Here is a 72,089-nt window from a genome sequence, read left to right on the forward strand (position 1 = left end):
ACTTAAACAGTCTTTATGCATGTATGGCTCCCCCACCCACACATTCCTAACTCCAACCCCTCATTAGAATATCCGATGTAATTCTGGATAATTCATCACCTGGTAAAATACTTAAAACCATAGTCATTTATAGTTAAAAATGCGTCTATCATTAATAAATGCACAATTAAAAATAAATAAATAAATGTAAATCAGAAAAGTCAATAAAAAATGTCACATGATCAAAATTTTAAATGTTTCAAAACCATAGGCCATTTTACTAAATCAATATAACAAAATGATTTACCAAATACAAGTACACTTCAATAAGTAGAATTAAACTACGCTGTCTGAGCTAGCTAAAATACCACACAATGTTATTATATCTAAGATAGTTTCACTTTGGGGGTAGGGGCAGAGAAAGTGTCAGGATCTCTGAAGGGAGAATACTATCTAGGCCAGTAATGTCCATGAATAAGATCTTTCAGGGAAGGTTCTAGGTAAGGGCCAAGGACATAATGTGAAGGAAAAGAGAAAAAAAAAAAAAAAAAAGAAAAAAAGATTAAGTTGCCAGGTTAAAGCTTTTGCTCATAGAAAAGAGAAATATTCAAAAAAGATGGAGTCTCCACGGTGCTATAGAAAGTATGGGTCCCCTAACTGTAGTCCTCAAACCCACATCTCCACACTTGCCCCTCTGCAGTTTCCAAATTAGAATTCGCCTTGTGCTCCTTCAACCTTGTACTCTATGGGCTATTCTCTGTTGTATTGCCACTTTCTATCATCGTACACAGTGCTCTTTAACAAATGTTTATTGAATAAATGAATGAATATATGGCAGAAATAAAGAAAGTTTATAAATCTAGAAGATGACGGTAAACTCCATTTTGCTCTGGAGTGGAGCAGGTGTTGTTTTGGCTAAGGATGTTCTTTATCATTGTACTTAGAGGGAGGTGACCACAGGCAGCTGTACCGGGTGTACACTATAATACTCCAGAGGCACCATTCATATAGGTTACAATGTAGATGGCAACCCCAAACGTTGTGGGAGCACCACTTGCCTAACTGGACGCAAGGGCCCTGTGGAGTAGCAAAGGAGAGGAAGTAAGAGACTCTGAGGGCTGAGTCTAGGTTACAGAGAAACTCTATAATGCGAGAGTTAGGAATTAGGACTTTGGGATGAGACAAATTCTAGCTGGTTCTTACCTCTGTGCTATGTGGCACAAATTTAACCTCTCTCAACCACAGCTCACTCATCTGTTGTGAGGGTTAAATAAGATCCTTCTTGTATTATCTGCAAAATGCCTGGAAAAATACCTTTTTCAACTGGTTTGACCTCTTCTCTCCATGACCTTAAACTGCTTCTGATTTCAGGCAACTGTAGGAATGTTAACTCCAGTTTATTTCTGGTCCTGGAACTGGCCCCTGCCTGCCTAATTCAGCCTCTCCCAAACTCTCTCCTGCTGTGACACATTTGGTTAATTTAGGCTTCTTGTATCACAAAGAAACATCTGAGACCAGTAGTGCGCTAGTAGTTATTTAACAACAAGCTCTCTGGGGTGGGTGGGGGTGGGGAGAAGAGCCCTGATTTACAGTGTTTGCCAATTTCTATGGTGTAAATACTCTTACTGTGCCAGTTTCAAGTGGTCAGTGTGAAATCACTGAACACAGAGTTCAAAAGAAAACTGCAATCAGCTTTGGTGAGCCTGCTGGAGCTGGCTCCAGCACGGAATGACAAGGTAATGAGGGGCCACCACTGCCTCTAATGCCCCTAACTGCCACCACTTAATGCCTTTCCCCCATCTCTGCTTTCTCTGCCTTTTCTTCCTTTCTGTGACAGTCTCCCACAACTTTTTTCCCATTTGTCTGCCAACCCTTGGTACTTACCAATGTCACTCAAAAATTTCATCAGCTTGGCTTAGCCCTGTTGGTGCCCTCAGGGCTTAAACCTCTGATCTCTTCTCTACAGTTAATACACACGACCAAAAGAGTACCCAAATATTATCACCAAATGAGCAAAGAGTTGATTCTGGGGCTCCACATGAAAGCTGCTAGAAGTTAAACCAAAGAAGCTCTGGCCATTAAATTTGTACCTAAAATGAGCCAATAATTGCCCTTTCAACGTCTTCTATTTTCACAAAGGAATTACAAAATTTTCCATGGGCTGCAAAAAGTATGAGAAAGCAGTAATGGTAGAGGAAAAAAGTCCTATGATGGATTTAGCTCTGCAAGCCCAGGCTGTGCTCAGATTTTCAATTTAAAGTTTTATATGAATATTCAATGCCTTTGAATTGTGGGTGAAGTAGAAATGCCTCTTGTGGATAGGATTATTTCCAGAACAAATATTAGGCCATACCAACTTTTGAAAGATTTTGCCTTCCACCAAATCTAGCTTCCCCTCAACACTCTTCCAAAAGCCTTTGTAATTGGGCCTATTACCCAGAATCTTCTCCCACCTCTGCACTATGCCCAGCCCCAGCCTCTCCTGTTAAAAAGAAAGAAAAGGATAACACATAAACATATCAAGTTAAGTGAGTCTTTGCCACAGTGTGGGAGGCAGGGGCCTCTGAGGGTCACACTACATAAAGGGCATTGTGGGATAGGTTCCGATTCAAGGCCTCCTTTCAACAGCTTGAGAATTAATAATCAGTACAGTCAAGAGAGAACCGAGTGCTCTGTGGATGCAGACCAGTAAAAAGCTCTTTCAGAAAGGTGGTTGAGGTGCATTTCTAAGTTTTCTGCCTGGTTTCAGAGACAGAGAAATGCTTAATATGGAGCTCATCTCACTCTTAAATATGAATTGTATAATTCAATTCTCTGGAGTCTAACGCAGAACAACTGCTTCATATTAGCACAGCTTCATTGTATGCTCTGTGCTTTAAACGTTCATCTCTCTGTTTGGGTGCTCTCATCTCCTAATAAGAACACTTTGAAATGGAGGCATCATTGTAAAAACAATCTTGGATTTAAACTTTTGGATAGATAGTAAATCAAGGTATAGAGCCATCTCTTTAAAAAGCCACTGAAGCCTGAGGGAGGCCACATAAAATGCTCTGTTTCAAAACGATTTTGCTTTGCGTGATATATTTTCCCCATGTTCCTCACCCTGATTCTATCACTGAATCTTTTTTAAATTGAATTGGTATTTTCCTATAGACTTGCTGCCTGATGAAAAAAAAAAAAAAAGATAAATAAGATGATCACCTTGCAGGTGCCTGCCTGCTTTAAAAATATATGCAATAAAATACAGATTTACAGGGCTTCCCTGGCGGCACAGTGGTTGAGAATCTGCCTGCCAATGCAGGGGACACGGGTTCGAGCCCTGGTCTGGGAAGATCCCACATGCCGCGGAGCAACTAGGCCCGTGAGCCACAATTGCTGAGCCTGCGCGTCTGGAGCCTGTGCTCCGCAACAAGAGAGGCCGCGATAGTGAGAGGCCCACGCACCGCGATGAAGAGTGGCCCCCACTTGCCGCAACTAGAGAAAGCCCTCGCACAGAAACGAAGACCCAACACAGCCATAAATAAATAAATAAATAAAATTTTTTAAAAATACAGATTTACAGAACAATTAGGAGGTAATTATTTGCATTAGAGAAAGAATTATTCCATTACAAAAGACTTTGTGCATTTTTTAATTACTGTATTTCAATAATGCTAGTTCAAATGTTATTGATTTACAACCACTGAAGAGAAGAAAAGAATCAAGGGAACTAAAAAATATATGAAAGATAAAAGGAAGTCCCCTAAATTTTTTTGATTGGGGATAATGCCACTAACTGTAGACTCAAATATTAATAATGGCATTACTGTCAAAAGTTCACATATTGCTCACCTAGACCTTCTAGCCAGAGTCACTGATACCCTCTGGGCCAACACTGAAGTAAACCAACAAGTTCAGCTGGCCTATCAGGGAGAGCTGGAAAATGTCTTCCGGCCTTAGATCAATGTGCAAATGCCGAAGGTAAGACCTGGGCCTCCTGGCTGGGATCTAGATATTCTGTCCAAACTCAATTCCACTAACTCCAGACACTGGCTAGGACTCAACCTCAAAAGGACTAACTGGGCCCAACCGTGGTCTTCATGCTCCTGTTCCTAGACTCCTGTTGCTTGTCCCACCTGGCACACTGGACCTTTTCAAGAATAAGAGAAGAAACTGAGGTAGAAACAGACACAGATAATAATACCACCTCCCTAGGTGGGACCCCCTTGCTGAATGTGCTACTTACCTGTTCTCTTGTATGTGTTACTATATGTGCCCATTTATGGGGATTTCCTTGATTGTTGGCCACTCACCACCTAATTTGAACTTTTCCCTCAGCAACTGGAATTTTGGATTTGTATCGGCTCTATAGCTCCCATATCTACCAAATGTTTTCAGTCTTGCTATGAATCCAGTTCCTCCTATCTCCCTTACCCACCTCTTGTCCTGACAGCTCTATGATGGTAGGTACACCTAATATGCTCATTGCCCATTATTGCCCGATGGCCACCAACTGATTGGGATGAGTCATGATCACAGTGATCCATTCAAGGCAATCCCACACCCTCCAAATTTGTTCTCCACTTGTTCTTTGGTTCCAGTTTCCTATTTCTAATCTTTGGTGGTATCTCTTATTTATAGCTCCAACTACAGTAGACATATTTTATGGCATGCTCTTGCTCATCATGATTCCTTTTTCTCCAGGAACCTCCCACCCCTTCACAGGGTCAGGAGGTTAGTTCTCATCAGTCATGTTTGAACAAAGCAGGAGTGGACACATAATTAAAACCAGGGCAATCATATTCGCTCCTGGGAAGTTGACATTGGAAATGATAATGCCTTGTATTATTGGACCTATAACATGTAAGCCCAGGAGGTGAGGACAGCATATTTCTACTACATAGGCTGAATAGCAGTAAAAGAATGTCTGTAGAAAGAAAGAAAAAGCAAATGTCTAGAAGGTAACCAAGATAAGAGAGAGAGAGACACAGAAAGGGAGACAGAGAAGGAGAAAGAGAATACCATAGGTCCCCAAAAGTCTTCCATTACTATAACTGGGGCCCACCTGATTTCTTGATCTAGAGTGAGACTCTCCTGTATCTTTATATATATTCCAATATTTGATTAAACTTTCATGGTTTTTATTACATGGGCATGAAGAATCCTGACTAATTCACTGCCTCCTGGTCTCTGGTTTCTCCAGTATGACATTTAGTTCCTTTTCTAGGACTCTGGATTTGAACCACTAATTGTCCTCTTTGAGGCATACCTTGGTAATATGCCCACTCTGCAGAGACCTTGGGCCTAGCTTCTGTCCCTTGCCCTGCCAAACAGATCTCTCACCAACCTATCCAATCTTGGGAGGAAAAGGGGCAACATTTTCCCAAGACCTGGCTTTTAAAGGACTTTCATTTATTATTATGAATGACCTAGAGTGACATAGCAGTCACAAGACCCTTGGTCCCCTGGAAGATGTCCTAGGTTTGAATTGCAGCAATGGATTTTTTTAACTGTTCCTAATATTGAGGTACTGAAATAAGTGACTGCCGTGGCCTCCCCATGTATGTTCAGTTCTGCCCTGACTTCTTACTACTCCTCACTCTCATGCTAGGAGTGCCCCTCCATCCCTCTTTTATAGGGTGGGACATGAACTTCCATAGCTTCCACGGGCACTGAATATAGAAAACTGCCTAACAGACTTTTTCATTTGCCAACTTTCCTTCTGTCATCATTCAGTAACCCTTTTAACAACCCATGGAGCTCATACCCAAAGAAGCAACAGATGATGGCTTTTGAGTGGCCAAATTTCAACACAGTGGATTTCGTAATACTAAACATCAAAATATTAACTGTAACACAACAATTAGTGATTAACAATTTTAATTAACAAGTATTGAGCCTTCTGTCTGAAGGACTCAAAGAGAAGCACAGCACTTAATATATCAAAGAAAGAGGAATTCTCTCCTCTTTATAGAAAAAATACCAAATGACAAAATGAAGACTTCACAACTTCACTCTCAGCTCTCCTTTGACATCTACTATTTCTCAGATTTTTCTCCAGTTCTTAGGTAAGTCATGCTGCTCTAGTAATGCAGAAGATGCAGTAAACCCTGCACTGTTAACATTACTCGGAATTGGTTTCCTGTGCCTCTAGTGTTAATTCTGGGAGGGAAAGAGATGTATGCCAGAAAAATGTCCCAACTTGAAAGTTCTCTTATGCACAGGGAGGCACTCAGGTCCAAGGAGGCAAAAGAACATTACTATTCCCAGCTCTACCATTGGCCCTGTGATCTCTAAAAGCCATTTAAACTGTTCAAATGTCTGTTTCCTCACCTATACATTGAGGATAACAATAAACCTTCCTACTTCAGGAGATTACCATGAGGATCAAATGAGAAAATGAGTAGGAAAAGGTTTGCATGACATGGATTCATAGTGAGAGAAACTACCACTGCATAAACCTTCCTTAATTTCATCCCTTAGAACATATTATTTGAGCCCATTAGAACCTTTCTATTTCACTTTAACTTTGTTATTTGGTTAAACCACAAACCAAAATGTCACTTTATCCCCTCAACAGGTTGCCCAAAGCATGAGTAAAAAAACCAGACCCAAGAGTTAAGCCATAACATCTGCAAAGAAATGATAAAATGCTAGAGCATGAGGAAAGGCTAACACCATCCTAAAAATGTATCAGAGCTCTGAAAGTATAAAGCACTAAACTACTGTGTGTTGTTACTATTAATGAGGAGGGGTTGGGTTCGGGCGACAGTATTTCACAGCTGGGCCCAAGGTCGCACAGTCAGACCTCAGACATTGCATAGATGGTTGATGTTCTGACTAAGGAACAAACACCCACTGTTATCCTCGTCCCTGTTTGGACGCCAAACATTACTCACACTGCTTCGTCATTCTTGCTTAAAGGTTTTTGTTGATTTCTGAACGGGGTTTAAATGGAGTTTTCTTTCACACCTCCCTGAAACAGTGGAAAGCAACATACCTGCACCGTTGACATGTGTCATTTTGTCTGTGAGGATTTTTTTAAAAGCCTTCAGTTTCAGTGGACTAAACATAGGACTAACTTTTAAGTGAGAGGTCAACTCCATTTTTAGAAGAAATAAAAGTAGAAGATACATAAATTGGTGATAGTGGTTATTGGAATGACACTAAGGCAGCCACAGCCACCAAGCAAGTGGGTGCTGGCATGTTTTCTGTACCTCTTTAATGAGATGATTTTAAAGTACACCAAAGCAATGACCCTCTCAAGAAAAGGCATTGACTCCCTATCTCCACTTTCTCTTTCTTGGCAATCTTACCACAGAAACACAACTTTGACATCCTTTGTCTAGTCTTCCCCTCATTCCTCTCCCAACTGCCAAGCCAATACTCCTGAATGAGTGTTCTTAACCATGGACTAAAGACCCAAGACTACGCAAATTCAAAACAAACTGTTTTAGGTGAATGGAGCACTGAGAACATCTTAATTACTCATCCCATTGCTTGTCTCCGTTTATACAAAAGCACAAAAATAGCTAGAATATTTGTCTGTTTGCTGGTTTAATTGATAAAAATGACCGCCAGTTCTAATGGATCTTTGTTATAAATGTTTACCCAGCACTGACTGTCAGACCTGAATAATAAAGGCCTAAGTTAAAAGTTTCATGGAATTTGAAGGGACCTGAAAGATCACATTATTCAGTCTCGACAGCTTTCAGATAAAGAAGCTAAGATCCAGAGGAGGGGATCCCTTGCCTGTGGCCACAGTGCCAGTTTATGGTCTAATCTTTCTGGTCCACTGCTCTTTTCATTACAACATGCTGAAGGTTCTCCTTGACACCCTAAAAACAAATCTTATTCCAAGGACTGGCACATAATATCTTTGTTCTCCAGGTGTTCCAAAGTCAAGAAAACTAATAAAAATCATCAGTAAAATTTAAAAAATATGTTGGCCTATTCATCTATTCTCATATATATGGGGCTTTAGAACAAGTTGCCATCAAGGTTTTAAGGTGTTTTAGATAAAAGATAGCACAAAGTCATATGAATTAAAATATGTATTTATTTAATTATGAAAAAATATTCATAATTAATATTAGGCAAATAGCAAAATGCAGTAAAGTACCAAGGATTTGGAGAGGAGATCATTACACCCCCACTGTTAAGTCACAGCATGGTAAATAGACTATTCGGAAACGAAAACTCTCATAAATATATATATGCCATCCTGAGTACCCCTCCATTTCAATAACACTAATTGCCCTTTTTTTCCTTGCTGCTCCTAGCCATATTTCTTGGAAAACAACAGCTGTGTTTATTCAAATAGCAGCATACTGATGACTTGATGATAGGGTAATCTGCTGGAATTCCAAGTGTGACGGTCCCAGAGACAACTTCTCAGCACACCAGAAAAGTATCCTTTGCATAGAACAAAGCTTTGGAAAGGAATCCCCACTTTGTTAGCATGTGGGATTGGGTGTTCTTTATTTCAACTTGTTGCGACACTGAACTTCTTCCAGCAAGGATCATATTTTCTGGTTCTTGCAGAATAATCTTCCCATGCATCACTGTCAAAAAGTAATCTGCAACACGAACATTTTCACTCCAATAGTTTCTAAGCAAAGGGATTAAACAGTACCTTGAATTACAGTGCAAACAGCCACAAAATTCATTCAAAATCAGAGGAACAAATTCCACTTGTTGGTATTTTCTCTGAATCAACAGGCACTGGAAGGGATAATAATACCTTAGAAGCCATTTATTAGAAGAATGAAACAAACAGACACACACAAAAAAACAAATATTGCTGAGAATGCAATTAATTGAAGCGCAAGACCAATTTCCAAGAGTATCAAGAGTTAAACTTCTATAAGAAGTTAGTTACGTTCCTTAATGAAGACCACTCAAGATATAATTGCACTGAATATAAGAATTATAGAGGGTTTTTAGAAATAAAATGAATTCAAAAAAATTTAACCAATATTTTTAAGGTAATGAAGTAGTTGGTCTCCTTTAATAATAATCTTTATAGGGACTTCCCTGGTGGTCCAGTGGTTAAGACTCTGCCCTTCCACTTCAGGGGACATGGGTTTGACCTCTTGTTGGGGAACTAAGATGCTGTGTGGTATGGCCAAAATAATAATAATAATCTTTATAAATTTAGGAAGTTTGTAACTTTGCTCCTGAGATGATATTTATTAAGAATTTAATTTCTTTCTGTAGGAGACATGTTCGTATCAACTTAAGAAAACAGACTTGTTGTACTGATGATTACATAAAAAATAACAGTCACAACTACATGTATAACACAATAGAAACTGTTTTATGTGATTAAATACATCAGCTCTTTAAATGAAGTGAATCCTTCATTTTTTTTTTTCAGATGGGGAACCTGAGGCACAGAAACATTGCCAATTGCCCAAGGTCATGTACTAGTAAGGGGTGGAGTTGAGACCCCAATCCAGGCCCCAGGCTCTAGAGTCCATATTCTTCATCAGGATACTATACTTCTCTCAAACTAAGCATAACATGCAGAAAAAATAATACACTAAGTGTCAGAAGCAAAATTTTACAGTAGAAAGTAATCCCTTTAGATTAAAGACATCTACATATCTACACACACAAAAAAGGAGCATGTTAAAGGAGACTAGAGTTGAAGGACCTGCTAAGGCAGAAAACTTTTAAGGTACAGATATACCTAATGCATAAGTGACTCAAAATCAATTGTGGAAGCTTATCTCCAGCAAGAAATTAGGCATTTTTCAAAAACACTATTCTCTACATTTCCTGAAGAGAGAAAAGGGAAATGGGCTTCTAAAATGTCCATTCACATTGGGTTAGACTTCCAGAAGAGCTGTCTCTCAAAATGAGTTCCTAAAAAGGATTTACAGAAATTGTTCTTCTAGATGTTATGTTTATATTTTGTTTTGCTGATTTTTAATACAGTAGAATGTTACAGATCTAGAAAGGGTTGGTGAAATACTAAGAGGAGACTAATTAATGGTCTCCATAATCTCATGAGGGCAATTCTGTCTTTGGAATAAAATGGAATGAGAATTCACTTCAGCAAACGACTAAGTCATACTCTGTTTCTTCACTCACTCTGGGTATCCCTTGGAACACTCTCAACACCACTGAACAAATTCCGAACCTCTTCTGCATGGATTATATCTTTTCTGAAGATTTCAAATGGAAATTTCCAAAAACAGAATAGCAATTTCAGACTAAAATGGCACTTAGTTGGCACTTATGACAGAACACCTCCTAAATTTGAATGAAAATCCCTAAGAGGGCAGAGAAAAAGATGAGGAATTTATGTCTCAATCTCTCTCCACACACATACACGTAAGCTGTGTATTTATACATATATAGGCACAGACGTGTGTATGTCTATATATGTGCTTATATATAAATATGTATACATATATATGTATATGCATATGCCTGAGTATCTGTGTGTTTGTTTTTTATGTGTGTGTGTGTGTGTGTGTGTGTGTGTATGTATGAAACGAGAATGATGGTAGGTACAGGCATACCTCATTTAATTGTACTTCATTTTATTGCACTTTGCAGATACTACATTTTTTACAAATTGAAAGTCTGCAGAAACACTTCATTGAGCAAGTCTATCAGCGCCTTTTTCCAACACTTCCAAACAGCATTTGCTCATTTCATGTCTCTGTGTCCCATTTTGCTAATTCTCGCAATACTTCTAATTTTTTCATTATTAGCATATTTGTTATGATGATATGTGATCAGTGATCTTTGATGTTACTATTGTAATTATTTTGGGGTGCCACGAACTGCACCCATATAAGATAGTGAACTTAATTGATAAATGTGTGTGTTCTGACTGCTCCATTGACTGGCCATCCTCACCCCACCCCACCCCCACCCCACCTCTCTCCCTCTCGTCGGGCCTCCTTATTCCCTGAGATACAACAATATTGAAATTAGGCCAATTAATAACCCTACAATGGGTTATTAATTGAGATACAACAATATTGAACAACAATACCACAATATTGAGATACAACAATACAACAATACAACAATATTGAAATTAGGCCAATTAATAACCCTACAATGGCCTCTAAATGTTATGAGATACAACAATATTGAAATTAGGTCAATTAATAACCCTACAATGGCCTCTAAATGTTCAAGTGCAAGGAAGAGACACGTGTCTCTTACTTTAACTCAAAAGCTAGAAATGATTAAGCTTAACAATGAAGGCATGTCAAAGCTGAGACAGGCTGAAAGCTAGGCTTCTTGTGCCAAGCAGTTAGCCAAGCTGTGAAAGCAAAGGAAAAGCTATTGAAGGAAAATGAAAAGTGCTACTACAGTGAACATACAATGATATGAAAGAGAAACACTTATTGCTGATATGGAAAAGTTTTATTGATCTCCACAGAAGATCAAACCAGCCACAACATTCCCTTAAGACCAAGCGTAATCCAGAGCTAGGGCCTAACTCTCTTCAATTCTATGAAGGCTTAGAGAGATGAGGAAGCTGCAGTGGAAAAGTCTGAAGCTAGCAGAGGTTGGTTTATGAGGCTTAAGAAAAGAAGCCATCTTCATAGCATCAAAGTACAAAGTGAAGTAGCAAGTGCTGATGTAGAAGCTACAGCAAGGTATCCAGAAGATCTAGCTAGGATAATTAATGAAGGTGGCTACACTAAACAACAGATTTTCAATATAGACAAAATAGCCTTCTATTGTAAGAAGATGCCATCTAGGACTTTCATAGCTAGAGAGGAGAAGTCAATGTGTGGCTTCAAAGCTGCAAAGGACAGGCTGACTCTCTTGTTAGAGACTAAGGCAGCTGGTGACTTTAAATTGAAGCTAATGCTCATTTATCATTTTGAAAATCCTAGGGCCCTTAAGAACTATGCTAAATCTACTCTTTCTGCGCTCTATAAATGGAACAACAAAGCCTGGACATCTGTTTACAACACGGTTTATTGAATATTTTAAGCACATTATTGAGATCTACTGCTCAGAAAAAAAGATTCCTTTCAAAATATTACTGCTTATTGACAATATACCTGGTCAGCCAAGAGCTCGCATGGAGATGTACAAGGAGATTCATGTTAATACAACATCCATTCTGCAGCCCATGGATCAAGGAGTAATTTCAACTTTCAAGTCATATTCTTTAAGAAATACGTTTTGTAAGACTACAGCTGCCATAGATAGTGATTCCACTGATGGATCTGGACAAAGTAAGTTGAAACCCTTCTGGAAAGGACTCACCATTCTAGCTGCCATTAAGAACATTTGTGATTGATGGGAAGAGGTGAAAATATCAACATTAACAGAAGTTTGGAATCAGTTGATTCCAGCCCTCCTGGATTGAGAAGGGGTTCAAGACTTCAGCGGAGGAAGTAATAACTGCAGATGTGGTATAGAGAGCAAGAGAACTAGAAGTAGAAGTAGAGCCTGAAGATGTGACTGAATTGCTGCAATCTCATGATAAAACTAACAGATGAGGAGTTGCTTCTTATGGATGAGCAAAGAAAGTGGTTTCTTGAGATGGAAACTACTCTTGGTGAAAATGCTGTGAAGACTGTTGAAATGACAAAAAGGATTTAGAATATTACATAAACTTAGTTGATAGAGCAGGCGCAGGGTTTGAGAGAATTGACTTCCATTTCGAAAGAAGTTCTACTATGGGTCAAATGCTATCAAACAGCGCTGCATGCTACATAAATTGTTCTTGAAAGGAAGAGTCAATCAGTGTGGCAAACGTCATTGTTGTCTTATTTTAAGAAACTTCCACAGCCATCCCAACCTTCATCAAACCACTGCCCTGATCAGTTAGTATCCATCAACATCGCATCAAGACACTTCTACCAGTAAAAAGACTATGACTCGCTGAGAAGCTCAGATAATGGTTAGCATTTTTTAGCAATAAAATATTTTTACTTAAGGTATGTACATTTTTTTTAGACATAATGCTATTGCACAGTTAATAGACTACAGGATAACATAAACATAACTTTTATATGAACTGGGAAACCAAAAAATTCATGTGACTCACTTTCTTGTGATATTTGATTTATTGGCGTGGTCTGGAATCCAGTACCCCTGAGGTATGCCTGTATAGGAAACAAAAATAGAAATTAAGTCTCAGAATTATAGTAGAATTACAGAGGTTCCTAAGGAAGAAAACAGAACAAATGGGAATTGAAGCAATAAGTAAAACTATAACTAAAGAAAACATTTTAAACTTGAAAAAAAGTCCTTAATACATACGTATTATATATATATATATATATATATATATAAAGTATGTATGTGTTATATAGAGTTCACAATGTTACAGAAAATATTAAGTAAAAAATATCTATACCTAGAGAAACCCTTGGGAAATGTTTATGTTTCAAGAATAAAGAAATTTCTCATAAACATCTAGAAAAAAATAATGTAAAGTACACTCAAAGAAACAAAGTTAAGTTAACCTCAGACTTCTATTTTGTAGATTAAATTGCAGAAGACAAAGGAACAAATACACAGGAATTTTAAAAGCAAATTCAATATCCAGAGTACTTAAAATGCATAATTAATAATATTCTCATATTAAAAACTCCTCAAAGATTATCACTGTATGGTGCCAAGCACACAGTAGATGTTCAGTAATAGTTGTTATATGAATGAATAAATTAATGAATGAAACACAAAAGAAACTCTTACATATGCAAGAGCTTGAAAAATATATCATCCATATCCAATTCTTTCAGAGAATGTGTGTGTGTGTGTATTTCAACCAATCAAAATATTAATTGAATAAAGGGCTCAAGAATGGAAAGAATGTGGTCTAAAAATGACCAGTGGTGAGCACTAAAACCAGTTAAACACAGATTCATTTACATAAACATTAAAAAGTCCCATATTATTAACTGCCAATAAAATAAATTTGAAGTTAACAAAAAGATTACTAGTAATATCTATCAGTCATGGGAAATGGTTAATTTTTATTTTTTTACATGCCCTTTTTTTTTAAACTCTGCTTTTCTTTACTTTTATTTATTTACTTATTTTAACATCATTATTGGAGTATAATTGCTGTACAATGCTGGGTTAGTTTATGCTTTATAACAAAGTGAACCAGCTATACATATACATATATCCCCATATCTCCTCCCACTTGCATCTCCCTCCCACCCTCCCTATCCCACCCCTCTAGGTGGTCACAAAGCACCGAGCTGATCTCCCTGCGCTGTGTGGCTGCTTCCCACTAGCTATCTATTTTACATTTGGTAGTCTATATAAATCCATGCCACTCTCTCACTTTGTCTCAGATTACCCTCCCCGCCATGTCCTCAAGTCCATTCTCTACATCTGCATTTTTATTCCTGTACTGCCACTAGGTTCTTCAGAACCTTTTTTTTTCCTTTAGATTCCACATATATGTGTTAGCATACGGTATATGTTTTTCTCTTTCTGACTTACTTCACTCTGTATGACAGACTCTAGGTCCATCCACCTCACCACAAATAACTCAATTTCGTTTCTTTTTATGGCTGAGTAATATTCCATTGTATATATGTGCTACAACTCCTTTATCCATTCATCTGTCGATGGACACTTAGGTTGCTTCCATGCCTTGGCTATTGTAAATAATGCTGCAATGAATATTGTGGCACATGACTCTTTGAATTATGGTTTTTTCAGGGTATATGCCCAGTAGTGGGATTACAGGGTCATATGGTAGTTCTAGTTTTAGTTTTTTAAGGAACCTCCATTCTATTCTCCATAGTGGCTGTATCAATTTACATTCCCACCAACAGTGTAAGAGGGTTCCCTTTTCTCCACACCCTCTCCAGCATTTAATGTTTGTAGATTTTTTGATGATGACCATTCTGACTGGTGTGAGGTGATACCTCATTGTAGTTTTGATTTGCATTTCTCTAATGATTAGTGATGTTGAGCATCCTTTCACGTGTTTATTGGCATTCTGTATATCTTCTTTGGAGAAATGTCTATTTAGGTCTTCTGCCCATTTTTGGATTGGGTTGTTTTTTTGATATTGAGCTGCATGAGCTGCTTGTATATTTTGGAGATTAATCCTTTATCAGTTGCTTCATTTGCAAATATTTGCTCCCATTCTGAGGGTTGTCTTTTCGTCTTGTTTATGGTTTCCGTTGCTGTGCAAAAGCTTTTAAGTTTCATTAGGTCCCATTTGTTTATTTTTGTTTTTATTTCCATTTCTCTAGAAATTGGGTCCAAAAGGATCTTGCTGCGATTTATGTCATAGAGTGTTCTGCTATGTTTTCCTCTAAGAGTTTTATTGTGTCTGGCCTTACATTTAGGTCTTTAATCCATTTTGAGTTTATTTTTGTGTATAGTGTTAGCGAGTGTTCTAATTTCATTCTTTTACATGTAGCTGTCCAGTTTTCCCAGCACCGCTTATTGAAGAGGGCTGTCTTTTCTCCATTGTATATTTTTGCCTCCTTTATCAAAAATAAGGTGACCAGATGTGTGTGGGTTTACCTCTGGGCTTTCTATCATGTTCCATTGATCTGTATTTCTGTTTTTTTGCCAGTACCATACTCTCTTGATGACTGTAGCTTTGTAGTATAGTCTGAAGTCCAGGAGCCTGATCCCTCCAGCTCCGTTTTTCTTTCTCAAGTTTGCTTTGGCTATTCGAGGTCTTTTGTGTTTCCATATAAATTTTGAAATGTTTCGTTCTAGTTCTGTGAAAAATGCCATTGGTAGTTTGATAGATTCATTTGCATTTTATCTGTAGATTGCTTTGGGTAGTATAGTCATTTTCACAATGTTGATTCTTCCAATCCGAGAACATGGTATATTTCTCCATGTGTTTGTATCACCTTTAATTTCTTTCATCACTGTCTTATAGTTTTCTGCATACAGGTGTTTTGTGTCCTTAGGCAGGTTTATCCCTAGGTTTTTATTCTTTTTTTTGCAATGGTAAATGGGAATGTTTCCTTAATTTCTCTTTCAGATTTTTCATCATTAGTGTATAGGAATGCAAGAGATTTCTGTGCATTAATTTTGTATCCTGCTTCTTTACCAAATTCATTGATTAGCTCTAGTAGTTTTCTGGTAGAGTCTTTAGGATTCTGTATGTATAGTATCATGTCATCTGCAAACAGTGACAGCTTTTACTTCTTCGTTTCTGATTTGGATTCCTTTGTTCTTTTTCTTTTCTGATTGCTGTGGCTAAAACTTCCAAAACTAAGTCGAATAATAGTGGTGAGAGTGGACAACCTTGTCTTATTCCCGATCTTGGAGGAAATGGTTTCAGTGTTTCACCAATGAGAACGATGTTGGCTGTGGGTTTGTCATATATGGCCTTTATTATGTTGAGGTAAGTTCCCTCTATGCGTACTATCTCGAGGGTTTTTATCATAAATCGGTGTTGAATTTTGTCGAATGCTTTTTCTGCATCTCTTGAGATGATTATATGGTTTTTATCCTTCAATTTGTTAATATGGTTTATCACATTGATTGATTTGCATATACTGAAGAATCCTTGAACTCCTTGGGCAAACCCCACATGATCATAGTGTATGATCCTTTTAATGTGCTGTTGGATTCCGTTTGCTAGTATTTTGTTGAGGATTTTTGCATCTATGTTCATCAGTGATATTGGCCTGTAGTTTTCTTTTCTTTGTGACATCTTCGTCTGGTTTTGGTATCAGGGTTGATGGTGGCCTCGTAGTAGAATGAGTTTGGGAGTTTCTTTCCTCTGCTATATTTTGGAAGAGCTTGAGAAGGATAGGTGTTAGCTCTTCTCTAAATGTTTGATAGAATTCGCCTGTGAAGCCATCTGGTCCTGGACTTTTGTCTGTTGAAGATTTTTAATCACAGTCTCAATTTCAGTACTTGTGATTGGTTTGTTTATATTTCTATTTCTTCCTGGTTCATTCTCGAAAGTTTTTTTTTCTAAGAGTTTTGTCCATTTCTTCCAGCTTGTCCATTTTATGGGCATATAGTTGCTTGTAGTATCTCTCATGAGCCTTTGTATCTCAGCAGTGTCAGTTGTTACTTCTCCTTTTTCATTTCTAATTCTATTGATCTGTGTCTTCTTTTTTTTTCTTGATGAGTCTGGCTAATGGTTTATCAATTTGTTATCTTCTCAAAGAACGGGTTTTTAGTTTTATTGATCTTTGCTATTGTTTTCTCCATTTCTTTTTCATTTATTTCAGATCTGATCTTTATGATTTCTTTCCTTCTGCTAACTTCGGGTTTTTTTTTGTTGTTCTTCTTCTTCTTTCTCTAATTGCTTTAGGTGTAAGGTTAGACTGTTTATTTGAAATTTTTCTTGTTTCTTGAGGTAGGATTGTATTGCTATAAACTTCCCTCTTAGAACTGCTTTTGCTGTATCCCATAGGTTTTGGGTCATCGTGTTTTCATTGTCATTTGTCCCTAGGTATTTTTTGATTTCCCCTTTGATTTCATCAGTGATCTCTTGGTTATTAAGTAGTGTATTGTTTAGCCTCCATGTGTTTGTATTTTTTATACATTTTTTCCTGTAATGGATATCTAGTCTCATAGCACTGTGGTTGGAAAAGATACTTGATACAGTTTCAATTTTCTTAAATTTACCAAGGCTTGATTTGTGACCCAAGATATGATCTATCCTGTAGAGTGTTCCATGAGCACTTGAGAAGAAAGTGTATTCTGTTTTTTTTGGATGGAATGTCCGATAAATATCAATTAAGTCCATCTTGTGTAATGTATCATTTAAAGCTTGTGTTTCCTTATTTATTTTCATTTTGGATGATCTGTCCACTGGTGAAAGTGGGGTGTTAAAAGTCCCCTCCTATGATCGTGTTACTGTCGATTTCCCCTTTTATGGCTGTTAGCATTTGCCTTATGTATTGAGGTGCTTCTATGTTGGGTGCATAAATATTTACAATTGTTATATCTTCTTCTTGGATTGATCCTTTGATCATTATGTAGTGTCCTTCTTTGTACATGCCCTTTTATATTTACCAAATAGTCTATAATAAGCATTTAATAGTTTTCTAATTGAAGAAAAGGAATAGTTCATGAAATATTGAAAAAAGAACAGTTAAAACATATTGGTCAACTAATTCACTAGTAAATTATTTCAAAGGGCAAAAGAACAAGTAATCCTATATGCTACAAACATCCAAGAGATACAATTAGAAAACATATGTGGTTTTTGGAAAAGATGAAATAGAAATACTTCTCCTATTCCTTCCTCTAAGTACAACTAAAAACCCTGGACATTATATAAAAACCAAACCTCAGAAGAAAGGTGGAAAGAAGAAGGCAAACTGAATACAAGCTCAGGACCGAAAGAAACAACCAGTAGTGAGTTTTCCAGGTCTTTTTCAGGCCTCACATATCCCAGATTTGGATCTTAGGAAACTGGCAGCCTCAAAGAAATAATAGCTGAAATTTTTCCAAATTCTGCAAATGACACAAACCTAGAGATTCAAGCTGCTAAGCAAACCTCAAAGAGGATAAATATTAAGAAAGCCACACTAAGACACATCATAGTCCAGCTTCTGAAAACAGAGAAATAAGTCTTAAAAGCAGTGAAATTTAAAAAAACAGCTACCTATAAAGAAACAACAATTCTAACAACAGTGGATTCCTTATCAGAAACCAGGAAGGCTAGAAGGACGTGGTACATTGTTTAAACACTGAAAGAAAACAACTGTCAAGCAAGAATACTACATCCAGAGAAAATATCCTTCAGAAATAAAAGGCAAAATCAAAACATTCTTGGATGTAGGGAAACTAAGATAATTTGTCTATAGCAGCACTCTCCTAAAAGAATATCTAAAGGAATTTCTCTAAAAAAAAAGGAAATGATAAAAGTCGGATCCTTGGAACAGCAAGGAGACAGAAAGAACATGGTAAACAAAAATATGGTGAAAGCAATACACTTTTCTTCTTTTCCCGAGTTTTCTAAATTGTGTTTGATGGTTGAAGCAAAATTATAACACTGTCCCATGTGGTTCTAAATGTATGTAGAGAAAATATTTAAAACAACCATAGACTGGGAAGTGTAAAGTGAGATAAATGGAGGTGAATTTTCTATACGTAACTTGAACCAGTAAAATGATGATACCAGTACACAGTGATAAGTTATATAATGTAATGTAATACCTGCAGCAACCTCTAAAAAATTGATATAAAAAAGATATACTAAAAAACACTATCAATAATTCAAAATAGAATTCCAAAACATGTTCCAGTAACCTACAGGAAGGCAGGAAAAAGAAAGTGGAGAAAGAAAAACATAGAAAACAAACAGAAAAATAATGGTAGATTTAAACACTAGTAGCTATAATTCATTAAATGTAAATGACCTAAATACAACAATTATCCAACTGGCAGTAAATTTTAAAAGTTAAGTAAACTATATCCTGTCTGTAGGACACTCATTTCAAATATAATTATTAGGCAGGTTGAAAGTAAAAGGATAGAAAATGATATACCATGCAAACATTAATCAAAGGAAATCAGGAATGACCATATTAATATATAAAATAGACTTAAGGGCAAAGAAAATTACCACAGATATAGAGAAGTATTATGGAATGATAGTGTGTCAATCCACCAAGAAGACATAGAAATCCAAAATGTATATGTCCCAAATAAAAGAACTGCAAAATATGTGAAGCAAAAACTGATAGAAGTAAAAAGAGAAACAAATACACAATTATAGTTGGAGACTTCCACTCCTCTCTCTCAACAATTGATCAGACAACTAGACAGAAGATCAACAAAGATCTAGAAGAATTCAACACCACAAACCAACAAGACCTAATCAACATTTATAGAATAATCTATCTAACAACAGCAGAACCACACATTCTTTTCAAGTTTCCATGGAATTTATATCAAGAAAGACCATATCCTGGGCTATAAAAAAAAAACCTCAAGAAATTTAAAAGAAATAATTGAAACAGTGGAGAGTGTGTTCTGTGACCACAAAGAAATCAAACTAGAAATCAATAACAGAAATCTCTGAACACTTGGAAATTAAATAACACTTCTAAATAATTCATGGGTGAAAGAGAAAGACTCAAGGAAAATAAAAAATATATTGAACTGAATGAAAATTAAAATACAACATGTCAAAATTTGTATAACACAGTTAATACAGTGCTGAGAGAAATTTGTAGCACTAAATATAAACATGGAAAAGAGAAAAGACCTCAAATCTATAATCTAAGCTACCGCTTCAGAAACCTAGAAAATGAAAAGCAAAATAAATCAAAATAAGCAGAAGGGAGGAAATAAGATAAGAATAGAAATCAGTAAAATTGAAAACCAAAAAATAATAGAAAAATAATAGAGAAAATTAATTAAGCAAAGTGAATCTTTGATAGTATCAGTATAATGGACAAACCTTTAGTGAGACTGATTAAATAAAAACAGAGAAGGCACAAATTATCAAAATATCAGGAATTAAATAGAAAATATCACTAAAGATCCTGCAGATACCAAAAAGGTAATAAAGGAATACTAAAAGCAACACTACTCACAAAAATTTGACAATTTGGATGAAATGGACCAAACCACCATAACTACCACAAAACACAAACTACCACAACTCATTTAATATGAATATATAGGTAATTTGAATAGCCCTATAACCATAAAGGACATTTATTTTCAATTTAAAACTCCCCAAAAGAGAGTTCCAGGCCCAGATTATTTCACTGGAGAATTCTACCAAAGGCTTAAAAATAATTTAACACCAACTCTACAAAATCTCTTCCAGAAATAGAAAGAAAGAAAGAAAGAAAGAAAGAAAGAAAGAAAGAAAGAAAGGAAGGAAGGAAGGAAGGAAGGAAGGAAGGAAGGAAGGAAGGAAGGAAGGAAGGAAGAAAGAAAGAGAGAAAGAGGAGGAAACGCTTCCCAATTCACTGTATTACTGAGTATTACTTTAATATCAAAACAAGACAAACAGCACAAATAAAGAAAAACACACCAATATCTCCCATGAATATAGATACAAGAATTCTTAACAAAGTATTAGCAAATAGAATTAAGTAATGTATAAAAAGAATTATACCCCATGAATGAAACTTTATTCCAGGAATGCAGGGTGGTTTTAATATTCAAAGGTTATCAGTGTAATTCTCCATATTAAGAAGCTAAAGAAGAAAAATCACAGGACTATATCAACTGATGCAGAAAAAAGCATTTGACAAAATTCAACACTGATTCATGATACAAACTCAGAAAAACGAATAGAGGGAAACATCCTCAACATGATAAGCATCTATTAAAAAACCTATAGTTAACATTATACTTACTGTAAAAGACTGACTGTTCTCCTCTCAAGAACTAGAACAATGCAAGGATGTCTGTTTTCATCACTCTTACTCAACAGAGGGCTGAATGTTCTACCCATGTAATATACACAACAAGAAAGGCACTAAGAAGCAAATAGATTGCAAAGGAAAAAGTAAAACTGCTCCTATTTGCAACAACATGATTTTCTACATAGAAAATCCCAAGGAATCTACAAAACCAAAAACAAACAAAAAAACCCTCCTAGAACTAGTAAGTTCAACAAATTTGCAATATATAAGATAAACATACAAAAACCATTGCTAGGTTGAGAAAGCAGGTTGCAAAACTGCACATATAGGATGGACCCAGTTGATATACACATATGCTCACACACATACAAACAAATACATCAAAATATTAATAGTGGGTTACCTCTGGAAGCTGAAATCATAGGCAATTTTTTACTTTATTCTTCATACTTTTCAACATTTTAATGAGAAATTATAAACATTATTTTTTAAAAAGAGATAGAGAAATAGAACAGTTCCTACCTTACAAAATTTCTTTGTCCTTCAGCTGGCACATTATTATTAATAATAATGCTTATTGAGCAGGAATAATCTCTTTTCAGCATGAGCATCTCAAATTCATGCAAAAATAATCTTAATACTTATTATTTTTAATGAGAAAAATGTGCTCAGGTTGAACAATTCTTATCAAATACTTGATATGAGTATGCAGAGGAGAACTTGACTTTGTAAAACTGTGCTGTACACCAAAATGTTACAATCGCCGATAAACTCTGGAGAGGAAGAGAGAGGCTGGCAGCTGGCAGCAAAAAGAATGGTCTGAAGATTCAGAGGCTCCATCCCAATGAGTGTGGCCTAGAAGCAGATGCCAATGTTGTCCAGTAGATTTCTATCATCATCACCACCAACACCAACACCACACACCACACACCACACACACACTTCATAATGCAAGTTTCTTAAAAGGCCCTTTTCTTTTTTACTCTTTCATGATTTCTGCAGCTGCCCATTTTCTCCTTCCAGTATCTTCTTCATCTAAAATTCCTCTGCTAAAATAATATTTGAGAACATTTTCACTGCATCATTTCCAAGACAAATTTATGGCCAACTATAACTTTGCTAGAAGTTAACTCACTGACTATTTCATCATCTTCACTGGGGTCAAATTCAGGGCATATTTCAATACTAAAAGCCACTTGGTGGATATATGTCGCCTCTTTGAGTAGTATTTCCACCATAGCCTCTATATTATTGGGTTTTTTCCTTTTCTCTTCTTTTTTTTTTTTTTCAATTCTGCCTTAATTTTTATTTGAACTTTGAAACTATGATATGTAATACCATAAATTGTGTTTGGATATATATTCCCTCAAAGATCTTATGAACAATGAAATTGTATCTCCTCACAGAATTAGACAGCTCGACAAAATGAGCTTATATCATTCCCATATTTTGCTCCTTTTCACATATATTCAGTTTTCAAAGAGTTATAAAATTATATTTCCAAGTTATATCATTGTGTTCTCTTTTAGTGATCTTTTTCAGCTCAGCCTCTAAAAGAAAGACAAAATAAATCCATTAGACCATTCCCTACATTTCAACCATTTATTTTAGGTTTTTCTGTAATAAATACATGGAAAACAGTCTTTGTCTATTCGTTTGATCATAATATAGTATAGTGTAGAGGGAAAAATACAGCCTTGGAGTCAGATCTGAGTTCCAGACTCAGCTCTACTGAATATTTTTAATGACTCTGTTTTACATCATTCACCTTCTATAAGCCTCCATTTATTTTTCTACAAAGTATAAAACTGCCTGCCTTACAGGTTTTAATGGTGGATAAATGACATTAATCAAATGCACTATATAACTGTTCATCATTATTAATAATTAAGATTTCCCAATTATTTTGATTCTAGTTTGATCTGTTATCACTAAAAATACTATTCCCATTGTGCTTAACAGATACTAACGGAAGTTCACATAGCAAGAGCAAGAAAAACTTGCCATGATAAACAGGTTGTAAAAAATATACTTGGGGGCTTCCCTGGTGGCGCAGCGGTTGAGAATCTGCCTGCTAATGCAGGGGACACGGGTTCAAGCCCTGGTCTGGGAAGATCCCACATGCCGCGGAACGACTAGGCCCGTGAGCCACAACTACTGAGCCTGCGCGTCTGGAACCTGTGCTCCGCAACAAGAGAGGCCGCGATAGTGAAGAGGCCCGCGCACCGCGATGAAGAGTGGCCCCCGCTTGCTGCAACTGGAGAAAGCCCTCGCACAGAAACGAAGACCCAACACAGCTAAAAATAAATATAAAAAAAAAATATATATATATATATATATATATATATATATATATATATATATACACTTGGTTTTAATTTTAAACTTCCCATTGACCCTTCTAAATTCTAGACTGGAGGCAACCATTTTTTAAAGGTCACTTATGACATTGCCAGCATGAGGTTTATAAAATATTTTCTTACCCATCTCCAGTGACTTCCATAACAAAGTTAGCTGGGAAGACCTGTTGTAGGCTGGATATATGTATATATAAATTGACCATTATTGTAGCAAGATGGCAGCCTCCACTTTGAAGCTAAGAAATGCCACTGGGGTGGAGTAAGATGCTACTTTAAACTACCATGAGTAATTTTCATAGTTTGTTGCGGCGAGGGAACAGAGGCCGTTAAGTACCTATTACAATGTCAGCAGACATACTACTGAGATGAATCTATTTTGACCTTTGTTCACATTCCATCTGCTCTAGTGACAAGGGTGAGTTCACAGGTTCATGATGAGGCAGGCTTCATTTGCATCCCCAGAAACATTTGCAGTTTTGAATATTTGACAGTAACACACCCCAAGGTGAAAATCCTAAGGGAGTGAAGGATTTGTTAAAGATGTTTCCATGACTTAGGTAATATGATGGAGGTAATATAGTGGAGTTCCTGCACTGAAAAGACCTCACTGTCCCGAGATAGGCCCAAAGCCAACTATGGCATCATAGAATTGACCCCTGGCCAAATTGTGATACATTCCCAATAAAAGTGAAATCAATTAAAATAAATATCAAAAGCAACCTTGTGAAGGTGATAAACCACAAAACGGTCCTCTCTGAATTGAGGTATATGCAAAAGAAGAAGAGCAGGATTATAACGTTACCTTAAGGATGAAGCAGGAATCCATGGAAAGCACATCTGGCAGGGAAGGAACCACATTTCCAGACTGACATCTACATGTAAAACTCTGTCATTAGGATCAAATGGTAAAAGCACTCTGTTTCCTTCTACTGCTTCCTGGTCATAAGGACCATCTAAACTAGAATGAGAGGAATTGCCCCTACACTAAAAAAAGAAATAAATAATCAGGGAGTCTTTACCAAGTAACCATCCCTCACTGGGTGCTCCATCTCAGTCTCCTTAGTGGGTTCCCCTCATCTTTTTTTTAATCTCAAAACAGTGAGGGATTCAGTCCTTAAAATCTCTTCACAATCTATACTTAACTCAATTAGACGCTTTATCCAGTTCCAGAGTTTTAAGTACTATCTATCTATAGAAAAAAAATTCACAAAATTTTATTTTTGGCCCAATGCTCTGGACTTAACTACAAACCTATCTACTTGACATCCCCACTTTGATGCCCAATAGGCATCTCAGCTTTATCATACCCAATACTGATTGTTTAATTTTCCCTTCCCACCTGTCCTACGGTCTTCTTTATTTCGGCAGTTGGTATCTTTATTGTGCCACATAATCAGACTAAAAATCCTTGCAGTCACCTTTGATTTCCCTTTTTTTATCAGTAAATCCTTCAGCAAAAGTGTCAGCATTTCCTTTGCATTATGTCCAACAACTTCTCAAGCTTCCACAGCCACCACCTTGGTTCAAGCCATCAGCATCTCTTGCTTGAACAGATACACTAGCCTCCTAACCTACTCACCTATTCCACACCTGTCTCCACAGACACAAAGATGTCCCTCATTTCCTTCAGATCACTACCCACAGTTGACCTCCTCAGGGAAACTTTCTGGGATCAGTATGTGTCCCTCTTCTCTTGCTTTATTTTTTATCAGAGTTCTTAATCATCAGATATATGTTGTGTCATTTGTTTATATTTTTATTGCCTTTCTTCCCTGACTAGAATGTGAACTCTTCGAGGACAGGAATTTTGTTTATTATAATTACCACATTGTGCCCAGAACTTAACAAAATGCCTGGCACAGAGATAATGCCCAATGCATATTTTAAATGAATGAATATAAAAATACAGTTCCTATCTTCAGGGTACTCACCAGCCAGGAGTAAAATCAAGATGAACATAGCTGGCTATAATGCAAGCCAACTGTGATTAAACAAATTACAGGATAGCACACGGGAGACAAAATTAATTCTAGCTGGGGTTAGAGAAGGGACAGAGTTTTCTCACACATTACAGACATTTGGACATACACATGAGTATTTAAATTAGGCTGAAACAGATAAATGAGATTTCAGCAAGAAAAGACATGGAGATCAGCATACGGCAAGAACTTGAACGCTTAGAAGTGCTCAGCATATTCAAGGAACAGCAAATGATCCCTGGGTGGCTGCCATCTGGAAGCTGAGCTGAGCACCAGAGGAAGGAGATGAGGCTGGGAAGATACAGTGAGCCAGATTTCGAGGGGTCTTGAATGCAGTGAAAGTGATGTTGTTTAATACCATCAAGAAATGCTTGTTAAGAACCTACTCCAGGCCAGACTCTGTGCTAAGTGCTGGGGATGTAGAAATGACATCTCTCGTTTCTGTGTTCAGGAAATGTACAGCAGAGCACAGGATATCCAAATATTCAGACAAATAAGTGTCACAAAGTGTTGTGAGTGTCATGGCAGCAACCTGAGGAGCAACAGGATGAAGGAGTGAGGATTCTACAGTGCAGAGATGGAGTTGTCCAGAAAGACTGTATGAGGAAGGCCATGAGTCAAGGGATTTTGAGTTGGAGAGTCAAATGATAGGTTCTAAGTTTTAGAGAGATTATACAAGCTAGGGTAGGCAATTGAGTGGAAGAGAGAGAGCCTAAAAAAAGAAGAAATTCTCTTCTGAGTAAAGACTAAGGGAAGCCTAATCAAACTTACTTTAGACTTGGAAAGATATTTCAATCCCATCCTCTGTCCTGGTGAGTACTCACCTCCTCAGAGGTTTTCTAATGTTAAACCAGTTTCATGTGCATAGAAAAAAAGACAATCAGAATTCTCTTGCCTGATAATAAATCACATTCTCCTTAAGTAAAAACAGGCAAGAAATCTAGAAAAAACATGCAAAAATTCTCAAGAGTGGAGGAAGAACAGACGAACCTAGCAGTGTGTGGTATTATATAGAATGCTCTTTAATGAGAGTATAGTAGGTTACATCATATACAAGTAATGTACATGATATAAGCACTGGCTTATATCGTGTACATTACTTGTATACTCTCAGTGGTTTAATATTAACCAAATAAAAAAATAACTTGTAATGTGTTCTGCTCCCATCCTTCTGCAAACCCTCTTCATGATTTCAAGATGTTAGTTCTGACAAGTTCAAATCATAATCATGATAATTAGTATTTGACACTTACAGCCTCTTCACCAACAGTACATGTTGTTCATTTGTCAACATATAGTTGCAGTATAGAAAATATTTATCATCTATAAGAACCACATTTTGAGTCATTTAGGAACATTTTGATAAGCTAAACATACTGAAGGGTGCTTCCATCACTGATTATTTTTCCCTCTGAGCTATTTCTATTTTGTTAACATGTAATTTTATAAGCTAAATTAATTTTCAAATTCCTGCGTTTGTAGGGTTGGGTCCCTCAGAATTTTTCTCTGACTCACTGAAACGGAGGCACAAAAATGACTCGCTGAGTTTAAAAATTTTTAAATGACTTAATGTAATTCCCACGCATATGACTATATGAACATATTATGTGTCATTTTCTGATCACTGCAAATGCATGGAAAAGCATACAGTTGTTTTTCCATGCAATATTCAGTATATTTCTTTTTTTCTATAAAAACTAAGTAAGATCCAAAGAAATTTTTATTCAAATGCTTATCGTCTCATGGAAATACAAAGCCTGTGCATTTCTCTGCTTTCTTACAGTAATTATTTTGACTTAGGATTGCTTAATAAGATTTCTTCTCTAGATAAGCATGAACATTTCCTTAGATGGTTGGGATCAGGTTCAAGTGTAGATGGCATCTGCATTCATTATCTAATTGAGAAGAAAATGTAAGTGTGACGTATAAGGACAGCAGAGTTGTAAGTTTAAAAGGAATTATCATCGTGAATTAATTTTTAGAATATTTAAAATCCATCCTGACCTTTTAAGCTGGATCTATGTGTATAACCATTTTGACAGCTATTTATTAGGAACTGTGACTCTCACTCAGTTTACCTCCTAAAGTTACCAGGTCTAAAAATCATCCAGGACATGCCATCATCCCTTCTGGGTAGGCAGCCAAACTCCCAGGCTTCAGCGGCTCCTGGGTAAGCTTTCCTGACCCCATCTGGCCAGGCACTCTCAGGAGGGAGCCTGAAAACACCTGCTCTGTGGCCGCTTGGCGGCTTCCCCACAAATACCAGCTGGAGATAACATGTGTGTACAGAAACAGCCTAGAGTTCTGGGATTTTACAAGGCAATTTGATAGAGAGCCGATCAAAATAAACCATGAAAGTAAATAAACACTAAGTTAAACATACTTGTAGAAATGGCATTAGAGCATATTCATGGAAAGCAATTCTCCTTGAAGAAAATTCTCAGGGCTTTTTTACCCCGGAATTATCTGATACATTATTACAGTCTGTAGGGATATGCGTAAAAAGTATTATGGTAAAAACTTAGTGAAAACAGTACAAGCCTGTGAGAAACTTCAGCTGAATTGAAATACACAAAGGGATTAGGTCAGAGAAAGATAAATGTATCTTTAAGCAGTGTGTGCCTGAGAAATTATGCATGATCAAAAGTCTTCCCATAGCCCCACTTATGACTAAACATCCTTAGCACAAAGAAAATTACAAACAGGTACACTTCTGTATTGGAAATGGAAATGAATAGTTCTCTGTGTTTCTTTACCTTCTTACATTTGTATAGTCCTTTTATAGTTTAAAAAAGAACTCTTGCAAGCATTATTTCCTTTTATTCTTACAATAACCTGGTGTGGTAGGTAAAAGATTTTTTTAAAAAGACTTGGAGAAGCCAAGTTGTAGATTTGCTTGAAAAACAGCATCCTTGACGCCACTCACCAGCCGAGTCCTGGGCTGCTGGCAAAGAGACAGAGCTGGACAAGGAACATTGTCAGAACAGAAGGCGCAAGATGTGTGTGTGCATGTGTGCCTGATTGCAAATGTTTTGCCTTCCAAACAAGTCAAGAAATTTCTGAATTTCCTATGATTTCAAAAGACCTGTATCTATTTCTTCTCCCTTTAAATAACAAGAATAAAAATATAAGCATCCAAAGAGCATTGTATAGTCAGTGCAGCCTGGTGTGAAAGCTTAGACAAGAAAATTCCAGGAAAGAGAATACAGCCAACATGAGACATGCAGTACTGCATTGTTGGAAGGCATCCATAGGTACCTATAAAACAAGTTTGAAGAAACACATGAAGAAGCCCTCCATACAAGGCCTGTTTTTATCAAACAACTGTTTTCCAAGGGCATGCTCCTCTTTAGGAGTATTTCGGAATTCAAACCCTGATTTCTGTTATTTACAATAGTCATTGCCCTTGAGTCTGGATCTGTGTAGAAGCAACATTCCATGGCAGACAGCCATCTATTACAAACTTTAAATGTACCTGCATTTTCCACCAGCAGCTCTACCTCTGTGTTCTTAGCGTATCTATAATATAATCTTTTAAAATTAATCTCACTGTCTTCCTCAAACTGAATATTACTACATCCCCTCTCTCAATAAATGGCAAAACCACTATGCAATCTCCCAAGCTATCAACCTTGTTCCCTGGACAGTCCCTTCTCTCTCTCATCCATACATAACTTAGTCCCTTTGATTTTACCTCTATGATATCCCAAAAATAAATGCCCTTTGCTCTAGCCTCATTGATGTTATTTCTCTCCATGTGAGAGGTAACAAGGGTCTGGAATTTCTACAGGACCTTCCTTTTTGTTTACTATTAAAAAAAATTTTTTTTTCAATTTCTGAACCTCCTTTATTTATTTATTTATCATTTTTAAAAATTTGTGTATATAATTTTTAAAGGTTACTTCCCATTTACAGTTATTACAAAATATTGACTATATTCCCCGGGTTGTACAATACATCCTTGAGCTTATCTTATACCCAATAGTTTGTACCTCCCACTCTCTTACCCCTATATTGCAAGCCCCCCTGCTGGTAACCACTAGTTTGTTCTCTGTATCTGTGAGTCAGCTTCTTTTTTGTTATATTCACTAGTTTGTTGTATTTTTCAGATTCCACATATAAGTGATATCATACAGTATTTGTCTTTCTCCATCTGACTTATTTCACTAGCATAATGCCCTCCAAGTCCATCCATGTTGCTGCAAATTTCATTCTTTTTTTATGGCTGAATAGTTTTCCATTGTATATCTATACCACATCTTCTTTATCCATTCATCTGTTGATGGATACTTAGGTTGCTTCCATATCTTGACAACTGCAAATAATGCCTTGAAGGAGCTTTCTTACTGGCCCACAGGATAAAATCCCAGGCTCCTAAGCATGGCATGTAAGGCTCTTGCTTTTTGATCTAGTCCCTGCCTAATTTTCCAAATCAGGCTACTGAAACTTAATTCCAGCCACAACAAACTTCTTGCAGCCTCCCAAATGCTATATGCAGTTTAATTCTCCATATCTTTGATCTTTTTGTTTGTTCTGCATAAAATATACTTCTCCCAACCCTGTTGTCTCTCTCTAAGTATGTTACAAAATTGAGCTTAAATACCACCTCCTCTGTGAAACCTCCATTCTCACATTCTCACATAGGTAGCTGCCCTTCTTCTATGCCTCAGTTACTTTTATTAGTATTATTATTGATATTATTAGATTTTTTGTTTTAATTTTTTTTCCATGGTTTTCCCCTTCACTAATTTAAAAATTATGCACCCTATACTATTCACCTTTATTCACCTCTATCGCAATCACCTAGCACATTTAGCAATAAGCATTTTTAAGTGAATATATATGGTGAATAAATTTTTAAATTTCCAGGAAATTTAAAATATATATATAAAATAGCCTAATACCAACTTGAATATCATTATTGCCAAAAAGCTCTGATCTAAACGTATGTTTTTTTCTCAAGTGTGTACACAAAAGGAAAACTAAAAATAGTAAGTATCCTACAGGCAATAATTATTATATTAAATTGCATCCCATATAACTTTGGGAGGAACAGATTGAGTCAGATCCTGTATTGACGGCCCATATAGACAAGAAATAAACAAAAGATGACTTATCACATGATAATAAAAGTTTTCAATCCATTCCACTCATTTTCTAATTTACCTTATCTCTACTGGGTGAAGGAATATCTGGTTTAAAGACTACTGAAATAATTGTTATCACTGCCTCTGTACCAGTCATGAGTGCTGCCTCCAGGAAGCTCTGTCAGAATCAGTCCTGGGGTTTGTCCTAGCAAGTTGTCTAAATTACAACTGAACCAAGGAGCCAATGCTCTATTCACAAAATGTATGCTGATACTGTGATGGGGGGAGTAAGATTCAAAATTACCTTTACTGGATGAAAAATATTCCTATGAAAACAGAAAAGAAAATGTAAAAATGATAGATAATTTCTTAAGGAGTGAAAAACTGGTGGTAAAAATCAATATAATAAAGAAATAGTTGGAAACCACTTTTTAAAGGGAAAAAGTGAGAAGAAATAATGTTGAAGGTGAGGGTTTTTTTTGCTTGTTTCAGCAGGTCAGAAGCCTTTAGATTATATGTCCAGTTTAAGTCATCAGGCTCAACTTGTAAGGAGTGTGGATATCAGGGAGAAGGTTCAGAGAAGAATTACAAAGCATACTCAACAGAAGGGGAAGTTAGAGAATTTTAGGCTAGGGAAGAGATGCCAAAATCACAGCAAGGGGATGACTAATAATTTCAGATATATTAAGAAGTTAACATAAAGGGAACCCAAATTCTCCCTATCAGTGATGGACCAAAACTACAGAATATGGTCAAAATCAAAGAGAAAGACACTGGGCTTAGGAAAAAGAATTTCTTGACTTTGTGAGCGATAAATCAATAGATGGCTATGGAGCAACGTTATGAAAACTTCCAGGAAGGACTGAAAACTGTCTATTTTGAAAGGTTTAGGCATGCAGCTTCCCACAGGAAGGAAGATACACCATATCCTCTGTCATGAATATTTCCAGTTCTATGAGTTAATGACATTATCTTATATTCATCATATATTTGCGTAATATCCTGAAAAACACAATACACTCTATTGTCTATTAATTTATTCCTCTATAGAGTAAAACCTCACAACAGGTTTAAACTTCCTTCACCAAAAGGTATGTTTGATGCCTTTGAATATTTTTTGTCCACTAGCCACATCCTTCCCAATTTCTATGCAACTTCTAATAAATATGGAGCACCGAAAAATACACTACTCTTCAATAAGTGCCCAGGAAATGCAAAGTCAAAATAGGCAGATTACTCCATGGTTTCTGCATGTCATACATCTATTAATACATCCTAGGATCATGTTCACACTTTTAATAACAGCACCAGGCTGCTGACTCACATTCGGGCATGTTTCTACTTCCTTCGTACCTACATAATTATTCCCTTTCTTGTGTCAGCCCGGTTTGTTTTCTTCCCTAATCTCATCCTGTTTAGCTTGGCCACTTTTCTCAGTTTTCAAGGGTTTGTTGAACTGTAGTCCTGAGGTCCACATATCAATAATGCTACCAAAATGAGGACTTTCTCTTCTAATTTTCAAATAATCAAAGGATATAGAAGGTGGGGGAAAGTTCAATAATTCTTTTTACTTGTGTGCAAGGCTCTCTGCTAGGTGTTAGGGGGTAAAACAAACATGGTTCTTGCTTCCTGATAGATAAAACTCTATCAGAGACAGAGATAAGTAAATAGAAAGCTACAACCCTCTATGATAAGTACTGTGATAGGAAGGGCAGGCAGCAACAGGACAAAGTGAGATTTTGAGCACAGGGAGAATTATGAGTCTAGAAGCTGTGGGTGCATTGTGTAGTACCAACTGACCTCCAAAGAAAAGGATTCAGAAGAGGCGGGGCTAAAAAGCTGAGAATCCGCACAAATATATAAATTAACCCCTTTAATCCTCACAACAACACTGTAGGGCCAGTATTGTTATCCCAGCTTTAAATATGAAGAAACTCAGCATTTAATAGGGTAGGTAACTTATTCAAAGGTCACACATTTCTAGCTAATAAGTAACAGAACTGGATTTCCAATCCAGGTCTATATGACTCCAAAGTTCATGAATGATCATGCTGCTTTTCAAATAGTCTCTATGTTTCTGGTTTATGAACAGAAATGCCATGAGGGAAGAAATCTAAAATTTCAGAAATCCAGATAATGTCTACTGCTTCCTTTTTATGTGTCATTCAATCAAAATATGACAACAAACTGACCTGACATAAGCTTATCCCAAACTATTCTGGTAACTCCTGACACTCTGAATTCAGGAAGCCAATTACCTGATGACTTGCTATTTATGTTTCCAGGATCCAAAGATATAATAATGCATTCATAACTTCAAGGACCAATATTTCTTCCAGTTTTAAAAAAGGTACCATATTTTTCCACCTTTGGGCATTTTCGTCTTCTGCAGAAAATATTCTACAGTTAATAACAGTGGAAAGCACTCAGCAATATCAGAAGTAACTTGAGTATCTATCCAGATGGCTCAGTGATAGTAGTTTCCTGTCACAAGCAGGTAGCTAATGTTTAATATGTATTCAAATAGGAAAAGGAAACAATCCAGGCAATCAACCTAGCACATATAATTGTTTAGTAGATGATATCTGAAACTCTATGTTCAATTCCTCTTAATATCATCCATCAAACAAATAAAATGTTTAAGCTAGTTCCTGCAATAGGTCACTGCGAAAGGCTCCTCAAAGTGAGGATGCACTAACAGCAAATAGCCTGTCCCAATCCTGCACCTGACAGGGCATCTTCATCTTCATCTGCCCATTTCTCTAATTTCCCTTGGCTCACGGGATGATCCATATCCAGCCCCCAGGATTTCCTTAATAGATCATATTCTGATAGATTCCTAGAAACACCTGTTCCCTCTGCTCAAAACCTACCAATATGGAATTTACATTGGCATAACCACATTAGAAAAACCAATATTTACTAAAGCTTAACTTATACATAACCTATGACCCAGCAACAGAAATGCCTACATATGTTTACCCAAAGACACGCACCAGAATGTTTACAGTAGTACGATTTGTGATGTCCAAAAGTAGAAACTATCCAAATGTCCAACTACAATAGAATGAATAAATTGTGCTGTATTCACACAACTGAATACTTTACAGCCATAGGAGTGAATAACTACAACTACATGCAGCAATAGGGATGGACCTCACAAGCTTAGTGGAGAGTAAAACACACAAACTCACATATACACACACACATACTATACGATCCTATATATGTAAAGAACAAAAAGAGGAAAAATTAACGTATTCTACTGGAAATCTGGATAATTGTTACTTTTAAGGAGGGGTGGTAACAGGAAGGGAAGATAGGAGGGCTTCTAAGATGCTGGTGATATTCTCTTTCTTAATTGGGATGTTGGTTAACTGAGTGTGTGCAGTTTTGTGAAAATTAATTGACTTACTTTTCTATATATGTATTATACTTCAATAAAAAAGTTTTTAAAGCCCCAAAAGGCTGGAAATTTTAAATAGCTAATTTTTGGAGAGATTAAAATGGACTGTATAAAATATTACCTGTGGGATAGAAAAAGTGTTGCGTAAGGATTGGTATTCTAAACAATATGGACTTTAAATGTCTTTTCCAAGATAGACCTGGATCCCTCTCTCTTCTAGAATTCATGAGATTCCCATGTCTCCCTACACACTGCCCTAGTCTTTATTTTGGCTGTAGTCCCCAACCCACTCCTTCTGATCGTAAATAATGTTCCACTTCCGCTAAAAGGTTGTTCTCACTCTTGAAGGACATGCCCTGGTCTGTGAGCCTTGAAAGCAAGGCACTTTTCAACCAGCCCTCAAATATTCTTCTCCTGGCCTCTAAACATCCTGCACTGATCATGCAGTCACCTTCTTCTCTCTCCAGAGCACTCTGGGGAATCACCCTCACAATGGCCTCTCTCTCTCTCATGTCTTTAGTTTGCCTCCTGTGCCAATTAAGAGTAGAGAAGCCAGGCTGTTTCACATATTGTTTTAAATTCACCCAAATGTCTACTTGACCTTGATGGCAGATAATGCTTTGTTTTTGTTTTCACCATTTCCTAGGAGGGCCACCTCCTGTTTGCAGCTCATTTATAGACACACCTGGGCCCCCAAAATGGCCAAATTACTACTGCTTCAGGTCACCAGCCCCTTCCACATATTCTGGTTCTCTTTGGTAAATCATCACTCAGAAGCCCCTCAGCAGGCTGCTTATCTAGAGTGACATAATGACAATTTTATAATATTAAAAATAGCTTTAATGTATCTTAAGAGAAGTTAACATAACCCTTACAAGGGAAAGGAAGGAACGAATCTGACATTTAGCAGGCATCTACTACCTGTAGAACTTCCTGCTGGTACTTGCCTGTATGCTATTGTTTTTAGTCCTTATATAACCCTGTAACATGGATCTTATAATCTCCCTTTAGCAGATGAGAAAATAGAGGCTTGGAGTTTAAATACATTGCCCCAAATCACATAACAGGTAAGATGCAGAGCAAGACATTAAACCAGGCATCGGCAAATGTTTTCTATAAAGATACAACAAATATTTTAGGCTTTGCAAGTCACATAAGGTCTCTGTCACATTTTTTTCTTTGTTTCTTTGCTGGTTGGTTTGTTTTTACAACCCTTTAAATACATAAAAACTATTTTTAACTCCTTGGCTGGATTTGGCCCAAAGATGGTAGTTTGCAGACGCCTGTCTTAAGAAGTTGGGGGGAAATACATGCTAAAGCATGTGCTCTGGACTTCAGTCCAGGTTTAAATCCTAATTCTATCACTTACTAGCTAACATTTATGAAGACTTTATACTGTACTGGGCAACATTCTAGGTGTTTTACATGTATTTACTTATTTAATCCTCCCAACAATTATTCCCCCATTCTAGAGATAAGGAAACCAGAGTGGTTAAATAACTTGCACAAGTCTGCACACAGCAATAAGTGGCATAGCCCAGGCCCTCTAGCTACAAGGCCCATGTTTTTTAACACTATGTTAATATTATTGAAGTCAATAATAAACTACCTGATCAGGATAAGTAATTGAATTGCACATGTATAGAAAAGGAAACTTTGTATTTATTTTCAATGATCCTTTTAGCCTTGCAAGAAAAGGACTTAGTAACAGGCGGTTGTAACTGGGACTAAGGCATCTAGACTCTAGAAGATGCCATTATGTAAGATTCTACAGGTTCATAAGTGTGCAAAGCAGAACCTAGACAGGGGTGATTGTTCGAAGGCAAAAGGATAGACTAGATTTGAGTTCAATTAATCAGGGTCAAAGGAGCCCAAGGTGCTAGCTGGGATTCAAGGTATGAACAGGTGGAGAACTAGGTAGGGGATACTCAATAGGCATCCAAATGGGCAGGCAATTGGTATTAGGACCTGCAGCTTAAAACATCAGGGTGCCTGGTTCAGGGGCTAAGCCCTAGGAAATCTGAGATTCCCCTATGTCCATGCTGAGTGAGTAATGCTACTGATTCAGTACTGAGCTGCACAATTACTGCATGAGTAAAAGTAGATCTTTGCAGATCCTTGGTCTGCACTGTGATCGGGGTAAAAGGTAAGGCTCATCCTAAAAGTCAAGGTCAGTTAGATCTACCTACTGGAGTTAAAGATCTGCAAAGACAGGGACTCAAGATCCTTCAAATACATGAATCTGAAATAAAGTTCTTACGTCCAAAATAACAAATTCCACTATTTATTGTTATTGCAGTTACCCTGTTATCAACCACAGATAAGTAATATAAAAGTTAAAAGAAAAGGAAAGAAAGGAAAGTGTAGTCTTCTGTGGTGATAAACTGCAGTGGCTTACAAGGACCTATGTGATCTGGCCCCTAATGTCCCTCAACCTGAGACCCTTAGTGCAGGCTGTTCCCTTTCCCTGAAATGCTCACCGCTACCCGCTTCTTTGCAGTCTTTGTGACTGAGCTTACATTTTCCACATTTTGTCTTATTTTTTGCTTTGTCACACTTATCATATGTTTTAAAATTACACAATTTTAGAGTGCTGTGTACTGCCCATTTCCCTCACTAGACTGTAAGCTCATGATAGCAGAGACCATATCTGTTTAGTTCATCATGTTATCTCCACCCATGGCTTAGCACAGTTCATAAATTTGCCCTTGATAATTATCCATTATGAATAAATCTCTATTGACAGGGCATTGAAATGCCTAAATATTATTTCTCCCCCAGACTGAACAAAAACTTCCTGAAGGCGAGAAATATGTACTACAAATACAAATTATCTGTCAGTAGTCTTATGTAACAATACCAGGAAAATCATATGACACAGGATAAACAGAGTATCACAATGTTATTTATACTAAAATGTGCCCACAAGGTCCCTGGGACAGAGAAGGGACTATATATATAACAAAAAGATTTTGCTGGTAAACAAATAGCACGAATATTTCTGCCTTCCACACAGTAAACATTAGGCTTCTTTTGCTTGCTGATGAAAAAATTTACCAAAGCAATCAGTCCTGTTTTTCCCCTTCTATTTTTTGACTTGAGACGGCTATAACTTACTAAGTAAACTACCTGGCATCCTTGAGTACTCAAAGTCCACATTGTCTATGACGACTCAAATAACAAGGGCATCTTTGGCATTCCAGATGCATATAAAATAATCAATACAGAAAAAGAACAAATTAATCGAAAGTTGTGTAATCTTATACCCTGAAAAGAATCTGATGAAATCTCCATCCTTTGTAGCTATTTCTAATCTATGATAGTGCAGATGTTTACAATCGTTTATGAGATGACCTCAGGTGACCCAAGGATAGTTTTAATTGCTTATCAAATGTAATTTTATGAATGAGATAAAGATACTGTGATTGTATATAAAACACCTTTGAAATACAGAGAGCCTTTCAAGATGGGATTTCTAGTTAGCTTGCTACTTTTTCTTTAGAGTCTAATTGATTTTCCTGACATCTCCTTAGCCTGGCAAACTGCCTGCCTAAGTACTTTATCTGACCTTCAGGCTGTTTGCCAGGTATTGATCCAATACATACAATGGCTGTGTTGTACCAGCTCTTCCAACTTTGATAAGGGCTAATGTACTAGCGCCAGGCAGACAGGAAGTCAATGGTCTCAAAATTTCTCTCATCCTCTTCTTCTATCTCTATCTTCCTTTCTTCCTATGCAAGAATTTTAGGTCCTATCAAAATCAAATCTTAAGCAGATCAGATGGACTTTTAGCCCAAATTTATTTTCTAGAAATTTTTAAAAAACACATTAGAAGAGCTCCCTAGGCAACAATAAATGAAAATGAATAAATGAAAATAATATTACTAGTTGAGGGGTTTCCTTTTTAAAGAAAAATAAAACTAAATATGACATAGAGATGCTTAAGGAGGATTTAGACAAACTGCATTGCAAATAGTGAAGAGAAACCAGGTAGCAAAGGGTCTTGAAATTATGTCATAAATGAACAATAAAAGAAAATGGGATTTTTAGTTAACCTGAAGAATAGCATACTTAGGGAGCTCTATGAGATTAATATCTGTAAATTAATGTGACTATATGTATTAATTTGTAGATAGATCTCATGTTTTTCATAGTTTGCCTTGACAAAAAATTTTAGGAAAGCATTTTCATTTGACAAATGGCCCTGGGCAGGCTGAGGAAATCCATGCCAACAAAACACCCCAATTACTCAGGCCAGGATGGAATTCTTGAAGATGGAGAAAACAAACCACCTAAAAGTAGAGTTGCTGAAATAAGCCTTTTGGGAAACAGAGAACCTTACTGAGAATAAATTTTGTGTTTTGAAGATAATTTGGGATAGATAAAATTGACTGATTCCACAGTACAAAGCTGCTACTGATATGCTTTGCCCTTTGTCAACTAACTTCAAAAAAACAATTGAAAGGATCTAGAGACTTCATAATGCCTTTGTATGGAACAAAATGGTGTTGACTGGTGCCTAGTTCATCTGACCTAGGTCTTTTCATAGCTTGGAACAGAGAGAAAACCATGAAAAATTTACTTTTAAGTCACCAGCCTGAGGGAGACCATTAGTAGTTAGAATACACGAAAAATACACATTCATCGTCATATGCCACTTCAGGCAACCTACATTTTGAAAAGTCATTCCAAGCAGCTGGATGGAGCCTGAGTTGATGGCTGGCTATGGTGGGAAAGAGGCAGAGAGTCCCACAGAACTGACAGAGGTGGAAAAATGCAGAGGGTTCTGCAGGGGTGGCTGTAGGTGGGAGAGGCACAGAAGACCCCACAGAGCTGGTATGGGTAGGAGTGGTACACAGGATCCCACAGGGCTGGCTAGAAGTAAAAGAGGTGCAGAGGATTTTGCAGTGCTATGGTACATAAGCCCAAGGAAACTATGCTGAGAAAGGAGCTGCCTGGGTTATTTTAATCTCCAACCATACTAATCAAGAGCCACTGAAAATTTAGAATAACTCCTTCCTTTCATCTGTTAGTTTCAATGGCCCAAATGATATTGCAGACAGGCCTGCAGAAAGGACTTTAAAGCTGCTCCTAAAACCATGGGAGCTTTTTGAATCTGAAATACTGAAGAGCTGGGGTGTACTTACCATCAATCTACTAGAAGAGGCAAGGGGAAAGCCTAAGAAGAAAAGCAATATTTAAGGGAAAGCAAAAGAGGGGTAAGCAGTGAGAAGGCGCAGAAATGGCTTTAGATTATTGCACACTCTATGCTGGCATAGGATTCAGATATTGACTGACTTTCGGACCAGAAAACTTTAGCCAGATCCATGACTTCTGGGGAGGAAATGTTGAATAGAGAAGTTATGAATGAGAGGGGATGATTACTCCAGGTTGTTCTGTCAATTATCAGTTAAATCAGTCCTGCTATTGTGATTACACTGGTGTTTGTCTCCAGCAGCTGGAGGCAAAAAGACCTTGAAAACAAGGAGAGGAAACTAACTGAAATTTGGCATCAAAAAATAGTTCAGACAAATACACCTAGGGGAATAAATATTACAAAGTGGTGGAAGGTCTGAAAATGCACTATTGCCAGGAGAGCCAGGAAGGGTGGCCAATATGACAGGAATATGTGCCTGGCAGAACAACAAAATGCTGTAGCTGCAAGCCATGTGCATCATGTGAATGAGGCAAAGACTTCTTTTACCTTCTCCAGGAAGGGTCTGTGGGATCAGATCTCAGGTACTATTTATGGATTTGCATTTTTAACAAAAGGACAGGAAAAACAGAAAAAACAGAGAAGTAAAAGATATTCAGTAAATGATATATAGGCAAAATTGATGGGATCCCCCTTAAAAAATTAAAAAATTGGCAAGTCACAGTCAAAAAAGGAGAAAGGGGAGGAAAACTCGGGTCAGAAAGCCAAATAATAAAAATGGAAAAAGAAGTTTAAGTGTTGTATTTATAAAGCTCCCTCTTCAAGGAAGTTGCAAAAATCACTTCACCTCTTTGGGTCTCAATTGTGAAGGTAGGGTTATGGATGACAGGATTGTTAAGGCCTCGCCCAGCCCCAAATATCTGTGCCCTACAGCAATTTTTAAAATTCAGCTTCTTCTAAATCTGGCTCTAACCTCACTTTGGGGAATTCTCTGACATATATCCTATTTCACTCGGCTGGCCCCTTTCCTCACATCCCCAAAGGTCATCTGCTTATGCTGCATGCTTAGGAACAGCACATTTGCCCTTTTTTTAATTGAGGGAACGAAGATGCTAGAAAGAGAGTGAACTGGAAATAAGAAGCCCTGGCTTCTGGTTCTTACTCTCCTACATAGATGCAGGATGTTTCCCTCAGGTCTAAAGAGATAGGCCAGATTATGTTGTCACTGAGGTTCTTGCCAGCTCTACTTGCTGGTCTCTCTCAACTTCTCAGGCCTTTGCACGAGTTCTCATCAATTAGATGTCTCTCAGCAAGGAGAGGTCAACCACCAAGTGTGGACATGGCGGGAGGGGTCGGGGGGAGGATGAACTGGGAGATTGGGATTGATGTATGTGTACTGCCATGTGTAAAACAGATAGCTAGAGGGAACCTGCTGTATAGCACAGGGAGCTCAGCTTCATGCTCTGTGGTGACCTAGATGGATGGGATGGGGTGGGGGTGGGTGGAGAGGGAGGTCCAAGAGGGGATATATGTATACATATAGCTGATTCACTTCGTCGTACAACAGAAACTAACACAGCATTGTAAACCAACTCTACCCCAATTTAAAAAAAAAAAAAAAAGGCCCAGAACTCCTGCATTCCAATTCTCCACCTAATCCATTCACATAAAACATCACAGCTAGAGGTCAGAAAGTGCATGACACACACAAAAAATAGTAACAAAATACTAAAAGACAACTTTCCAGAGAGGTGACGCTCTCCATTACAGACCAGTCTCCAGAGAAACCAGGAGGAAGAGTCAACTCCTCTCAGAGAGACTTGAAATGAGATTTGAAAGAAATCAGAAAGAATTGACCATATTCCCTTAGTACTCAGGAGCTGGCCCTACACACTTCCTCACATCTAAAGTCCGTAGCAGTCATTTCTATCTAACGCTGACTTGGAAACCTCTAGAGACATCCTTTACAACTCTACCCAGCAGTTCTCCAGCTTTCCATTTTCTCCATGTCATCCCTGCAGCCTGTGGGCCACTCCGCACCCTGCATTCCTGTCAGGTGTCCTGTCAGGCAAAGCTGGTTTATTCAAGGTCATGCTGGCAGCTGAGCCCAAGAGCCTGCTGCCTGTGTTGTTAACCTTGCCAAGTTGAGCTGCATCTATTTTTTTTCTTCAATCATTCCTAGAAATATCAATTCTGGAAAACTCTGTTTTCCCACATAAGGTTTTGGCAGCCAATCCTCAGCAGTTACCTCATTCTTTGCTCTGCTGCCAGCTGAGAGAACGCACCAGAAAAAAACTGTGCACCTGTAGGGTGAACAAATGCACGGAGAGTGAAGGATTGTATTGCCTCTTCCTCCTGACAGGCTTATGTAGGAAATGTCTTCATGGAGTTAAAGAACATTAGTGCAGCTGGAGACCTGAAAGTCCACCTAGCCCAAATCCCTCATTTCATATGCAAGGAAACTGAGGCTGGGCAGAGGAAAGTCTCATCTGCAGGTTATAGCTAAAAATATTTGCAAATATATGAATGAATAGATGAATGAAATAGAGAAATTCAGAAATGGAATTGGGAGGACAAAATATACACTTGTGGAGCATGAAGGCCAGAGGAAGAACGAGCGATAAAAGATCTCTGTCACTATATGCCTTAGTCAATTTGAGCTGCTATAACAGAACACAATAGACTGGGTAACTTATAAACAACAGAAATTGATTTCTCACAGTTCTGGAGGCTGGGAAGTCCAAGATCAAGGTGCTGGCAGATTCAGTGTCTGGTGAGGGTGTGTTTTCTTGTTCATAGATCGTCATCTTCTTCCTGTGTTCTCACATGGCAAAAGGGGTGAAGGAACACTCTGGGGTCTCTTTTATAAGGGCACTAATCCCATCATGAGGGCTCCATCCTCACAACTTAATCACCCTCAAAGGCCCAACCTCCTAATACCATTACATTAGGGGTTAAGTTTTCAACATATGCATGCTGGGGGGACACAAACATTCAGTTCATAACATTAAGTAAATATATCCATTCCTCTCAGGTTAAAATATAGCTACTAGTCATCATTCCTTATTTTTGGTCCAGACAGCATCTTCTGAAAATTAGTTGTTCATGACTCTTCTGTATTATTGACAATTAATCATAAAGTGAGAGCTTGAGAGAGGCTTAAGAAGCATATGGTTACATCCTCATATTTAGAGATGAGGAGACTAAGATTGAAAAAGTAAAATGGCTTTCCCAGAATATCCAAAGCTATAGATGATCACAAAAGAAAAAGCAATATAGACAGACCTTGATCAACTTGTCCCTGAACATTTTATCCTACTGAAATAAGTCCAAAACACACATGTGCACACATGCATACCCATGCACCCACACCTACTGTAGGTATAAAAAGTTACTAAATATACTACTTCAATAGCTGGGATTTTACAAGTTGACTTTTCACAAGGTGCTTGTGGTTTCCTAAAATGTGTTAGGCTCTCTTCTAAGATTTTTAAAATTTAACATGGAACTTAAACATAAAAAGGCTGAATTGGTCAAGACAGTTACTGCACGGTTACTTTATACCATCAAATCAAAATTATGGGAAGTGAATTCAAGCCTGGCTTAATGTGCTGCCAAATCAGCTCACTTTGGTCAATAGTGGTCAAACAAGGTGATCAGAAGCCAAAGTGGCCACCGTGAGGCCTTGCTGAAGTTGCACCAGTGGGTGTCCATCTCTGCACCTGATTAGACGGAATTCCTATTGAATTCAGTAGGAACTAAGAACTGAGGCCAGTTAGTAAGAACTAAAAACTAGATCCTACTAGCAGATCTGGTAGACGGTAAAGCAGCACCATTCTCACTGTTATTCACTGGGCCTTGACTTGTGACAAGTAACTAAACTGATAACTTAGCTCAGAGAGTCCATGATACACACCCTCAACCCCTGGAGAAAATGTGTTCTTCCAGATGCTCAGTGAGAAATCTAAGGGGTGCCCTGGAGGAGTTCTATGGGCCTTACCCAGGGGTTCCATTCTTGCAGGGCCTCGTTTATCTTCCTCCTCCGATATCCTCTCCACTCATCATCAGCACCAACACTCACTGCATAGGAGTGTGCTGAGAATTGAGTTGGACACTATGCCGGAGACTTCTGTCATGGGGTTGATAATCTAATGAGAGCCAAAACATGTACACAAAAGGCTATATAATTATACACCTAGAATAACCAAAGCACCAAATAAGTTAGTGAATCAGTAATACTTATGGAGTTCAGAGAAGTTCCCAGAGGGCATTGTGATAACTTACAGTGGATTATGAGGCTCTTCCTTTGCAGAGATTTAAAATCTTTTCCACATTTGAGTTTTATGTTTTATTATATAGGGTCGGTTTATGGTTTACCCTTGTTATAATAAGAAAGGAGGACGAAAGAAGAAGAATCTAGAACAAAGAGTAAGAATTTGAATTCTAAAACATGGAGTACTTGAGCACCTATTATGTGGCAGGCACATAAAAAGAAAATGAAACATAATATACAGTGGAATAACTGAACCCCACCCTACGGGTTAGATCTTAGTTGAAAGGCAAGTATGTATGGCTAGGATGGGGTCCTTGGATGTATGCCAACAATGCCATAAGCAAACCTGAGCAGAGCCAGGTGGAGGCCAATGAACAGAACAGTGAGGAAGAACATGGTTACCCCCAAAGAAGTAGAGCAAAGAGCCTTGTAATAAGATATTATACGTTATGGGAGCTAGAGATGTAGGCAGACCAGAGTAGACAACTAAGAAAAGAAGGCTAAGAAGGGCATAAATGGAGGTGGGAATGAGAAATTATCTAAGAGGTGCTATCTAAAAACTCAAGGGGTTAAACAAGGATGAGAAAGATGTAAATAAAATGGGACCAGGAAGGAAGGAAGAAGGAGGTTCACTCCTTCTCAGACCAGACACGACAGTGTCAGATAAGGGCTCCATAAAAGCTTCCTTTTATCTGCATTTGTTCCCCATACGATGGGGACATCCCTTCCCTCTCAAGGGAAAAAAATGGATGCAGGAATCTGACACCAAGCTACAAATGAGTCTTGGGAGTAAATTATCGAACAAATTGTGCCCCAGGACTTCCCTCTGTGACCTGGAGATAGACATGATAAACAAAGTCAACTCTCAGAAATCCTGCTCACGGGAGCCAATACTGTAATTATATATAAGTGTGCATAACTCCTATAATTGCTTCCCAAGAAGAAATGTTCAAAATGGAATAAGAACAAATCCTATATTAAGATAGTATTTATTTATAAAAAGAAAATATCTACTTCCATTGTTCGATCTTGAAGAAGGATTCAGCAATAATACGGCAATGAATTGCAGAGCTAACATATCATGCCTAGGAACTGTGATAACTCGGTCCCCATGAGTCTCAATTAGCTAAAAGATTAGTCCTTGCTCAGCATGCATAGGTGATTCATTCTTACTTAACAATAACTAACTGTATCTCTGGGTTATGAGATTTATCAAAATGACTGTATTCTAAACAGAAGGATGAAAAGAAACAAAAATAACCAAGGAGTATCTGGGTGTTGCATGTTTGCATGTTTTTTGGCACCCTTAACCCAAAATATGTTTCTTGGAAAAGTGTTTTCCAGTTGGTCAATAACACAAAACTTCCCATGGCCACTAGGCCCATTGTGTGCATTGCTAGTCCCTGAAGGCAGCATGGAAAAAGGGAAAGGAAGCAGCTAGCCAGCCCTTCAACAAAATCCTAGCTCTGTCACTTAGTTTTAAGTATGAATTGTTAATAATTATGTAGTTCCTAAAATTCCTAGTCCTGGAGAAATTGCTTTACCAATATTATGTTACAATAACTCTATGAGATAAGTACTATTCTTGTTCCCATTTCACAGACGAGAAAACTGAGACATAGAAAATTTAGTAACTTGGCCAAGGTCACAGTAAGTGGTGGAGCCAGGATTTGGTCCTGTCTCCGTGTCATGTCTCTTAATCCTTATGTCATGTGACCTCTTCTCTCTTGGATTTAGACTCTGAGCAACGTAGTTCCTCTGGGGCTCAGTTTCTTCATCAATAATGTGGAGAATATACTATCTACCTAGCAGAACTGATGGGAAAATTAAAGGAGATAATACATGTAAAGGGTTTAGCGTAGACCCTGACCCATAATATGTAATCATTAAATAGTAACTATTATTGTATTTGATAATGATTGTTTCATAATCTCTAAGACTTCCCTGATAAAATGATCACTACTTAAGTTAGATAGGTACATTTTCATCAATAAGAATAAAGTTATTAGTACAGCTTTTCATTAATAGGAGAATCACAATTTCCATTTAATTTCTATTGCCTATGTATTTTGAGAACAAAGTCAAATGCTCAACTCATCAGTGCCGGGCTGCCAAACGAATAGGAAATAAACCTTGATCTCAGCCTTATAATCTAAATATAGTAGTCCTCCCTTATCTGCAGGAAATACATTCTCAGACCCCTAGTGCATGCCTGAAACCACAGATAGTACCAAAACCGAAATATACTACATATACTTATTTTTTCTATACATACATAATTATGATAAAATTTAATTTATAAATTAGTCACAGTACAAGATTAACAACAATAACTAATAATAAAATAGAACAATTATAATATACTATAATAAAAGCTATGTGAATGTGCTCTCTCTGCAAAAATATTGTACAAATTTAATGCCTTTTCCATCTTTTTTTTTAAATTAGTTTTATTAGTTATATATTTTATAGAAATTAATGTATATATGTCAATCCCAATCTCCTAATTCATCCTCCCACACCCCCACCCCCGCTTTCCACCCTTGGTGTCCATACATTTGTTCTCTACATCTGTGTCTCTATCTCTCCCTTGCAAACCGGTTCATCTGTATCATTTTTCTAGATTCCACATATATGCGTTAATATACGAGATTTGTTTTTCTCTTTCTGACTTACTTCACTCTGTATGACAGTCTCTAGGTCCATCCACGTCTCTACAAATGACCCAATTTCATTCTTGTTTATGGCTGAGTAATATTCCATTGTATATATGTACCACATCTTCTTTACCCATTCGTCTGTCGATGGACATTTAGGTTGCTTCCATGTCCTGGCTATTGTAAATAGTGCTGCAATGAATATTGGGGTGCATGTGTCTTTTTGAATTATGATTTTCTCTGGTTATATGCCCAGTGGTGGGACTGCTGGGTCATACGGTAATTCTAGTTTTAGTTTTTTGAGGAAACTCCATACTGTTCTCCATAGTGGTTGTATCAATTTACATTCCCACCAAGAATGCAAGAGGGTTCCCTTTTCTCCACACCCTCTCCAGCATTTGTTGTTTGTAGATTTTCTGATGATGCCCATTCTAACCAGTGTAAGGTGATAGCTCATCGTAGTTTTGATTTGCATTCCTCTAATAATTAGTGATGTTGAGAGCTTTTCCTGTGCCTCTTGGCCATCTGTATGTCTTCTTTGGAGAAATATCTATTTAGGTCTTCTGCCCATTTTTTGATTGGGTTGTTTGTTTTTTTAATATTGAGCTCCATGAGCTGTTTATATATTTTGGAGATTAATCCTTTGTCCGTTGATTCATTTGCAAATATTTTCTCTCATTATGAGGGTTATCTTTTTGTCTACTTTATAGTTTCCTTTGCTACGCAGAAGGTTTTAAGTTTCATTAGGTTCCAAATGTTAATTTTTGTTTTTATTTCCATTACTCTACGAGGTGGGTCAAAAAAAGATCTTGCTGTGATTTATGTCAAAGAGTGTTCTTCCTATGTTTCCTCTAAGAGTTTTATAGTGTCCGGTCTTACATTTAGGTCTTTAATCCACTTTGAGTTTATTTTTGTGTGTGGTGTTAGGGAGTGTTCTAATTTCATTCTTTTACATGTAGCTGTCCAGTTATCCCAGCACCACTTATTGAAGAGACTGTCTTTTCTTCATTGTATATCCTTGCCTCCTTTGTCATAGATTACTTGACCATAGGTGTGTGGGTTTATCTGAGCTTTCTATCCTGTTCCATTGATCTATATTTCTGTTTTTGTGCCAGTACCATATTGTCTTAATTACTGTAGCTTTGTAGTATAGTCTGAAGTCAGGGAGTCTGATTCCTCCTGCTCCATTTTTTTCCCTCAAGATTGCTTTTGATATTTTGGGTCTTTTGTGTCTCCACACAAATTTTAAGATTTTTTGTTCTAGTTCTATAAAAAATGTCATTGGTAATTTGATAGGAATTGCACTGAATCTGTATTGCTTTGGGTAGTATAGTCATTTTCACAGTATTGGTTCTTCCAATCCAAGAACATGGAATATCTATCTGTTTGTGTCATCTTTGATTTCTTTCACCAGTGTCTTATAGTTTTCTGAGTACAGGTCTTTTACCTCCTTAGGTAGGTTTATTCCTAGGTATTTTATTCTTTTTGTTGTAATGGTGAATGGGATTATTTCCTTAATTTCTCTTTCTGATTTTTTGTTGTTAGTGTATAGGAATGCAAGAGATTTCTGTGCATTAATTTTGTATCCTGCAACTTTACAAAATTCATTGATTAGCTCTAGTAGTTTTCTGGTGGCTTCTTTAGGAATATCTATGTATAGTATCATGTCATTTGCAAACAGTGACAGTCTTACTTCTTCTTTTCCAATTTGGATTCCTTTTATTTCTTTTCCTTCTCTGATTGCTGTGGGTACGACTTCCAAAACTATGTTGAATAATAGTGGCGAGAGTGGACATTCTTGTCTTGTTCCTGATCTTAGAAGAAATGCTTTCAGTTTTTCACAATTGAGAATGATGTTTGCTGTGATTTTGTCTTATATGGCCTTTATTATGTTTAGGTAGGTTCCCTCTATACCTACATTCTGGAGAGTTTTTATCATAAATGGGTTTTGAATTCTGTCAAGAGTTTTTTCTGCATCTATTGAGATGATCATATGGTTTTTATTCTTCAGTTTGTTAATATGGTGTATCACATTGATTGATTTGCATATATTGAAGAATCCTTGCATCCCTGGGATAAATCTCACTTGATCATGGGATATCACCCTTTTAATGTGTTGTTGGATTCTGTTTGCTAGTATTTTGTTGAGGATTTTTGCATCTATATTCATCAGTGACACTGGTCTGTAATTTTCTTTTTTTGTAGTATCTTTGTCTGGTTTTGGTATCAGGGTGATGGTGGCCTCATAGAATGAGTTTGGGAGTATTCCTTCCTCTGCAATTTTTTGGAAGAGTTTGAGAAGGATGGGTGTTAGCTCTTCTCTAAATGTTTGATAGAATTCACCTGTGAAGCCATCTGGTCCTGACTTCTGTTTGTTGGAAGATATTTAATCACAGTTTCAATTTCATTACTTGTTATTGGTCTGTTCCTATTGTCTATTTCTTCCTGGTTCAGTCTTGGAAGATTATACCTTTCTAGATATTTGTCCATTTCTTCCAGCCTGTCTATTTTATTGGCATAGAGTTGCTTGTAGCAGTCTCTTATGCTGCTTTGTATTTCTGCTGTGTGTCTGTTGTAACTTCTCCTTTTTCATTTCTAATTTTATTGATTTGGGTCCTCTCCCTCTTTTTCTTGATGAGTCTGGCTAAAGGTTTATCAATTTTGTTTATCTCCTCAAAGAACCAGCTTTTAGTTTTATTGATCTTTGCTATTGTTTTCTTTGTTTCTATTTCATTTATTTCTGCTCTGATTTTTATGATTTCTTTCCTTCTGGTAACTTTTTTTTTTTTTTAATTCTTTCTCTAATTGTTTTAGGTGTAAGGTTAGGTTGTTTACTTGAGATTTTTCTTGTTTCTTGAGGTAGGATTGTATTGCTATAAACTTCCCTCTTAGAACTGCTTTTGCTGCAACCCATAGGTTTTGGATCATCGTGTTTTCATTGTTATTTGTCTCTAGGTATTTTTTTATTTCCTCTTTCATTTCTTCAGTGATATCTTGGTTATTTAGTAACATATTGTAGAGCCTCCATGTGTTTGTGTTTTTTTACATTTTTTCCCTGTAATTGATTTCTAATCTCATAGCCTTGTGGTCGGAAAAGATGCTTGATATGATTTCAACTTTCTTAAATTTACCAAGGCTTGATTTGTGACCCAAGATGTGATCTATCCTGGAGAATGTTCCATGTGCACTTGAGAAGGAAGGGATCTGCTGTTTTTGGATGGAATGTCCTATAAATATCAATTAAATCTATCTGGTCTATTGTGTCATTTAAAGCTTGTGTTTCCTTATTAATTTTCTGTCTGGATGATCTGTCCATTGTTGTAAGTGAGGTGTTAATGTCCCCCACTATTACTGTGTTACTCTTGATTTCCTCTTTTATAGCTGTTAGCATTTGCCTTATGTATTGAGGTGCTCCTATGCTGGGTGCATAGATATTTACAATTGTTATATCTTCTTCTTGGATTGATCCCTTGATCATTATGTCATGTCCTTCCTTGTCTCTTGTAACATTATCTTAAAGTCTAATTTATCTGATATGAGTATTGCTATTCCAGCTTTCTTTTGATTTCCATTTGCATGGAATATCTTTTTCCATCCCCTCACTTTGCCTGTATGTGTCCCTAGGTCTGAAGTGGGTCTCTTGTAGATGGCATATATATGGATTTTGTTTTTGTATCCATTCAGCTAGCCTGTGTCTTTTGGTTGGAGCCTTTAATCCATTCACATTTAAGGTAATTATCGATATGTATATTCCTATTACCATTTTCTTAATTGTTTTGGGTTTGTTTTTGTAGGTCCTTTTCTTCTCTTGTGTTTCCCACTTAGAGAAGTTCCTTTAACATTTGTTGTAGAGCTGGTTTGGTGCTGCTGAATTCTCTTACCTTTTGCTCATCTCTAAAGCTTTTGATTTCTCCATTAAATCTGAATGAGATCCTTGCCAGGTAGAGTAATCTTGGTTGTAGGTTCTTCCCTTTCATCAGTTTAAATATATTGTGCCACTCCTTTCTTGCATGTACAGTTTCTGCTGAGAAATCAGCTGTTAACCTTATGGGAGTTCCCTTGTATGTTGTCGTTTTTCCCTTGTTGCTTTTAATAATTTTTCTTTGTCTTTAATTTTTGTCAAATTGATTACTATGCGTCTCGGTGTGTTTCTCCTTGGGTTTATCCTGCCTGGGACTCTCTGCACTTCCTGGACTTGGGTGGCTATTTCCTTTCCCATGTTAGGGAAGATTTCAACTAAAATCTCTTCAAATATTTTCTCGGGTCCTTTCTCTCTCTCTTCTCCTTCTGGGACCCCCTATAATGTGAATGTTGGTGCATTTAATATTGTCCCAGAGGTCTCTTAGGCTGTCTTCATTTCTCTTCATTCTTTTTTCTTTATTCTGTTCCACGGCAGTGAATTCCACCATTCTGTCTTCGGGGTCACTTATCTGTTCTTCTGCCTCAGTTATTCTGATATTGATTCCTTCTTGTGTATTTTTCATTTCAGTTATTGTATTGTTCATCTCTGTTTGTTTGTTCTTTAATTCTTCTAGGTCTTTTTTAAACATTTCTTGCATCTTCTTGATCTTTCCCTCCATTCTTTTTCCGAGGTCCTGGATCATCTTCACTATCATTATTCTGAGTTCTTTTTCTGGAAGGTTGCCTATCTCCAGTTCATTTAGTTGTTTTTCTGGTGTTTTATCTTGTTCCTTCATCTGATACATAGTTCTCTGCCTTTTCATTTTGTCTGTTTTTCTATGAATGTGGTTTTTGTTCCACAGGCTGCAGGATTGTAGTTCTTCTTGCTTTTGCTGTCTGCCCTCTGGTGGATGAGGCTATCTAAGAGGCTTGTGCAAGCTTCCTGATGGGAGGGACTGGTGGTGGGTAGAGCTAGGTGTTGCTCTGGTGGGCAGAGCTCAGTAAAACTTTAATCCACTTGTCTGCTGATGGGTGGGGCTGAGTCCCCTCCCTGTTGGTTGTTTGGCCTGAGGTGACCCAGCACTGGAGACTACAGGCCCTTTGGTGGGGTTAACAGCAGACTCCAGGAGAGCTCACACCAAGAAGTACTTTCCAGAATTTCTGCTGCCAGTGTCCTTGTCCCCTCGGTGAGCCACAGCCACCCCCTGCCTCTGCAGGAGAGCTTCCAACACTAGCAGGTAGGTCTATTTCAGTCTCCTATGGGGTCACTGCTCCTTCCTCCTGGGTCCTGATGCACACACTACTTTGTATGTGCCCTCCAAGAGTGGAGTGTCTGTTTCCCCCAGTCCCGTTGAAGTCCTACAATCAAATCCCACTAGCCTTCAAAGTCTGATTCTCTGGGAATTCCTCCTCCTGTTGCCAGACCCCTAGGTTGGGAAGGCTGACATGGGGCTCAGAACCTTCACTCCAGTGGGTGGACTTCAGTTGTATAATTTTTCTCCAGTTTGTGAGTCACCCACCCAGCAGTTATGGGATTTGATTTTACTGTGATTGTGCCCCTCCTTCCATCTCACTGCGGCTTCTCCTTTTTCTTTGGGTGTGGGGTATCTTTTTTGGTGAGTTCCAGTGTCTTCCTGTCGATGACTGTTCAGCAGTTAGTTGTGATTCTGGTGCTCTCGCAAGAGGGAGTGAGCACACGTCCTTCTACTCTGCCATCTTGAACCCAACATCTGCCTTCTCCATCTTAACTAAGCACTAATCACTCACTGTGGCCATAACTTTTGCAGTTTGAGGTGCAACAGCAAAACTAGAAGAAATTTCTTTTTCCTTCACAATTTAATGGATAGAAAATTTGTTCTTACTGTAGATCTTAGCAACCTCATCATACGACTTTTTTTCTTTCATTATTAAGTTGAAAACTTTCACCTTTTCACTTAAAGGAAGCATTTTATGACTACTCTTTGGCATACCTGAATTGCCAGCATCACCACTTTTTGTGCTTTGGGGCTACTGTTAAGTAAAATAAGGGTTACTTGAACAGGAGCACTGTGATACTCTGACAGATGATCTGATAACCAAGATGGCTGCTAAGTGACTAGCGGGTGGGATACTCTGGACAAAAAGATGATTCATATCTGGGGCAGCACGGGGCAGGATGTAGGCAAACGGCACAAGATTTCATCATGATAGTAAGAAAAGAGTGCAATTTAAAACTTCTGAGTTGTTTATTTCTAGAATATTCCATTTAATATTTTTGGACTGTGGATGACCGTGTGTAACTGAAACTGCCGAAAGCAAAACTACAAATAATGGGGGGGACTACTGTAACCAAAAACAGTGGCTTATATTGACCCTGAAACCACATATCACTCAACAGAAATACAAGTGAATCGGCGGCTATTGGACCAAATTTCCTGTGAGAGACGTTGTTGCCTACTCAACAGTAATTACCAACCCCCCCACACTCTGCCCCTCTTCCTCTCCTCCTTTCTTGCTAAGAGAACCCAGATTTTATTCAGGGGATCCGTGGCCGTAGGCTCCAAAGAGGTGAGGAACCTTCCAGCCCCAGGTGGAGAATCATGATTGACCTAAGTTAATGATGGTGTTCCCATTCCCCATAGAAAGTCTCTCAGGGGACCTCGAGAAAAGACTTTTCACTTTTGAAAATAAACATTCAAGGAGAAATTTCCCTTTCTGCATTTGCATGTTACACTTGCAACTACAATGGCTAGCTTGAGCTCTTAAAGGGAAACCAAGAAGATAAATCAATATGGTAAGAATGTCAGAGCAGAAGGATAGAGAGAACACGAGTCCCTGATGAAACACTAAAGATAATAAACCCAGGGACTTTCCTGGTGGCGCAGTGGTTAAGAATCTGCCTGCCAATGCAGGGGACACGGGTTCGAGCCCTGGTCCAGGAAGATCCCACATGCCGTGGAGTAACTAAGCCCATGCACCACAACTACTGAGCCTGCGCTCTAGAGGCTGCGAGCCACAACTACCGAAGTCCACACGCCCTAGATTCTGTGCTCTGCAACAAGAGAAACCACTGCAAGGAGAAGCCCACGCACCACAACAAAGAGTAGCCCCCACTCACCCCAACTAGAGAAAGCCCACGCACAGCAATGAAGACCCAATGCAGCCAATAAATAAATAAATAAATTTATTAAAAAGTAATAATAATAAAGATAATAAACCCAGAATATACCCTAACAAGAAACCCTCCAGACTTCCTGTTAGTGGGCTACTTAATTTACACATTGTTTAAACCATTTTGAGTTGGATCTTCTGTTATCTGAAGCTGAATGAGTCTTAACTGATATCCTAACCCAGAAGACTTTGTCTTAGTTAAGACCAAGGAGTCCAAGATAACAGAGATAGTTCAACTTTCTTGATTCTATGATTCCTACTATAAAGTCATATGACTAAAGGGAGAAGGAGAAACAGCAAAGTAGTACAGTCGTCCCTTGTTTACCACCAGGGATTGGTTCCAGGATGCCCCGCGAATGCTCAAGTCCCTTACATAAAATGGCTTAGTACAGTTGGGGTCCTGCATCCACGCATTGCGGGTTCAGTCAACAACAAAATCAAACCCACGGTGGGTTGAATCTGCGGTTGTGGAACCCACCAATCCCGAGAGTGGACTGTACAAAGAAAGGGGAGGAACTGAGGAACTAGGAGAAATTTTCAGGTCCTGACCGTCTTCTAGGTACTGACTTTTCCTTCCCATATTCATTCTACTTCTCTTGACTAGCTACTAGCCCACATCAATCTGCTCATGTTAAATCTGCTTATAGATATCTCCAGAATGTTGTAGTGGGACCTCAGATTCAGTTGCAATCCTGTAAAAAATTGCTCCCAAACTGATCTCCTGAGAAACTATGTCATTGCTGAAATGCACCTTCTCTCACCCTATATACAAACATGAAGTGTCATCCCCAACTGGCTTTCATTGAGCTTTCACAGGACTGGTGATATCTGGAAAGCAACTCAGTCAGGTTGCAGTAGGGTTGGGTGAGCTGCCCATGAACCACTAGGTGTGTCCCTTTGATCCTGCTGAGTGGCAGCAAGAGAAACTGTTGCCTGAGTGGGCACAACCATGGAGGGTGAAGTACAGGACTAAATGAAAACGAGGGAAAAAGCAGAGAGTAACGGTAACAGCCTCCATTTATCAGGGGCGAGTGCATGGTTGTCACGAGCAGCTGTTCTCTTCCTCTAATGACAGGCAGCAGGATTATATCTGGGAACAAAATGCCCCACAGTACAGTCTGCGAAAATAAAAACATGCTATGGAAGGACATTATAAAAATCTTCTCTGGAGACATATATGTGTGTGTGTATATGTATCTTCATTATATATGTATGTATGTGTATGTGGAGAGAGAGAGAGAGATACTGATTCCACATACGTGTAAAATGAAAGGGGCAATACTTAAATACAGTCCTGCAGTATAGATAGACAAGTTATTCTCCAGTCCTATTAATCTGTGATATACTATATCCAAAAGACACATTCTACTCCCATCACGAATAATCCTTGCACTGGTTAGTCAATTCTTTCTTCACAGGCTTGACTAAAGAACTCTCCCTGCCATTTCAGCTGCACTTCTTCCTTACCACTGCTTCTCATATCCTCTTTGTTTCCCTGGGTCTCCGATTTCATCCTTTCCCCCTCTCTTCTTAATCCATCATTCTTTGTGAGACACTGTTGGCTGAGCCCTGCACAACAGGCCTTGTCTCACCCTATTTACCATGCCCAGTAAATCTATTAGTCTCAGTACACCATCAGCTTTTAAAAGTGCCCCTTTCACAGGCTCCCTTCTTACCTGTTCTAATGACATTGTTCCCTCTCCCACTGCCCTTTGAACACTCATGTCATTAAGCTCCAATTTCACTTTGCTTTTGATAATGACAAGATGGCTGCCCTCTATAATCTTACTCCAGAGCCTAACACAGAGGACCTGTACAGGAGTGGCCACAAGAGATACCTATTGATTGCTCCCTTTGCCTCTCCTTCTTCAAGGTCCCAGGGCTGCTGTTGGTATTTGTCCAGTCTAAGCTAGTTCACACAGATGGTTTTAATTAGTCATTCCACTGACACAGGACGGTGGCTATTCTGAATGACATGAGCATTTCCCCACTTCCCCTTTCCTCCTAAGCACTGTGATCAGATGTTCAGATCCCATTTGTTCCCTCAAATACAAACTTAGTATATTTCAACTGCCGGGGTCTGAGCTAGAGATCCAGTCCCTTCCGCAAGGAGATTCCCATCTGGGAAGAAGCGATGAGAAGGTGGACCTGCTGACCAGCAATTACGATATAAGAAACTAATTGCTTGATCCAGGCCAGAGGGACTCCAATCACACTGGCTTCCATTTTTTGCTGTACTAAAAATAGAGTCTGTGCAGAGCAGTGTCAAAGTGGACTGCACCAAAATAAGGACGGACCTTGGTTCAAAACCTGGTTCAGGTTATTCAGGTTGAATAACCTGAGGCAAATCACTTATGGTTTCAGCAAAGCCTCAGGGTCCTCAGCTCTGAAGGCAAATAACAGTAGCATCTGCCTCCCAGGGGCTACTGTGAGGATGAAATGGAACAACACCCGGGAAGGTTGCTAGCCCAGCATGTGACGCTCCATCGTTGTTAACTGGGGTGCAGGTACTTTTTGTATTTGCCAGAAAACCTCTGCTTTCTGAGGCCTAGTATTCCTCCATTAAGCTGTTTCTCCTAGTAACCTAGAACTGGTGATTTTTTGAGGAGGGTGGTTTTATTTGAATGAATGTGTGAGTTAAACTAGCTTCAATGTGACTTGGGTTGAGGCAGCTCAGTGAATTCACCACCAGCACCTTACCTCCAGAGTACAAGTTACCCATGAGATTTTAGGCACAGGGAAATTAGGGTCTCTTCTGGGAATTTATTTACGTCATAAAGTGGAGCTGGATTTATTACCATTGACAGGCTCAAAGGGAGCCAGGAGCCTGAACAGCAAGAGGGTTCTAGGTCAGAAGAAAGCCTGACCTAGTACTAATAGACTTTCTATGGACGCCTCACTTCCACTGCCTGAGCACCAAAGGCCTTGAACCCATCTCCTGCTGCATTTCATTGTGACAGAAGACCCCCACCTCCACCCCAAGGTAAGGGGTTTTCACAAAAACTTCTCCCCACATATTACCATCCCAATGACTGCACCAATCAATTGAAGGGCAATGAAAAATGATTACTGAGCCATATACAGACCACCCCAGCATTTTTAATTACAGATCATACAAGGAAAACAGAACTTCTTTTGTTTTGCTTGTATTAAAGATAATCTTATCAGGAATGTCAGGAAAAAAATAATACCGCTGTCAAAAGACTATTCAATGCCCCATTCAGTCACTTTTTCAGAATTCAGAGTGTTGGCACATATTTAAAAACCAAATACAGAAGAAATGCGTAACTTAGAGAGCTCAGGTGCTAAATTAGCAGAGGCTGAGGAAAAGAATGAGTCAGGGAAATGCTTCCCCAGAATGTAACCTAGCCTTTCAGCCCCTTGTCAATGCGCTGAAGCCTGGTGTTGATGTTAAAATCATCTGACAACTTGTAACTCAACTATAAGCAGTTAGACATAAGCTACAAGTGTCTATTTTTACACACCAGTAGCAATTCCCCCAGGAACCCCAGCTTTCCTTTCAGCCTGCTCTTCTGTCATCTCCGAGAACCATTTCCTCCTATGGATGTTCTATTCTCTTGTTGGATGCCTTTAGAAAGTTGCCTTCCAGTTCCTAATTACCTCAAGCAGCTGCCTAATGCAGCTTCCAGACTCAAACCACTGTGGAGTATCCATTATAACACTCAGCACTATCACTGACTGGTGTCGAGAGAGAGGGATTGCTTCTGTGCCTGTCAGGAAAACAACAGTTGCTGTATTCACTGGCCTCCCAGGAAACTACGATGCCTTGCCATTGTGCACAGGATTTTCCCCCAGGGGCTCTGGCTGATGAGCCATCCAGCACACCAAAGAGGAATGGCTTTATTCTGCTCTCTGCTCTCCTTGGCAGGGGTTACATCATTTGCTCAAGTACCATCAACAAGTCTATATATACACTGCCTACAGAAAACATTTTATAAGCCAAAAGCAGTTATGACAAACACGATTAAGACAATGTTCTCTAGGTAACACAACACAGTGCCCAGATCCCAGACCATGGCTTACTTATTTCAGGAACGATTCCAATTACCAAAAGGCACTCAATAAAGACTTGGGGATTAAGTGATTCCTTGATGGGTCTGGCATTCATCTATTAAATACTCTGAAATCTGCATTTTGATATTAGAGGGTGGGGTTTTCACAACAGTGGTGTTTGCTGCCAGGGCATTAGCTTGCCCACATTTTACAAGAAGGGAGGTACTATCACTGAGGTTTCTTTGTTTCCTCACAAAAAAAAAATAGAAAAGCTGCCAAAAGAAAAAAAAAAAAAAGGAATTATTAAGAGAAGAAAGGAAAGGTGTTTTTGTGGGATTTGTCTTTCATCGTTAAAAAAAAAACACATTTTACCTGTACTGTTAGTGGCAGTTTATACCCAGGTGCCATTTGAGACCTATTTTTAAAAAGTGGTTGACAATTAATTGCTAGTGTTTCAAACTCACTATTCAACCATCTCTTCCTTTCTTTTCATTAATGGTTTCAGAAAACAATCCAGTGTCAGGGGAAAGTTTTGAAAGGGCAGGATTGTTTAATGAGAATAAACATGGAAAATGGTTTTCCAATTTGAAAATGTAAGTCTGCTGGATGCTACTATTTCTCCCTTAAAGCACCTATTAGGATCAACCTTCGAACATTGAGTTGTCCCAACATTGAGCTCACTTCGCCTGGTAATTGGGGGTAACTTCTACTTTGTGAATTTTACAGAAAATAAAGAGAGCCAGAACAGCCTGCCCTCCCTGGGAAGCACCCACATTGACCGGCCATCACAGAATAGGTCAATTTGCTTTGGGAAGGTTGTCCAACACTTGATTCTCTGACAGTCATCTTTTGCGTGAATTTCTAGGATGACCTGAACACCAAGGTTTCTAGGAGTCTGTTATATCAGTGAGATGGAAAGAACATTGAATAGGTTGCTGCAAGATCTGAGTCCTGGTGCCTCCATTCAAGACACTTAATCTTCCTGAGACTCAGAGTCCTCACCTATAAAATTAAGGACCAGAACTAACATCTCTCACCTCCACTTCAGCCCTTTTCCATGATTCCTCCCTAAGGCACCACAGATGGTGTGGCTAGGGAGGGAAGAGGAAACAGAAAGAAGGGAGGTGAGAGTGCAGGCAGTCGCCCTAGTTACTGAGCACCTTCCAGGAGGTCATTTTTCCCTTCATTAATCTCTTATCTGATTTTCACCACGGGGGTGGAATGATTCACAGGGAAATAGGATTCTACATACTGTCATATGTAGTAGGAGCTTAGTTACTTGAACTAAGGAGCCCAACTGCGTTTTCAAGAGGCCCTGAGTCATAATAGAACTAGCTCTCCTTTCTGTGAAAGGATGGAATTACTACTAACAAACACTTCTAAAATGCACACTTTGTGATATAGTCTTCTCCTGCCATGACCAATGATGTGTATCTGAGAAATACCTGTTCAGGACAAGGGCAGACTGTTACAGCCTGGACAAGACTAAATTCCTGAAGCTATATCTTCAGCTGAGGCCCCATTAGCAGGGAACCATCCTGAGGCAGAGGATCAGGCAAATTCATAAGACAAAGGAGGGCAGAGAAAGAACAAGGGAAGGAGAAGAAGAGAGAGAGCGGAGAAAGACACAGGAGAGAGAAAAGAGAGATATAGGAGAGATAGAGAAAGAGGGAGAGAGAGAGAGAGGAAGAGAGGGAAAAAGAAGGAGAGACTGGGGGTGCAGGGAGCAGGCCATTTTGCTGCTTACAGAAGAAAGACTGAGGAAGTCGTTGTTTTGTTTTCATTTTTCTATCCACTATAATCCTCTGTTCTGTATCCTATCTTGTTTCCCCAGTGAGGCAATAGTAAACAGTGTCTTGGCTTTTTCACTGTTGTTTGTGATAGATACTAAGGCTGTTCACCAATTTTCCAGATCCTCTATCAGGCCCAGGGTAAAACTGAACTTTCCTGCTCCCTTGAAATGGAGCAGAGACGGTGACTTGTTTGGTCAATGGAATGTGAGTAAAAATAATGTGTATTTCTTTGGAGTGAAGACCATTAGGTGACAGGAATTTTTTTTACAGGTTACCTTCCTTCCACCAATGTGATCATCAAATCTCTGACCATTGGAAGCTCCATCAGCCTGGGTCTGGATTGAGAAATCCTGGAACAGAGTACCCAGCTGCCCACAATGAACATGTGTTGTAAGCAAGAAATAACTGTTGCTTTAAGCCACTAAGACTGGGGGGTTCTTATTGCAGCATAACTTAGCCTAACCTGACTGATACACTGTAGTTATTACTGATTACAATTAGTTTAAGGCTGTCAGATATTGTTGTTTATAGCACAATTTTGCAAAAAATCCTAATGTATAAATAAATAAATAATAAGGTTTTTCAAAGAGTGGCTTCTGTTCACAAAGAGTCTTAATGGTCTTCTGCTGGGTGTGGAGTTTACCAGTTGTAGTTTCATCTAAACAGAATTTTCTATATATTTATAGCACACTGGGTCTGAGAGGAAATGTTGATTGGAAAAAAATACTTTTGCCTTCATCATATTTTTCAGAAATTACTATTAGTGAATAATTTTTATGAGTATATAACAGCTGTAAACTTGTCAGAAATAGACCAGAGAAAAATAAAATTACTGTTGTCATGATTATTTTATTATCTCCAATACCCTGCAGCTAAGCTCTCAATCATTTTTAACACCAAATAAAACCCAGTCAATTCAAAGCAGGTTTATCAACCTGATAATCCTGTGAAGTTGAATCTGTAGAAATAACTAGACTGATCTAAAAGCATTTTTAGATGAGCATTTTTAACTAAAGGAATTAAACATTGGAGAATACAGACATAACCAAATGTTATCTAACCTTTCCCAAACAAAGCCTCACCCAGCTGTTGGCATCTTTATTGTAAAAATATAATCTATAAAGTCACTAATTTATGGTGGTGGCTTACATAGTCTGGAAATCACGGCCTTTCTCTATATTCCCAGCCAGTAACAACTAAACATGAGGGAGATATCTTCACAAAGTAGGGAATAGATTAGCCACTTCAAACTCCACTCTATCTCCCATATTCTGGAAACATCTTGGCGGAGGTGTAGTAATTGTAGGTCTTTAATCTGGCAAAAATCTTCTCCTAAACTTGAAGTGCTGCCAGATATAAGAAGAAAGCCCAAGAACAGAAATGTTGTCATTCTTCAGTGCAGATGGATGGGCAACAGAGAACCAGGATTAGAAAGAGCCTGTAGGGGCTTCCCTGGTGGTGCAGTGGTTAAGAATCTGCCTGCCAATGCAGGGGACACGGGTTCGAGCCCTGGTCCAGGAAGATCCCACATGCCGCGGAGCATCTAAGCCCCTGCGCCACAACTACTGAGCCTGCGCTCTAGAGCCCACAAGCCACAACTACTAAGCCCACGTGCCGCAACTACTGAAGCCCACACGCCTAGAGCCCGTGCTCTGCAACAAGAGAAGCCACCGCAATGAGAAGTCCGCTCACCGCAACAAAGAGTAGCCCTGCTCACTGCAGCTAGAGAAAGCCTGTGCACAGCAATGAAGACCCAATGCAGCTCAAAATAAATAAATAAATAAATAGCCTGTAAAAATCAAAGGAACATGACAAGGATAGATCTGAGCAGAGAAGGGAACATTATGTCCATTTCTTTCCATGTCCAGAAGGATTGCTGGTGATGAACTGAATAGGAGCCCATTTTAAGGGAAGTTTCCCAGACCTACATCAAACCATATCAGTAAGCACACCCTACACTGAACAGACTTAGAATTTAAGACAGCCTGGTGACATATGAATTCCAGTATAAAATAAAATTCATATGCATTATTTCTTAACAAATTATTTTTTCTTTACAATAAAGAATCAAGACTCCTTTTTTTCATTTCTCTTTTTTATACTTCTTTTTGAAATGCTTATAAATCATTTGTCATAAAAAACAGCTATCTCCAGAAAATTCTTCTCCACTCCATCATAATCACAACTTAAAGACTCAAAATATCTTTAGTAAACAGGCATACACAGTAATGGAAGTTATAAGGAATAAACATAAAATCAACATAAATGATCCCATTTACTTTCAGTAATCAAAAATAAGCATAAGCCCATAGACCAGAAAAAAGAAAATAGCTTGGCCTTCAGCTATGCAAACATTGCTTACTATTTCTCAGTCTTTTCCTGTAGAGAAATAATTTTTTAAGATGTTTCTGATTCCCATTTTCTGTATTGGAATTTTCCTAATTATCAAAATATGCACTGAAAAACACAGTACCTTCACCATAGTCTTTCTGGTTGCAAAATTCTAAGACAAATGCACTGACCATGCATGCTCATGAGTTAAGAAGATAATTGGAAAGTGGTATATTTTTGCTTCTTTTCAATCCCAAATAATAAACCCTCAATTTATCAGAAGACCAAAATGTAGTCTTATTTAAAGCTAGTTAACTCACTTTTCTGGTCAATTTAAGAAGAGTCAAGTATTCCTTACTGTTTTCGGCTTTATTATAAAACAACTTGCCCATATTTTGTTTTTAAAAAAATTTTATAATGAATTTTATAAGGTGAATTAATATTTTCCTATTGCAGTAAATACATGTTATTAAACATAATGGATCCTTCCTTTAAAAATGCAGGGTCTTTCCGGGCTTCAAGACAGAACGTTCCATATCAGTACAGGTGATAGAGATATAGCAAAGATTTAGGACAGCTGATTTCAATAGGATTGAATATATGTGCTCTAGAAAAATTCTTCTGGTGATCCTGAGGTTCACTGCATTAGGAGATTGGGTAACTCCTTGAATATAACATAGAAATATTATTTGCTTGTTTTTACTAAATTTCCATATTGACATTTTTTTTTTTTCCTCTCAAAAGTATGTGCAGGGGAAAACTAGATTAATTTATAGAACTGATCCACTGAGTTCTTCTTAATTAAGGTCTTAACTGCAGGGCTGTTTTCCTATCTATCTACATAGGCAAATACACTGTCTTTGTCTTTCAACAAATTGGAAACATTTGCTTAGAGAATGAATCTGGAGAGTTGACTACCACCACCAAACACTTCTGTCTTGTAGTTAACTGGCTTTGCTGTAGCCAGCCAGGATGAAACAGCAGCCGATGGGCCAAGTCTAAAACATAGAAAGTGAAATGGTTCTATTAAGAAAGAGATTAAAGCATCAGGCTTTGTAAACTAGGCTAAAGCCCCAAACCGCAAAATTATCTTGAAGCTTGTGATTGGGAAGGACTGATTAGAAGAAAGGATGTCATTTTATTTTCTAAGCAGCCCTCTTTGATCTGGAGCCTTGACACCCCCTCACTTGTTACCTAGCAACCCTTCTTTGTATATGTAAGGTTACTCTATTCCTGCATTGTTATTCAATTTATTTGCCATTTTAAGTGTTCTTATCTTTTTTAAGATTATCCCACCCTGGTGTGATTGGCCTTAGGCTCCAAAATACCAGAGGGCAGTCAATTAAGTGGATCCAAATGTCACTGCACAGCCCACTGCCATCACAGATCTGTGCTAAACAAATGCTGAAGATTTCACCTTGGTCTTGGTGATTTTTAACCAGAGCCCTCCCCTCCTGCAGCATCAGCCAACCAGCCTCCACCTCATTCAGAAATTGCTGTCATTGCCTTTATCTTGATTGAAAGAATATATATGCAGGACTGGTTCTTTTTAACTCAGTGGAAAAATGCCTATCAATTTAAACATTAACTGGTGTCCAATCTAATCATGAAGCTAAAAACAGAACTTCCTTCTGCATATTGCAGAGTTTCTCAGAAAATCACCACCCAACTAAACTTCACAATTTCACCTAAACCCTAGCAATATGTAAATAGGTAATCAGCCACATTTGGAAACATATTTTTTAATCAGGTAGTTTAGATGCATAATCACCTCCAAATCAAACCACCATTAGAGGCCATTAACTCTTGAAGGAAGGAAACTCAGTTGGCAGTCAGAATTCTAACAGAGATAAAGAGATCCTGACTCCACCTTTAATTTTTGTAGAACTCCGGGCTTATGCTCTTTTGCTCTTTATACAGAAGAGTTGCCTATTTCTGTCTTTTTTGTTTTTATTTTAGTTTTGTGGTTTTGTTTTTTTGTCCTTAAAAAGAGAATTGTGATTCTTTCTTAATACTGGATAAGAATTAACGAGCTTATCAAAACAGTCAACATATAGCACCTGAGTTCTTAGAAAAGGGCCATTGGGACTTCCCTGGCAGTCCAGGGGTTAAGACTCCACACTTACCATGCAGGGGATGCGGGTTCCATCCCTGGTCTGGGAACTAAGATCCCACATGCCACGCAGCAGGCCAAAAAAAAAAAAAAAAATGAAAAGGGCTATTACCTCTTTACTGTTTCTATTTTCCCCTCAGTCAGTCATTTAAGAATTGCTGCTAACAGAATTGCTGCTAATGCCAAAAGTCTAAATACCACCAGAATACCAAACTCTAGGACATTGCAATACACAGTATCTAATGTACAATCTAATATACATACTAAAAATACAATTTGCTTAAAGCAGTAACACAATATTGCTCATTCCAAAATAACCCCCGTTGCCAGAACCCGCATTCCCATTCATTGCAGCACCCAAATAATTCCAAAACGTTCGCTGCAAGTCTTTTGGGGTTTTATAGAGAAAAGGAATTTGAAAGCATTTGTTGTCTATCTCCTACTGCACTCATTGGGGGATAATGACAGCAGGTGGACCTAAGTCCTAGGATATGAGACAGTGGGGTGTATGACCTACCAAATTTAGATAACTCAATTAAAACAGCCCCATTCACCCACACCAAGAAAAAATGCTGGGAGCTGGGGGAGAGAGAGAGGGTGCGCATGGGTGACAACTGCAGATTTTCTTCTCTGGGGTCATTAGCTATGTTTATATTTCTATACTATAACTGTGTTACAAGCTACCATGTCTATTTTTGCCTCTGCCTCATCACTCAGTGCAAAAGGGCAGAGGTGAGTGCCTATAAATTCACACAGCTGCTGGCTGGGAGAAAGCATTTGGAAAATAACTCAGTAACATGGGCCTTTATTTCACTGAAAGAATTGTTCTTTGAGGAACAGTCCCTCCTCTAAACCAAGAAAGCACCCAGGCTCCTGCAAAACCTTCCAGGTTAAAGCCAAGTACAATTTTGAGTTCTTGTGCCAGCCAGAGGTATGCAAAGATTTTCTCAGCAGGAAGTCACTCATAGACATCACATGAATATTTAAACAATGGGAAGCCAGCAAAAAGATTCTTTCACGCTGCAGGATGATAGTGACTTCTGAAATTATCACAATTATCATTCCATTATTGCAAAACAAATGACCTGATTTATTATGCTCTGCCTCTGCTCAGCTCTGGATCTCTTCCTGATATATTACACAACCGGTTACTTAGGCATTCTACACAAACAGCATTTGTATCGACTACTTCATTAATATTTTGATTATTATAAATCTCAGGAACTCCATCTACATCCTAGGCTAGAGTCAGCTCTCTCTCAGCCTCTCTCCCTGAAGAAGACAGTCAGAAAACTTTAGAGTGGGTTATAATGATGTAGCCTCTGGAATTCTGCAAAACGAGGGAGCTCACAGCATTACTCTCCCTTCAGTGCAGAAACGCTCCTCACTTACAGCCCACAGCAGAAAAGGCCAGTTTTTGAATCAGCAGGAAAAGAAGTTTACATTCAAGAAATCTAGGCAGAAATTCTATTCCCTTGCATGATTCTAGACCATGTATCACAGCACATCTTTAAAAAAAAAAGAAAAAAAGTTTACTCGTTATTTTCCCTTTGAAAAGTAAAGACTAGAAAAAAAGAAATCACAGGGGAGTTACAACACTTAAGTCATTAAGTCATCAGTAAATTAGCAGTGACAATACTAAAACACAGGTCTTCCTAACCTCTTTTAAATCCTTCAGCTACACTAAGCAGCTTCATGTGCCCTATTTACCAACCCATCTGTAGGGTAGAGAGAGTTTATTTACCCTCTTAGCAAAACCCAGCAAAGAGTAGTTATATGCCACCGGTGACACAGCAGGAAAAGAAAGGAATTCGGGACAAAAAAATCAAACAACACACTTGGCAAAAGCAGACCATGGCAACATACATGTTGTAATGAGACAACTGATCAGCCATGAGTCAAATTCCCACTTCTTCCACTGGAACATTATCACAGTTTAAAGTGCTTGAAAAAGAGCATGCCTGAAATACACTAATGACTTTAAGTGGGCTCCTGTGTCAGGCTGTAGGGTGAAAAGAAAAAATGACTCTGCAAATGATTTTAAGCTTTACCTGTCTAGCAACAACTTTAGTCAGCCCTTTCCTCATCTGGGTCTAATATTTGCTCAGGGGGATCAGTATTACCATCTGCTCTGAAGGTGAATCTAATATAGGTTGTTCCAGGTAAACTGTCAATGAAAATTTTGGGTGAAATCTCCTGGCAACAGCTCTCCTACTTCTTTCATTATACAACGCCCCCATCCCCGCCCACTATACCCTCCCTAAAAAAAATAAAATAAAGAAAAAAAAACTGAAGAAGCAAGTGTGGAATTATCAGGACTCCAAAAGCAACTGACCTTGTGGGACCTTGTGAAGTTTCTATTATAATAAATATTTCTTGAACATTATTATATAAAACGTTGTACAAATATGGACAAGACATAGTCCTGATCCTCAAGGAGACAAGAACATTGGAGAAATATAGAAATCAAGAAGAATGAAGGTAATTCATTTGAAGGAGGTCACTATATACAAGTAATTTAATATAAATTTGTTGATTGTTTATTGGAGAACTTCATTAGAACTGTACCCAGCAGACAAAGAGAAAGGAGCTAAGAGGTAATCTCATTTTGTGGTTTGGGAAGAAAATCAGACCATCGCTCAAGAGCCATTGAAATAATGATTAGAAAGATAATAATAACTCCTAGCCCTTTTCCAGCTTCAATCCCAGAAATGAGCTAGGAAGAAGAGGAAGCAGCCAGAAAATGGGGAAAATTTGGCAACTTGGTGTGTTCTCTCTCAGTAGATAATAGAACTGGGGTAGGGTGCTAAGAAAGGAGTTGTTACCAGACAGAGGCATGAAGGAAGACCATGTCATGGATACAGCTAACTCAGCCTGGAACCAAGAATTTGGCTGGTTCGATCTGGCTGGGAACAGCCTGTCACTTTCTTTCCATCCTCTATGTGGGAGGGAACATCCTCATCTCACAAAATGCTGCTGAGAAATACTATCAATTAGCCACAATTCTCTCATTTATTCAAACAGACATATTCTCACTGAAAGTATTAATACTTAAGAAAAAGTGTGTTTATTTTCCTTTGTACTGGAAAGGGCACACAAGCAGACAAAAGACCAAACTGAGTCTTTTGCAATACGATAATATTATTTGGTAAAACAACTACTCTGGGATCATTTTTTCTAACCAGAATCAAAACCTTTTTCTATGTCCTATTTCCCTATCAGTCATCATTGATAAAGCCTAGAATGTTTAAGACATTTAACAGCCAAGCAAGGGAACTAAACGGAGAGAGAGAGAAAAGGTAGAAGAAGGAATGAAACAATAGCAGCACTGTATAAGTGTACAAGTTTAAACCTTTGGAGGAAAGATTCTATTGCATTACAAATACCTTGAAAGATTGATCTAACTTTTTTTGACTGTGAAAATTCTCAGTATTCCACTATAATTTTTCTATTGTCTAAATCAGACACATCTCTTACCACAAAACAAGCTGTAATTGGCCTTTGGCACCACAATTGGAATAACGCAAAGAGAGATTTTGGCAGACATCATTTAAAATTCTCCCATTATACTTTCCAGGATGTTAGTTTTATTCTCTTATTTCCTTGGATCCAAAAGGATTTTTTAATTAAGGGGTAAAGATGTTTTCCTGTGCATCCTGAATTTCTTTGGTCCACTTACAAGTCATAATAATGCTGATGAAGTATTTCTACCATTTCGAATCTAAGTCATAACTTACAGACGAAAGAGATAACCCTCCATTGCTGTGGACCAAGGTTTTCAGCTGCATAAACTCCAGTCAGAAAATGGCAATAAATCCAAATTAACAGACATGTTTTCAAAGAGCTTGCAAAGTCTAAAGTATGATAATCATGTAACCAAATATGTGAGAGATGCCAGTATTTGTATTGATGTGGTATTGTTAAGTTGATACCATATGGATTAACTGTTCTTTACCTATGTGTCTAATTCATTGATTTTGAACATCCAGGGAGGTATTTAAAAAAAAGAAAGAACGCTGGCTCCACTCCAGATCTAATAAATCAGAATTTCAGAGTGTCACAAGTACTTGGGAAATTTTGTAAAACCCCACAAATGATTCTTATGCCCAAACAAGGCTGAGAATTACAGGTTTACTCTGGCCTTTAGGAAGTAAGTCTTCTACAATATGAGAAGCAAATGGATTTTCCATTTTTCCAAGGTTCCAAGCAGAAGGATGAGGACAGGGTTAAGTTCTCATGGCAAAAATGTTATTTACACCTCCAAAAGAAGGCACAACACAAGTGGTCTTAACAATTTTGAAATATCTCCACAAAGAAGATCATCCAAACATTTTCCCCAGGTTCCTTTATTTTATTATTCTTTTAAATAGGAACTCCCAGTGTCCTCTCCAACCTTGACCATTCATATGACTCAACAGAATACATCCACTCCAGGCACATCATCTATTTTACAGAGCAGTGCTTTGGGTAGACAGTTTGTTCAAGATTTTCACCTTGCAGATAGGTTAACTGGCAGAGAATAGAAGAACAGAAGAATATAAAACTGTCAAATGAAATCACATGAAATTGATGAGTTCCCAGAACAGAAGGCCTATTGCACCCCTCACAATTTCCCAATCATATTAAAGAAAGTTTGAAGTCGAAAAATCTAGAAATAAAAGAACCAAATTCCCCAAATATATGACCACAGGGTGATAAAGAGGTATACTGAGTTATGCTGTAAATAGACAAGAAAAGGGAAATGATTCTACAAAAAACATAATACTCTCTGACATCACCAATGTGGGAATATGCCAATTCTTTAGTAAATTTGACAATAAAGTACAAAATATCTGAGACAAAACAATGTTGCTTATTTAGCAATCCAAGAAAGTATTTCTCATGTGCTGGGCCTTGGGCAAAGTATTTAGCCAGTATTAATTCACTTAATTAACGCTTGCAGCAACTCTATGATAGATTTACTATTAGTATCCCTACTTTACAAATGATAAAAATGAGGCATAGAAAAGTTAAGTAACATACCAAAGACCATATAATTAGTAAGTGGCAGAGCAAGAATGCAAAGCAACAGTCTGGCCCTAGAGTTCATGAAGTTAACCCCCATGGTCTATAGTCTCTCATGTGTTACCAAAAAACTGTGTGGCAGAGAAAGCTTCTCTGTGACCTCTCCCAAGATCTCGTTACATTCCTTCCTTTCTTACCTCCCCTTTCTCCTATCAAAGCTTATGCATTGGATATTTAATTCCTCAGGGTCTTGATGTTTACTGGCTCATAGAATCCACACCAAGGGTCAACAAATAAAAGTAGCTTTACATGTTATCTCTTAAAGGTAATGGTTTTCACTTAATCACAGGCTGTTGATGTTTAACTCACAGTAGTAGTTACTGCGGAATTCTGGCCACTGATGTCCATGGTAAGCACCACTGGGGCAGAATCCATATCTCACTCATACGTGTATTCTCAGCACCCGGCACAGTGTCTGGAACAGAACTCAATCCTAATGTAAGTTTACTGGATTGTAAATGGAGGCCAGGACACTCCTGCAACCATCCCACATAGGCCAACTTCTTCCATAGAAGGCTAGCTGGCCTACCTAATATGAGCTCTCATAACTCCTTTGGGCACAGACTACTAAAATACCTCTAAAATGGGACATGTTAGCTAAGAATCTCCTTTTTCTTCTCATAAAAGTAGGCCACACATGTTATATAGGAGGATTGCTACAGGCAGCCACATTCCAGCCATTCATAAGGAATAGAGAATGGTCCCTGGGCCCTGAATGTTAAGGAAAGGCATGTTTTGGTGAGAGGATACCTAGAGGAAGGTCTTATCATGGGTCACTGCTTAGGTGTACCAAGATGTAGGCTTAGCGCAACATGGAATCCTGGCTCCTCAGGGGAACCTGAAAGTTAAGAAAGGAAAGCTTGCTGAAAGCAAAGAGGGATCTAAAATGGGAAATGGGAAAATGACTCTGCAGCTTCACAGATGTGCTAAGGCATATGTCTATAGAAAAATCCCCAGTGAGGCAGATTGTATTTCCCAAGATAGCACAACATGATCTCTCGTTCCACACGTTCTTCTTACAGTGTGACACTGACACTCCTCCCATCAAAAGGCGAGCTTGTGTTCCCTCCCCTTAAATCTGGGCAGGTATGAGACTACTATGTGACTTCCAAGGCTAGGTCATATAGGGTCATACAACTTCTGCCTGATCCTCCTGGGACACTTACACTTGGAACTAGGCTGTTGGCCAAGGAGTCACATGGAGATACCACAGACAGGTGTTTCAGCCAACAGCCCAGCTGAGGTCCCAGCTGACAGCCAGCATCAACACCAGACATGTGAATGAAGAAGCCTTCAAGATGGCTCCAGCTCCAGCCACCATCTGACTCCAATCACAGAAGACACCCCAAGAGAGAACCAGCTACATGAGCCCAATGAACTCTCAGAACCATGAAAGATAATAATAAAATGATTGCTATTCTTTTTTTTTTTTTTGACTGCACTGTGCATCCTGTGGGATCTTAGTTCCCCGACCGGGGATTGAATGTGGGCCCACGGCAGTGAAAGCACCGAGTCGTAACCACTGGACCACCAGGGAATTCCCATGATTGCTATTCTTAGGTCATTAAATTTTGGGTTGATTTGTTATGCAGCACTAGTAGCTGAAATGCCTAGCCTGGAAGCAGGCTCAGGAGCCACTTTCTGTAAACATGAGGATTAAAGCCCAAAGAAGAGTTGGGTTTTCCTAAAAAAGAGAGAGCACTAAAGCACTCCAGAAACTAGGTGGGACTGGCTGAGTCACAGTAGCCAGAACTCCTTTTCCCTTTCTATAAGTCCAGAAACTATAAAACCTCCCCTGAGAGCATGCTGAGTCTGCCCAGAGAGAAGCCACCTCACAGATGATTAGAATGTAAGTGGATAACGAGCCATTTGAATTATCTGCTCTAGTTCAAACACATGCTGTTGCCAATATGCTGTGGCAGCCAGCTAACATCTGAGCATCTTTAATTTAAATTGCATATACTTAACTTGAAATGGCATCTCTACTCTGAAACTAAGAATTTACTGTACCATCATCAGATCATAGGAGAAATCATCTTTTCAGGAATTTCCTAAATTTGCCTTTTTACTGCACTCTAATGTGGTAACAGCTTAATGCCTGATGGCTCCCAAGTCAAATGTTTCAGAGTATGAGATATAACTCCTATTCCAATCCGTTTGTTAATACACATGCTGTTTCCTGTCTGCATATGTGAATGGAATGATTCTCAGCAGCTTGGGTCTCATTCCCTCGTAAACACCAAAATCATATCTGTAACCTTAAACAATAGACGCATTCACAAAGCCAACATTTAACTCAGCAAGCTTTATCAGAGACAAACTTTTCAAGGCAAAAAACTCCAAAGGAAGCTGGAAAAAAACAAGCTTATGACAGAAATTTGATACTGTACTCAAAATAAAAATAATAAAATTTTAATATAGCATCTGTGGAGCTTAAATTCTAGACTCAGGATAAAAACAAACAAAAAGCAAATATACCAAAAACATGTGTTAGACGTAGTTATATTGCATTAACTGTTTAAAAACAGATTGAGGGATTATATTAAGATGACTTCTTTTCAGCCATCATTCTACTTGATCTCTGACATATTTAAAGCTGCTGAACATCTAACATGCTCCTGCCCATCCCATTCCCCCTTCTTTTCTTGCCTCCTGGGAGGTAGTTTCTAGAATCCAGACCAACTTGATTCATATCCTCAGTCAGCCCCTCACTAGCTGGTATGACTTTTCACAAGCTAAATTATCTAGCTTCAGTTTCTGCATCTGTAAAATAGAGATAATAATGATATATTACATACAAAGATACAGTGATGATTTGATGAAATAATGCATAAAGTGACTAGGTACAGAATAAGTACTTAGTCAATGTTAACTATTATTTTAATGTCTCTTAGTGGTTCTTAGTGTCTTTTGTTGTCTTCTTTTTCCTCTACTGGCTCCTGAAAAGTTGGTAATCCATAGGGGTCTGTTCTTAGCTCATTTTCACCCCACTGCATTATCTCATCCCCTTCCATAGCATCAATCACCTCTCAACATGTCAGTGATTCTTCAGTCCTGACTTTTCTCCAGATCTTTATTCCTATCTGATTACTGTCCTGTCCTTCTAAAGAAACCAAACCATGACACTATGTGTGCCCAGTTCCTGAGGGCAGTTCATCTATATCACAGGTCCTAGAAATGGCTTATAAATAGATCAAGCTATGGGCTATCAGTCAGAAGATCCTGAGCCAGAAGGCCCTTATGGTCATCTGTTTTAGGAAAACTAGGTTAAGATCCAGGCTTTGAGGTCAACCCCATGACAATCTAGCAGGCTAGTCAAGCCCTCTTATATATGTCCTATGCTGGGTTTACCTGTCCTGAAACAGTCTCCACCCAACTCTCTGCCCTGGGAGAACTGCATGGACTACCTCAAGGGGTTCCCATGCCCTCTGGCTTCTAGTTGGGCTTACCTACTGGGGACCACTGGCAGTATACTGGAGAGAGGAAAGAGAGAGAAGTTGACATACTTATTCCCTGTGATGTCATCTCTCTCTGCTGATTTCATCCCTCAACTAAATATCACAGC

The sequence above is a fragment of the Balaenoptera musculus genome, chromosome 7 (genome assembly GCF_009873245.2).
Source record: "Balaenoptera musculus isolate JJ_BM4_2016_0621 chromosome 7, mBalMus1.pri.v3, whole genome shotgun sequence".
Classification (NCBI taxonomy): domain Eukaryota; kingdom Metazoa; phylum Chordata; class Mammalia; order Artiodactyla; family Balaenopteridae; genus Balaenoptera; species Balaenoptera musculus.